The following is a 72,089-nucleotide window of genomic DNA, read 5'->3' as shown; positions in this document are numbered from 1 at the left end:
GTTCTACAAGGTCTTTTGACCCGATTCCAGTTGCTACTGATTTTAAATAATAAATAAAGTATTTTGGACTTTATAAACTGTTCGGGAAACTCAGATTTCCTGTAGAACTCAGAAACCTCTTTTATAATCTTTAAAAAGACCGAAATACCCCTACGGGGCACAATATGAACTTAAACTCGTTTCGGGCATTATGGAAGGTATCCCACTGATACCACAACCCCTTTAAAGCATATTGACTTAGGAAACCTGTGTAGGACACTTACGGTTAACCGTTACGCCTTTTGCGCGCACGGTTCGGCTTATGTAACTAGTTTACATAAACTAGCCGAAACGAGTTAAACCTTATCGTTTTAACCTCAAAATCCAGAATGTGGTTATTATACCCATATAAAACAGGCCTTCAAACTTGTTGGGCCCAAATCACATTCCTTTCCCGGTTTTCGCCCTTCACGCGATTAAACCGTAATTATCCTTTGAAACTGACCGGTCTAAGCTACGGCTAAATTAAAGACCCGTTAGGATTCTAATAGGTTATTTTAAACCTTTGTTCCAGAATAGGAGACCAGTAAAAGATAGTTGCATTATTCGATTAAGGATTTATACTTGCAAAGGTAAATACTTTTAACTTATTTTCCGTTATACGGGCTTGGGTTCCGGTATATAAAATACCGCTTGATCGGGCATCAAATCTTCCATCATTTGGTGGTTAATTGAATAATTTGATCGGCTCGTTTAAACAGTTTTTGTTTACTTAAACGCCTTTGGGGGGTTAATGACCATGTCCCGGATATCCTTGGCAGCATTTTACGAAATGGCCACGACCTAAGCGCGGAGTGTAGGCGTACACTCGTCAGTGCATAATAGTTGATGTGGTGTGTCTATTGATCTTTAACCCGGTATGTCCGGGCTACTGAACGCATAAGGAACATGTAATTCGTTCACAAGATTATAAATTTAAATAATTCTCCCAAGTTATAAAGAGTTTGTGCCTTGTGCATTCAAATCAATTTTTATTAAACCTTTTACAAAAAGTGTCGGTTGAATGTATTTACCAGTGTAAACTGACGTATTTTCCTAAAAAGATTAAATGCAGGTACTAAGCGTAATTGGCTGGATATTTCTCCTTAGCATCAATAAAGAGTCTCGCAAGCTTAAGATGCCTACGTCTGGTTGAACAATACTTTTATTATTTTTATTTGATCCCCTGTGGATACATTTCGACTATTCGTAATACATTGATATTACAAACGATGGTTGAAATATATTTATCTTTATGCTTCCGCTGTGCATTCATATATTGTGTGGTTTGACTATATTGTTGCCAACTACGTCGCGGTAATCCCCCACCGGGCCCACCGGTGAGACACGTGGAAATCGGGGTGTGAGAACGCCCCGGAGCTGCCACGTGTCAACACGTGTCGTAGCTAGAGCGGTGACCCGACAAGGCTAGGGCCTACCCAGCCTATGTCGCGGGCCGTGAAAGCCCGCCTTGATTCCGTTGCGGGGCGCGAGAGACCGTCAGAACAGCCCTATTAATTGCCTTGAGCGGCCTTCAGTCCAAATTGTTCAGTCTTTTCATTTCTCTCTCAATTTCTACGTAGTATACACTATACTCGGGCATAATACCCCCCCTAATTAACGAAGTTCTGCCTCGTTGTAAGTATCATAACCCCGATTACGTATTAGATACGTTGTCCGATTGATTCATGGTTCCGTAACGGCTGTCGTGGTTCTGCCCGACGTAGTCGTTGGAATACCGTCTCAGGGAGGGTATTACTAATGTAAATATTGGGTTATTATACTAACGTGTGTGCATTTGTGTAATTTATATATAATCACCAGGAAATCCTTAAAGAAAACCCTAAGACAGCAATGTGAGTAATCTCCTTTTTGCAAATTGTTTTTACAAAACCTCATACAATTAATATTATATTAAACAGTGATTGAGTATTTGTATTCTACAATTATCGTCGGTATGTTGGGGTTTTGTATACAAAATTTGTTACTACAGTATGAGTAGTAACATGACCACAAGTCGGGTTGACAGTACCGTGGGTGGTAATTAAAGTAGATGGAAACAAATGTAATTGCGCGACCGCCCTCAATAATGTACAACGGTTTTTACATATCTTGATTAAACTGGGATTCACTCACCAGTATTTCCCACTGACAAAATGTTTTTAAACGCGTTTCAGGTAAGAAAATGTGAAAGCCAAATAGAAGCCAGCTGGACAGCTCTGAAGGCTTGGAAAAGTGGCTATAAAATTTCCTAAAATAAAGAGATGTTTTTATTAAATAAAATAGGGTTTATCCCTATGAAAATGTGTGTATTTGAAACTTGGGATTATTCCCATGTGTTTAATATTATGAAAATGTGGTATTTTACTCTGATAAAATATTTCCTAACTACGGTCCTGATGTAATTTCCGCTGCTAAAATGATAAACATGAATACCACCGAAACTGGCCGCGGCCGCCCGTTCCCGGGTAGTTAGGGGACGGGGGTTGCGACAGAAGGTGGTATCAGAGCTAAGCCACTGATTCAGCCACAGAAGTGTTCTGCTGACACCAAGATATTATTCAATATGTTAGGAAATAAATTACGGAACTACGTGCATATTTGTAATTTATTGTTGTGTGTTATTTGACTGTTTGTTAGTTTACAGTATGAGCGAACAAGGACCTTCCGACGCCTACCGTCAGTTGTCCAGCTCACCTAGGATCGAAGGCACCTCTTCACAGCCTGCCCTCTCAGGGTATTCAGCTGACAATGAAGATGGGATATTCGTGTTTAAGGCTCAGTCTGAAGAGTCATTCCCTCCTAAAAAGAGAGGATGGTTCAGTATAGGAGCGCATGAAAGTAGGAAAAGAATGAAAAAGTTACAACAACAGCGTGCTGTAGCAGCCGCCAAAAGAGAAACAGATGCTCACACCCAGGATATGCTCAATAGGAGTCTAGCAAACTTCCATATCCTAGCAACCACAGTTGCAGACCCTAACCTGGAGCAACTCATAGCACCCCAACCATTACCACTGTTTCCTACACAGCCAATGGAAATTGAGAACAACCCAGAAAACCAAATCCCAATGCCTGATTTTAACCCAGAGGAGATACCTAGAGTCCCAGCACCCAATCCCTTAGACCCAGATTACGACCCGTGGTTAGACGAACATAGGGACTACCAACAACGCTACCCAATACCAGAAGACGAACCCATGCTGAATCTAGCAGCCTACCCAGGTTTGGACCCTCTAGATCCTTTCTATAATAGCGATCAATACATCAGGGAAATTTTAGAGAATCCATACCCGTACCAAGAACCCATACCCCAGTTCCCAAACCCAGTACCAGACCCTGCACCCCCAATGAGTGCAGAGAATGTGCAAGAACTCCGAACCTTCGGTGAGGAGATTTTGGAAGGTAGTGACAGAATGAGACAGATCGAAGAACGACTCGTCTAGAAGTATAACGAGCGTAATATGGAGTTCTGGATGAACCCATATCAGTGATGGTGGTAATAATAATAATAATAAAATAATATACAATATGTGTGTATGTTTGAATACATATATATATATATATAGACAATAGTTATGGATGCATAATAGTATTGTAATTTTAAATTTCAGTATCGGTTTGTATTAAATGCATATTATATATAAGAAATAGTAAGTCGCAATGTTCGACGTTTTTGATCAACATGCGTGTTGTGTGATTGGTTGTATTAAATATTATCTTGTGATATTAATACGTGGTAAATGTTTAAAATCCAGATGGACAACGAAGTGAACCAGGAAAACCAGAATGACAATAACCCGAATAACGATAACCCGAACAATGATAATAATGGAAACCAAGTGGATAACAGTGCCATTCAACACATAGTGGCACAAGGGATAATAGATGCAATGACATATATTATCAAAACAGTTAGGGAAGCAGATAATAAAAGTAACAATGGCAGTAAGCGACCAACTGAACCAGAACACAGCTTAAACAATGGACCCATACTTCAAGTGCTCTTTCCCAAAAGAAGAAGGACCATGTCTTATGGTTGTTCTTATAAGGAATTCTGGTCTTGTAAACAAATGGAATTCTCAGGCAATGAAGGGGCCGTTGCAGCTCTACGCTGGATAGAAAAGACTGAGACTGTCTTAAAAATAAGCAAGTGCGTGGAAGAGGATAAGATAATGTTTGCTTCCAATCTGTTTAAGAACTCAGCTTTAGAATGGTGGAACACTATCCTCCAGTCTAGGGGAAGTGACAGGGTTTACAATATGGAATGGGAGGAATTTAAGAATATGGTGGAGAGGAAATTCTGCCATCCCAATGAAAAGGAACAGATAGCAAATAAATTCTTAAACCTTAGAATGACTGGAGTAGATAGTAAGGGATACACTACATTATTCTTTGAATATGATAGAATAGTGTCAACCCTTGCATCACTAGAACCAGTATCAATCTCCCATTACATCTGGGGATTAATCAGTGAGATTAGACATGTAGTCAAGGCAGCTAGACCTCAAACCATAGAAGAAGCTGTAGAACTAGCAAACACCTTGACAGATGAGTTAGTGCGTACACAAGAGGAAGGCCAGAGGAGAAACCTAGCTCAAAGGCTTACCCACGAATTTCGTTATGGAAATTCCAACCGTGGGAAAAATGTAGGTTCTACGTCTGCACCCTACTGCAAGGCTTGCAAAAAGAAGCATTCAGGAAAATGCTCGACCTACTGCAATTTCTGCAAGATACCAGGACACAAGGAAGAAGATTGTAGGAAGAAACCTACTAATGGAATGTGCTTCAACTGTGGAGAAAAAGGTCACATCAAGCCAAACTGTCCGAAACTAGTTCCAGCCATGGGCAATAAGACTACTAAGAATGCTAGAGCATTTGTTCTGACTGCAGAAGAGGCCAAGATGATTCCGGACGTGATAGCCGGTACGTTTTTAGTTAATGATATTTTTTCTAAAGTATTATTTGACTCTGGTACGAACCAAAGTTTTATTAATACTTCATTTTGCAAACTTCTCAATCAACCATTAACTAAACTCCCACAAGAATGTCTAGTGGAGACAGCAAATGGAGAAACCATTAAGATTTCTAAAATCTTGTAGGGAGCAAGAATAGAATTTTTAAATCAAAAGTTTATTGCAAACCTTTATCCAATGAATTTGGTAGGATTTGATGTTGTATTAGGAATGGATTGGTTAATAGCCAACAAAGCCAGTATATTATGTGATTAAAAGTCGATCCAAGTAAATTCACTAAGGGGTGAAAAGATCACGATTAAATGAGATAAGCTATCTAGATCCACGAAATTCATTTCTATAATGAAAACAACAAGTTATATAAGAAAAGGATCGTTAGTGTATTTGATTTCTATAATCATTAACACTAAAGGAAAAGAACTAAAAGATATTCCAGTAGTATCTCAGTTTCCAGAATAATTACCAGGACTACCGTCAGACAGAGAAGTTGAATTCAGAATTCATCTTCTACCAGGAACAGCACCAATCGCCAAAGCAACTTACCATTTGGCACCCGCAGAAATGCAGGAACTAAAGAAACAGTTAGACGAATTGTTGGAGAAAGGATTATACAGCCGAGTTCATCGTTAAAAAGAAAGACGGATCGATGCGTATGTGCATTGACTACCGTGAATTGAACAAGGTCACGATTAAAAATCGGTATCCATTACCAAGAATCGATGATCTGTTTGATCAATTGCAAGGAGCTCGATTTTTCTCGAAAATCGATTTACGCTCAGGATATCATCAATTAAATGTTTAGGAAGAGGACATTCCTAAGACCGCTTTTAGAACAAGGTACGACCATTATGAATTTACTGTCATGCCATTTGGTTTAACCAATGCCCCAGCTGCATTTATGGACATGATGAACCGAATATGTAAGCCATATTTGGATAAATTCATAATTGTCTTTATAGATGATATTCTCATTTACTCTAGGAGTGAAGAGGAACATGCAAAGCAGTTGCACGCACTTTTAAGTTTATTGAGAAAAGAATAGCTTTATGCTAAATTTTCAAAGTGCGAGTTTTGGTTAGAACAGGTACAGTTTCTTGGACATTTAGTCAATCATGAAGGAATTCATGTAGATCCCACCAAGATCGAGGCGATTACCAAGTGGAAAACCCCTGAGTCACCAACCGAGGTTAGAAGTTTCTTTGGATTGGCTGGTTATTATAGAAGATTTATTCGAGATTTTTCTAGAATAGTCATTCCCTTGACTAAGCTAACCTGTAAAATCGTTAAGTTTGAATGGGGACCAAAATAAGAAGAAGCCTTTAGAATTCTTAAGCAAAGATTAACCACCGCACCCATACTAGCGTTACCAGAAGGAACTAAAGACTTTGTAGTCTATTGTGACGCTTCTAAGTTAGGTTATGGATGTGTATTGATGCAACGTCAAAAGGTTATAGCCTACGCGTCTAGACAACTTAAGAATCATGGGGAGAATTATTCAACCCATGACTTGGAATTAGGAGCCATAATTTTTGCCCGTAAAATTTGGAGACATTACCTTTACGGTAATAAGTTTACCATTTTCAACGACCATAAGAGTTTAAGGTATGTTTTTGGGTAAAAGGAATTAAATATGAAACAAAGACGCTGGATGGAGATACTTAGTGATTATGATTGCAATATCCAGTATCATGCAGCAAAAGGCAAATGTAGTGGCTGATGCTTTAAGTCGAAAATATCACGAAAAGCCAAAAAGAGTACGTTCTCTTAATTTAAATCTACAGATATATTTAAATGAACAGATTAGAAAGGCACAAGAATCAGTAACCAAGGATGATACTGAAAAACTGAAGGGAATGATTAAGGAATTAGAACAAGGAACCGATGGAATTTGTAGATTCCATAAGAAAAAAAACGTGGATACCTAAATTAGGAAACCTACGCCACCGTATATTGGAAGAAGCCCATAAGTCTAAGTATACAATGCATCCTGGAAGTGATAAGATGTATCAAGACTTAAGAAAGAATTTTTGGTGGATAGGAATGAAAAAGGATATAGCAGCATATGTTTCTAAGTGTTTAACCTGTTCCCAAGTCAAAGCTGAACACCAGAAACCTTCAGGTTTATTGGAGCAGCTAGAAATGCCAGTTTGAAAATGGGAATTGATAACAATAGATTTTGTTACCAAATTACCCAAAACAAGGAAAGGTAATGATACACTCTGGTGTTGGTGATTTGTCTCAGATACTGATATGATCCTCTTACACAAACTCACAAAAATATTGTCTGTAAATATTTCTTTACTGCATTTCATAATATTCAAAAATCCAAAAAGATTTTAGTGTGTTTTAGCATAAATTTTGAAAAATCCAAAAAGATTTTCGACAACTGGTGTTGAAGAGCTGATGTTCAAAATCCCAAGTGCTAAACATGATGAACTAATGGTTTGGGTGAAAGCCAAATAGAAAATGTGGCTATAAAATTTCCTAAAATAAAGAGATGTTTTTATTAAGTAAAGTAGGGTTTATCCTTATGAAAATGTGTGTATTTGAAACTTGGGATTATTCCCATGTGTTTAATATTATGAAAATGTGGTATTTTACTCTGATACAATATTTCCTAACTATGGTCCTGATGTAATTTCTGCTGCTAAAAGGATAAACATGAATACCACCGAAACTGGCCGCGACCGCTCGTTCCCGGGTAGTTAGGGGACGGGGGTTGCGACAATATTTGACATGAATCATTTCCAAAAAAGTTTACGTCGAAACGTAGAACAACTTGAATTTATACGAAAACGTACATAAAAATATACACGTAAAAATGGTTTCTTTAAACGGAAACGTATTATATTTGACCTGACTCGTCTATAAAAAGAGTTTACGTCAGGATGTAGAACAAATCATATCTATACATACCCGTACATAAAATATGCACGTAAAAAATAGTTTTTAAGTAAAGGAAGTATAGTGGTAAACCGAAAATAGGTTAAAAACGTTCGTAAAACCGTGTCAAGTAGCACCAGTGCCACAACCACATCGACTCTCAATATCGTAAAAATAATATAGATAAAATGGTAAAAATTACACTAAACGAAAAGCAGACTAAAATGGTTGAACCACGCACACCCGTTGCATTATGCTAATGCGAAGAAATTAACCAGAAAAGTAAAACATAGAAAATAATAACTTAGTCGATCCAGGACCCGCCCGTTGCGGAGAACTTTTCAAAAGGGAAAAAAAGGACGCGTTGCGATGGGTTTGCCAAATATGAAAAAATAGAGCAAAAAACGTTGAACCTCACATGTACGCTACGACATGTTAACTCGCAAAATTTAGAACAAAATGTAAAACGAAAAACTTGCGAAAGAGAAAAAGTATGGGGAATCAAAGTTGTAAATAATAAAGTGTTGTGTTAAAAGATGAAAAACTTTGAGTTAAAAGTAAAAATTTCAAATGGGTTAAAATGTAAAAGATACAACTTTTAGGTTGAAAGTGAAATATCAGAGTTTTTTTTTTTAAAAACTCCCCAAGCTTGGGATACAACTCCTAATGCACAAAAAAGTTGCTAATTTATATATGGAATAATGGTTAACATGCAAATAATGTGTTAATGAGACAATACAAACAATGATCTTAACAAATTCAATTAATACCACAACAATAAAATATAACACCAACAAGCTACGACAAATACAACACTGCGAGGCTCAAGCTTCGAAGAACGAATCTAAATGATGATGGCGATACTAGGCTACGACCCTTGTCCGTAGGGAACCTAGTCAACCAGTGGATCCACGTGAGAAACTGCGACACAAAGCGATTAAACAAAACAATGCCAGACAGCCACATCAAGTGAGTAAACAAATAAATGGCAAATATATAGCACATAAACACATTTACTCTGCATGCTGTTAATTAAGATAAATGAATCATGAGAAACATTGTGACACATGATACATCCCAAAAAGATTAATTATAAAAAACGAAAAGGGATAGATCTACTCACAGTTTGCATTATGCGACCCGTGAATAAAATATCGTGCGAGAATGAGAAATGTCAAGAGATACAAGTTACCCTAAATTGTAAAATAACACAAACACTAAACAACCAACAAGAACATAACCAAACATATATAAATTTTGATACAAATAATTAATTACTCTTTTTATTATTTGTAAGATACGTCTTGTGTCACCATAGTTTCCTAAATCTTAAATATCCGGATGAGATCATAGATACATCACCACTTGGAAGATTAGGAGTTTTCCCGACTGCATATACCTTTGCTACCTAGGCTTATGATGATTTTTGAATTCCAATCCGTTCACCTTGCTACCAAAGCTTGCAATGTAATTATCATTAATGACTCTCAGCCCCCTCCAAGCCCATTAAATCAAAATTACCGTGTCCACTATCGTTAAGCATCTCGTTGACTAAAATATTGTCTATTATTCTGTCTAAATATCTTGTTGGTGAAAATTGGGGTGTTACAGATCTTGTACTGTCGATTAATTTCCTCCCGTGACAAACGATCCACGATCGAACTTAATCATCAACCGTGAGTTTTTTGTTACTTGGATAGTATAGCTTGTTTAGGTATTGGAAACACTTTTACATGCACCTTAGGCGATTGTTACATGGTATGAGTTCGATCGTAGCATCGACTATGGTTTTTTTGTTCTTTAACTCTCGATATTTTTTATACCATATATGGCATGATCGTAGCATTGCTAGTTAATCATTTGGACATCATTTCATATGATCAGAGATTCAGAGAATATATAATAAAGACATGGATAATTGTATTTAGCATTCAAAATCACATGTTTATATCTGTTTTTGTCATTAAGATAGTGAATGCACTTCACAACGTGTAAGCATATATGCACTAACACACTAACAGAATAATATAACCATTTTCAGAGGAATGATCCACTAAAAAGTGGATTTTGCCTAAGTAGTCTAAGAAGGATTGTAATTATGACATGTGGCACACCTAATAAGTAGGAATGAAGAACATTTTGGTCCTTATAAATAGGAGTGAAAATGACATGTAACCCCCTTTTGTTTTTTAAAAATACAACAAAAAAATTATAGCTAAAAAAATATAGCACAAAAAGTGTAGTACAAAAAAATATAGCACAAAAAATCTAGTACAAAAAATATAACACGAAAAAATTCAGCAAAAAATGTAGTACAAAAAAATCCAGCACAAAAAATGAGAAAAAAAATTGAAGACAAAAAAATTTAGCACAAAAATATAGTACAAAAATCCAGCATAAAAAAATGTTATACAACATAGAAATATAACACATTTTAGTGGTTTTTTTAGTATTCATATTTTATATAGCAATATGGTACTCAAATTAAAGATAAAAAGACGCTCGATTTTACGGTGAAATTTTTATGAAAAAATAATGTCGTATAAAAAAGTTATGAACGTTTAAAAATTGGGGGTGAAATATGCATGTAACTTGCATGTGAAGAGAGAAAGTCCATAAATAGGATTTTCCCAAGATACCCTTGCACTACTTCTTTCTCTTACACTTTCATCTTAATCATTGATTTAAAAAATAAATAGTTAAGATTCCTTCTCATGCTACTTAAGCAAAATAAACTTTTTATTTTTATTTGATTCTCTATTAAATACATAACAAATTTTGCACGTTCTACAGCAAAGTCATTTTTATTTGACCCTTCACACACACATATGGACATGTTGAATGCGTAACTAATTTAAAGTATAGAATCATAAAAAATCATATAAAAAGTGTACATAATGTTGGCTATATAATAGTGTGGAGAGAGAGATTCCCTTATACCGTTATACCGTTACATAACAACCTTATTTATCACAACTATAATGACGTGTATATATATTTATAAGATTCTTACAATTCACTACTAAAAACTTATCACAGAGCATACGCACAATACCCCCAAAGGGGTTAATAGTAAAATTTAATAAATTTCGTTCTAAGATTGCGAGGAGTGGTGGCGTTGGTTGGGCGGGGGAAGCCAGCCAACGCTGGCTAAACCACTCCGTGCCAACGTTGGTGTTGGCGTTGCCTGGCCAGCGTCGCTATGGAGCCTGGCGTGGGGCGGGGGGTGAGGTGAGCTGGCTAGCCAAGATTGGACCTTCATTTAAAAAATCTCAACTATTTAAAGAAAAAAAAAATAAAGTCAGCCAACATGACTGCCCAACGCCGCTAACTCACGCCGCTTCCACACCTCACTTTTTTTGGGGTGGTCCGGTGGACCTCACTATCGTCATGTGTCATTTGTCAAGGAAAGCCCCCAACCCAAGCCCCCCACTCACCGCAGTCTAAGATTTTGATAAGTCGGCAAAGTTTAAAGTCCATTTTTTTTTTTTGGCCCAAAATAATGATTTAATTAAACAAGTTTAAGTATTTACATCGAGATAGTTGGTAAACGGGCAACAAGCTGCGCCGCTACCCCTTTTTGAATAGCAAAACTAAGCCTTTTAAAAACTACGTCCATAGATCTCGGGGTCATAACATTACTATGCATGACCCTTTGAACTCGACTAAGTAGGTCCACAGCCTCTGGCGCCAGAAAACCAAAAGTATCAAAAGCAAATGGGATAAACACGTGCTGGTTGTCAAGGCACGCTTTCTCATGCTTGATCACTTTACCCGAAGCAGCCTTTAAAGCAGCCTGACCCACTGTGAAAGCACTACTCCCTAAGCCCACAAGCGGGGAAACCCCTGTTAGATCCACACATGCGTGTTTTCCTCCTACCCATCCAAAGACCAGAATGTCGGCTGGTCGAAGGGTAGATCTCCCTTCCAACGGGTCTGTTAAGAAATTAACGGGTGCCTCTTTCTTAGCAGAAATACCAGCGCACCTGAATATGTCAAAAAGGACATCCCTAACCAAATCATGTCGGTATTTGAACCCCGGGAGCTCTCTACAATGAACTGCATGCTCACCAAAAGAATCCAAACACGCCTTATGACAAACAGGGCATACCTCATCAACCGGGAATAAAGGAATCATGAGGCGATATTTAAGGATAGTACGGTACTCCACCGGCGACATATGCTGGCCTAACCCATCTATAGGTATAGCAAGAAGAAAATCTTGTGCATGTGGTGCTCGGAGACACTCAAAAACGGCTTTTTGTCTAACGGTCAAGTCAAACTGCACTTCGATTTCGTTGACAATTTTACTAAAAAGAGCACTCGCCAATGCATGTTGGGCTTTAGGGGGGCGGTGTCCTTATTAGTGAAACCGCTGAAGTCAAAGCTTGGAATCGTATCACGAAGACAAGCCAAAGCACAAACATAATCAGAATCCATACTGCATATGCCACTGTCTCTTAAGATGTGGTCCTGTAGCACCCACGATTGGGCCCTTGAGGCCACAAAAGCGTAGGATGAAGCCTCCACAGCCGAATACAACCCCAAACCTCCAAACCTAATAGGTAAAGAAGCAAGTCGCCACTGGAGGTCTCCAAAGAAAGGACCTCCACAAACCACCAATTCCTCAATCGCCTCACGCAAACCTTTGTCAAAGAACAACGCCGCATCTTTCATGTGTACAGGTTGGCATGTCCTCAAGCCAAAGAAAAGTTTGGCAATACCCATACAGGATCGAAGCAAGAGTAGTTCACTCTGCGGGTCACCTAATTTCGGTAGAAGACGCATCAAATCTACTGCCTTAGCAGCTCTTTTCTTTGCCAACCCACTAATAAAGCTTGCGTCTCTACTAACAGCCCCTCCAAGAAGCTTCACCCCCACTAATGGCCTCCCGATGTCTTTAGGAAATAACCCTTCATGAAACTTGCTACCATCACAAGAAGGCCAAAATAACTCAGTTTTCTTAATATTAAGATCAAGACCCAATGTTGGGCCCGAGACCCTAATGATGTCCAACACTCTAGCCACCTCTTCTGAACCTCCAATGACAGTCCCATCATCAAGATACCAAGCATGAAGGAGAAGCTTGCATTTGTCTCTAATCTGATGCACAAGGGGATGCAAAACAAGAGCGAAAAGAAGTGGTCCCAATGGGTCCCCTTGCTGAACTCCCGTGGTAGACCAAATGTGCCCATCTCCAAGATACAATCTTGCTGGCTGCCCATATAGAAATTCCACCCACAAAGAAATAGAAGGGCACCTCATCCTGACCTCACGAAGTAAGGCTGATCTATCCACCTGGTTAAAAGCATTAGATAAATCTACCGTAAGCATTGCAAGAGACCCATCAGTGTGACGTTCACTTAGAACCCTATTGACGCTGTGTAAAATGGCCTCAGCGCCACCCGACACGCCGACCCCAAACTGAAAATCATTAAGGTACTTGGTCATTTCTTTACCAACACCCTTCATAGCAACCTTGGAAACCAAACGCCTCCATATAGTACCTACTGCAATAGGTCGAATCCCATTGTCGGGTTTTAAAAGCGGTGTAAGGGGAGCAGACGCGACAAACTCTGCCAAACACGATGGACATTTCCCCCCTAGCCATAAGTTGACTACCTTAGTGATAGCGCATAAGAGATCAGTGGCAATAGCAGAACCCTCTCCACATAAAGCATCCAAAATGTGTTGTGCTCTCAAGCCATCCCTCCCACATGAGGTTCCTTTAGGAAACGATTTAATGCAGCAAAGAACACCATCCACCTCTGCGACAAGGGGAGGCTCAGAATATATAGTACCTGGCATAGATGGAGGTTCTCTGTACGGGTGTTTAGCCTCTAAAGCCTGTACGGTATTATCATTGTACGGAGCAACACCGGATGAACATAACACCTTCACTGCAGCTGTAAAGTGGCCATCAGCAACCTTTCGAAGACACTGTCGAACATTGGTATTACTAACAGTACTCTCCTCAGGATTATCAACACCTCCTTGACATAGAGACCCCACCATAGGACTATCAAATATATTTTTAACTAACATAAAAATACCATCTTCTTTCCCCCATGTGGCTAAAGAATTCAGAATTGATCTTTGTTGCAATGCCTTCCTATTCCCAGACCTTCTTTCTTGCCTATTTTTTGGTTTAACCACTTGCAAAGTGCAGCGAGGAAGAAGAAACAAACTAACCCATGCTTCAATGGATCTAGGTTGGGCAACCACTTTGTAGAGAGCGGTTTTCAACGCCTGGGAGAAAGCCAACCGACAGCTATGAGGGATGCTCTTCATGGTGACAATGGGTGCTTTAAAGACACGATCTAGTAGAACGGTATCCAACATGAACGACTCATGAACATTGGTCACGTGCGCCTTAGGAGAGGGCCTCGAAATCCCTATAATGTAACTATCTATGTCCTTATCACGATTGGTAAAACGGACAAGCCCATCGGGGTGATGGCATGCACGACTCAATGCATGTATACTCAAACACTTCCCACACATCCATTGGCCAAAAAACTTCAGAGTACCTTCTACGTCCATGAACAACCCATGGTCCGTAGAAATAGCCTCACGCAACGCACTTCTACGTTCAACACTAGAAAGGTGTAACCTCTTGAGATGAGAGATCAACCGAGAAATCCCCTTATTTCCCACTTCACCATCCGGGCAACAATGAAACATACGAAAAGGACATGGCCAGGAGCCATTCAAAGGCGTAGAAGGGGTTGTCATTAAGGCTAAATAAATCACGATTCAAGTTGAGACACGAAATTTGGATGTAAAAACCAAAATTTAAGCATAGGCATTTCATCAAACACTTGGAGTGCATCCATAGAAAAATGAATTAGTGATTGGTAAAGAGGTTTGATTTTGACTAGATGAAAAAGGTTTGTAAAATAATGTTGCTGAACGAATGAAACGTAGTTCAGAAGTTGAAAAGACCTATGGTAGGGTTGAACAAGTTCTGAGAATGTTGATCGAGATAAAGAGGGTGATCGTAGAAGGGAAGTCAAATGTGGTTGTATGCCCAAAAATCCATGGTATCAAAATCCAAATGGGTATTCGAAATTTATAAAAAAAGATTGACCCATTTAATCATGATTAATGAATTCAACCTGAAGCAAGAAAACAGAGGAAACAGAGACATACGAGCAGCAACAAAAGGGGGTTGTGAAATTCATGACGATTTTGACAAAATTAGATAAAATTATTCACCAAAATTGACTAATCACCCGTACCAGAAGATGAAACATACGAATTTGAAAGATTAAAAAGGGTTTTGATGGGTCAATTTGGTACTGAAATCTGACCTAATTTGAAGGGGACTTTGTTGTGTGAATTGGGATGGATTCGGGTCGGGTTTTTTTGGGATTGATAGGTAACGGTTACTCTGGTGAATCGGAATTGGAATTGGAGAGAATGTGTGGTGTTGGGAGATGGAATTTGACCAAGAATGTGGAGGGGAGGAGGCGCCAATCACAAAGGAATATCGATGCATAAAGGAGAAGAATACGGGAAAGAGATGCAATGGTCACCTTGTGACAAAAAGGAAATAGTAAGGAAGAGGAAATGAAAATAAAAAACCCTAATTTAAAGTAATATACTAAAGAAAGGCTTGTTATCATCTTGGATTATATTAATCACTATTTGGAGGATAAAAACGCATGATAACAATGAAAACAATATGTAGTAATATCTCTATAATTACGTAAAATACAATTTAATACAAGACAAGTTTATATTTTTAAGGGATATAAATTGTACAAAACTTGATTGTAATTCTTTCTATTTAATTTGATTTATAAGGTCAGCCGGGGTGCCAGACAGCCACTGTGGCGTGGTCATCGTGATCACACCGCCGCAAGTGGTGTGACCGCAGTAGTGATAATGATGGACGTGTTGGTGGTCACTGTAGTGGTTGTTGTGGGAATGAGGTGCATTGTTGTGATGGGTGTGATGAGTGGTGCAAGTGATTTAGTGATGTTGTGATAGAATTAGATGGAATAAGGTGTCATTTTATGATTGGTTGGTTTGTAACTAATGGTGTGACGATTTATAAGGAGCCCCGACACCCTCAGAAAGGATTTATATATTATGTTTCCATAAGATTGTGTTCTCCTTTTGTTTTAAACTAATGGGTTATGATGGTATCAACACCCTTTTTTGTTAATTGTTTCATTCTAAACTAATACATACATTAAATAAGTCCGGAAAAAAGGCTTCTTCTATGTGACAACCACTAATAATGTGATATGTTGTTTGGTTTAGAAAACCTAAAAAAAACTAAATCTGAAACATAGACGCAACGTTAAAAATAATGTCAGTAAAAAAGAAGTCTAGATATAAGATAATGGTGGTAGCACGCTACCATCAACACCCTTTCTTGTTAATTGTTTCGTTCTAAACTCATATATACACAAACTAAGTTCGAAAAAAGGACTTTCATGTGACAGCCACTAATATACCGTTTGGTTTAGCCAAACAATATCAAGATTTGTATTTAAAATTAAAGAGGTATGAGTGTGTGTGGGTATTTTTCGTTTGATAACAATTTTAAAAGCAGAGTGGTAAAAATATATTTTTAACTATATGTGACTAGTATCAATATTATTAAAACTGATTATAATATTTATTTTATGGTTTTCGACTAATGTATAACAATTTTCTAGACATATCACGAATCAAACTAATACAACCGAATTCCTGACGCAATGCAAAGAGAATTCGACTAGCTAGAATGGAATAAAATGTAATAAAAGATAATATCATATTGAATTTCGTTATTTCTAACCCATCATTTAAATCTACGGTTCTTACTATTTCCATGATTAAGACTTAACTCATTAAAGTCAACAAAAAAATTTCCATAGACCAATTTGGTTACGTACCGTCGTGGTGGATCCCATTTTTTTACGTGAGTTGAGATTTTTTTTAGGAAGAGATTTTTTGAGGGTTACTTACCAGTGACGGACCCATAAATTATTTGTTGGGGGTGCGGATGAGGTGTCCAATCATATTTGCGAAGGGTGTGGTCGGCTTTTTTGCCTAAAATATACACTAAATTTTCTTTGCAAGAGATGTGGCCGCCCACCCACAACTCTGAGTAGGTCCACCACTAGTTACCTATTAAATTCTTTCGGTGTCATTTTAAACTTTTAAAAAAGATAAAAACCAAATTTACAAAGTATAAATTAGCAAGATATTGTTGCTATGTATTGTTGTAACTTATGCATTGGGTGTTTTTCAAAAAAATTTTGTATTTTTCATTTTGAACCCAAATGTCCTTATCTTTTGCATTTAACCCCTTTAACTCATCTTTTACAATTCAATCCCCACACTTTTTATTTTTAACTTCCGTCCCCCATACTTTTCATGTTTCGCAAGTTTTTCGTTTGGTTCTAAATTTTGCGAGTCAACACGCCACAACGTGCGTGTGTGGTTCAACCGTTTTTCGTCTGTTTTTTCCTGTTTGACAGACCAGTCACAAAGCGTCTATTTTTCTTCGTTTAACAAGTTCGTCATAACGTGCGGGTCCTACATCGACTTAGTTATTATTTTTAACGTTTAACGTTTATGGCTAATTTCTTTGCATTAACACGTCGCAACGGGCGGGCGTGTGTGTGTGTGGTTGAACGATTTTACGTTTGTTTTTCGTTCGGTGTTGTTTTTTTACTGTTTTTATTTTATTTTTACGAGCTCTTCTAATGTTGGTGGTCGTTGTCAGTGATGTGGCATTAGTGCTACTTGTCACGATTTTAAGAACATATTTAGCCTATAAAGTTATTACTAATAATTTGTTTCGAGTTTACCACTATACCCCCTTTACTTAAGAAAAAACTAACTTTTTTACGTGCATATTTTTGTGTACGTGTCAACATAAATTCGATTTGCTCTACATTTCGACGTAAACTTTTCCTGAAAACGATTCAGGTTAAATGTAATACATTTTCATTTAAAAAAAAAACTATTTTTTTCGTGCATATTTTTGTTTACATTTCGGTATAAATTCGAGTTGGTGTATGTTTCGACGTAAACTTTTTTGGAGAACGACTCAGGTCAAATATAATATGTTTTCGTAATTATTTTATGAATGCTTTGTAAATTTTGATTCGATCGGAGTGGAGTCAAATTGTGGTTTCTTTTTTTCCCTTTTTTTAAACGCTCTAATTAATCTCTTTTGATTATACGTGTCAACTTTTTCGTTATACCCGTTACATTTTGTATGTATAACTAGGGTCACATGTAAAACGTTATGATTGTACACTATAAATTTGATTACTTTATGTTTTGATCCAATCACATTGTTTATATAGGTTACATTGAGTTAAATCGATTATGTCGAAACACGTGTTTTCATATGGTTAACGCATCATATAACGTTTGGACTAATTTATTTGATGTTTGCGATGTACACGCGCGCGGGTGTTATTGCTAGTGAAAATTTCAAAAACATATTAAAACTATTTTCAATAAAATATGTAAGACAAATACAATACCTCTAATATTGCACTCTACGGTTTTCAGATTACATGATATACAAAAACATTACCAACCACCTTTTTTCAATATAAAAAATACAATTCTCACTCAAAATACACAACACGTAATATGCTTGTTGGTCTACCCGAGCTTAATAAGTGAATCTCAGACTTGTTTATTAAACGAACTTATTATTAAGGCTTTAACTTGTTTAAAATCAGCTCAATTCGAGCTTTTATCAAACTTGAGTATCCCACGAATTATTTAGGTCCAAAACAATAGTTTCAATCTCGAAGCTAAGCTATTGAAGATTTAAAATTTTGTGTCTTATTTTAGTTTTATTTTATTTCACAAGTATAAGGTATTAAAGGTTTGTATTAAACTAATACAATTTTCAAAGAGAGGCATGTCTGGTCACAGCATAATGTATTAGACCGGTGGGTATGGGGATCGGCACAGCCCCCCCCCCCCTTTAGGTCAGTCACACACCGCCCCCTAGGGGCTGTCCTCGGCACTTCCGTCATAATTGTAACGCCGGAGACGGGGCAAGCTGGTGGGTCCCCCATGTGCCTTCTCTCTCATCCTTTATATATATATATATATATATATATATATATATATATATATATATATTAATATATTATTAATGGTGGAGTAGTCTTGGCTAGTCCCCACACCCTTGGGTAGTCTCTAAGAGGAGCATCCTCCTCCCGTGATTACGTGGCGCCTACGTGGCGGGTAGTCTCCAAAAAGACTATCCTCACCATACCCACCGGTCTTAAAGATTTGTATTAAAAAGAAAACAGTTTAAAACAGTAAGTTCATTTATTATTATTATTATAGTTATTTTTAAGCATATTTTCTTTTTTTTTTCTTTTATAATTTTTAAAAAACGTGTTTGATGGAGTTATGAGGATGTTGTTACGACACGCTTATTTTTATCTATGTCTCGATATAAATTTTGTTCAAAACCGAATTGTGACTAGTAATGTACAAGTGATCGAAGCACAAACGTACATATAATCAAAGCTACCTCACAACTTTCTATTTATGTATAAAGTGACGTAACCTTCTGGGTAGCCCAGTTGGCCAGCCTCACCCAGCCTCTCCCTAGAGATCCCGGGTTCGAATCTTGGTGTCCGCATCTCCACGGCCAAGCTCTTCGCTCTCGGTTGGGTATTCAGCCCCAGGCAGCTATGAGGCTAAGCTGGCTTGTGGAGTGTGATCACTCCAGCGGTTAGGAGGACCGTGGAATATCCCCCCCCCCATGTATAAAGTGACGTCGTTTACCCTTTCCTTATTTTAATAATATAATATAACGCGTCATGCAATATATAGCGTTGCGTGTTTATTTTTATCTACATTTCATACAATTTCATATATAGTGTTGTGACGTGTTTATTTTTATCTACGTTTTGGTTAATGTTTTATTTAAAATTGAACAGATCAAATATATTTGTTTTCTTTCTTTACTGTGACAAACCAATCGATATCGTCCCAACAACATTGGTATGGGTACCGTTATTCATTTTAATAGTTCTCTCGGAGTTCCGGTTCAAATTTCATTGAATATGGGGTTGATTGGCAATAGAGAATTTTGGCATCATAACGTATATCAAGTGTCGGTACCGTGACAAACCGAATTGATATTGTCCGAATAACATCGGTACCGGTATTTCACTTTACAATATTCAATCGATATAAATCACGTATTAACTTGCATACCAAGACTATGGGGTGTGGGGCGTGGGTTGGGGCGGTGAAGGGTATTAAACGCTGGCTACACCACCTCGGCTCAACGTTGGGCATGGCGTTGCCTGCTTGGTGTGGAGATTGTGCCTGGCGTGGGGCGGGCCGGGGGGTGACATGGATGGCTTTGGTTGGCTGGTTCAAAGTAGCCGTTGGGGGTAGCCGTTGCCAAACGGCTAGTTCAAAAAAATTATTTACATATTAAACCAATATATAAATACCTACCTAGGGGAAGGTTCATTTGAGAAGAAATTTAATGTGAGAAGAAAAAGAAGAAATGACATATTAGTAAAATGTTATTTCATTTATAACTCATATCATTAATTTTTCTCTTTTTAATTAATTAGTTAACTAATCATTAATTATCCTACATATAATCTACAAAACCTACACATATCAAAATTTTCCTACATATACCCTACACATTATAGAATTTTATCCTACACAGTCGAATTTTATCCTACACATCTCGAAATATATCCTACACAACTCGTAATTTATCCTACACAACTAGTAATTTATTTTACACTTTAAATTAAGTTTTTTTTTTTAATTTAGAAAAAGTATATATATTTTGAAAATGAGTTACAAATTTAATTTAGCCAGTTATTAAAGGGAAAGAATCCAAATTAATGATTTATGTAAGTTTACCAATATACCCTTATATTAAAATTAAATACAAATATTAAATAAAGTAAAATAAAACATTCTTATTAGTTGAAACTTCTTCTTTTTTCTTTTTAAAAAAAATGAGTTAAATGTTTGGTTGGTCCCTGTGGTTTGCAAAAATTTCACACTTGTTCCCAATGGTTTACTAATTACACTCGTGGTCCCAAAACTTGTCAAAAGTGCACTCGCTTGGTCCCCAGCCCTAACTTAAGTTAAATTTCTCTGTTAAAACCCCTCACGTGCTAAGCACATGAGGGTAATTTGGTCTTTTCACCTCGAGCCCATTATAAAAACCACCTTATCTTCTCTTTTCCCTCAATAATAACGACCGTCTTCTTCATGGAACCCTAGATTTCATCCTGTCTCCCATGTTTCTCCTGGAACCATAGAAGATGGCAACCTGTCGATGTGGAAAGTTAGCCATTGTTCGAACATCATGGACCGACAACAACCCAGGACGTCGATTCTATTCATGTCCATCACCGGTAAGCAATAGCTTTCATTAATCGATGTTGTATTTGGTTTGAATTTTTGAATTGTTTGATGTGACAGGATCACGTGTCCTGGATTTGTTGGTTGGGTTGATCCGCCAATATGCCCACGAGCTGTTCGCATCATTCCAGGGCTACTTCGAGCAAGAAACAGGGCGGATCAAGAAAGGGATGAACTTCGGACTGAACTAAGATGGAAGAACAAGCTGATTTTAGTACTGTTGTTTCTGTTAGGGTTACAGTTTGCAATGTTGTTAGATTGAGTGTAATGTTATTGTAAATTATGTAATTTGACCAAATACTACTTGAATGAAATTGGTCGATTTTGGGTGTTCAAAGGTACTGTTAATAAAGCGCAAAAGCGATATGGATGACCATTGTTAATAAAGTTCAAAATCGATACGGATGACCATTGTTAATAAAGTGCAAAAGCGATACGGATGACCATTTAATACCCAACAAACCTAATAAAGACACAACAAACCTAATTAGTAAAGACACAACAACCATCTTTCTCTAGTTTGCAGACAGGTGTGTTCCGACTTGTGAGTTTTCACTGTCTAAGTTTCCACTTCATATTTCTCTTTAGCAACATACAACATAAATGGACAAACTACTTTGTCTAATCTTTCTTTTCTTTTTCTACAGAATATGGCATTGGCAGTGAGTACCTTTTTTGACTTTTGAGACCCACTGAAAGATTCCCTGGACCTGGGCCCAATAGTAGGTTCATTGGGCTTGGGCCCAACAGATTTTCCCTTATTGCCCTTCTTGGGTACTTGTTTCTCAAACCCATCACCTTTCTTGTAAACTGGGACGTTCCCTTCACATACTACTCTAATCCTAGCCTTGTCATTTCTCAAAAATGACAACTCCCTTTTGGTAAGAACGGCATGCCTCCTAACTTGTTCTTTAACCTCCTTTGCAGATCCAAATTGTTGACCCAAGTAAAACCTTGCTTCATGCATCCTACTCTTTCCCTGTTCAAACAGTTAAGTAAATATTTTGACAAATGTTTTCGTAAATAATAAACAGTTAAGTAAACAAATGCTAACCTTTTGTTTATTACTGATTTCCCTTAGCTTTTGGCTCCTTCTTGTTTCAAAATCTTCCATTGATTCATCAGTTAAGCTATCAAATGATTCATAGCTAAGGTTGTCATCAATTTCATTTTCATAATCCACTTCATTTCTAACATCATCATCAATGCCAGAATTACGGCTTCCCACATATTCTTCATCCTCATCTACAAAAACATTGAAGTCCCTCATATCAACTTCCATTTCTTACACCTAATAATCATTGTCAACTATGTAGTCACTGTCTTCTGAATCATCACCCTCATTCTCACTTTGATGAGAACAGTCAACCTCACCACCACCCTCATCCTCACTACCACCCTCATCCTAAGCCTCCCTATTACCCTCACCCTCATCCTCAGCCTCCCTATTATCCTCACCCTCATTATCCTTATGACCCTCATTGTTTGGGAATTCTCTAGAAAAATCGATGTACCCTCTTTTGCATTATCAGTCTCAATCCCTATATTATCATTGTTACCTACTGGATTATCATTGTTAACTACTGGATTATCATTTTTACCTACTGCGTTATCATTGTTACCTACTGCATTATCAGTCTCAATCTCTATATTACTTGTACTCTTATTAGCACTAGAGGACCCTTCAACATACTCAAGCATCAATCTCCTTCTAGGTACCAACTTTTTTTTTGTTTTGTCTAACACCAACAATCTCCTGGTTTTCCTCTGCTAATTCCTCAATAACAACCTTAGATCCCTCAGGTATTTTAAATAAGTATCAACCATAAATGTTCCTTGTTCAATGTAAAAGTTGATTAACTTATTTTCACCCACATATTTTGACAAGTTACGAACATCAGCATCACACCCTAAAGCTACCAAACCAGTATCTAAATCTCTACATGGTATTTGAAAATGATAATAAAGTGGCACCTTTTCTTTCAACAACTTTAGTTCTCGCATCATCCAATCGACTTCATGAACAGAAAACTCATCAACGTCGATGTAATCCACATACACTGACCTTCCTTGTAGATACCTTCTGCTTGGAACCTTCCTAAAAAATCCACCATAGAAGATTTTTGCAGAAAACAAACTAGGGTTTCCTTCTGTTAAAAAATCATAACAAAAAAACAGGCAAAACACTATCAGACACTTAAAAATCGCAAAATGTTTGAACTTTAGCACAATCATACAAAAAAACTTACTGTAATCACGATCTGGAGTGAAATCATCATACTCGTCCCTAATGTACCAACCCATTATGTTCGATCGATCCTATACGGCTGATTATTTCTTCAATCGCCTGGATTTTGCAGAGAAAGTGAAGTGACGAGAGGGTTTCTTGGTGTTAGTGTGAGAGAGATGAGAAGAACTGAGAGGGAAAACCATAAATATCAACTGACATCCAGGGACTATACTGTGCAATTACAAAAGTAGACATCAAGTCAAGGTGAAAAGACCAAATTACCCTCACGTGATAAGCACGTGAGGGGTTTTAACAAAGAAATTTAACTTAAGTTAGGGCTGGGGACCAAGCGAGTGCACTTTTGACAAGTTTTGGGACCACGAGTGTAATTAGTAAACCATTGGGACCAAGTGTGAAATTTTTGCAAACCACAGGGACCAACCAAGCATTTAACTCAAAAATTCTTCTCATTTGAACCCTCCACTACCTACCTATTTTTACATTTTTTACCACTTATCTACTTCTTCTACCATATCACTTTACTTTTTATAAAATCAACCCACAACATACTACAATGCATCCTTATAACCGCGGCTACGACCTAAACAACCCCTATGGATACCAAGAAAACCCAAACCCTAGCCCGCCACCAATCCGTCCACCGCCTCATCAACAAATACCCATTACAATGGCCATCCACAAAACTGCAACACGGTTTAGTATACTCACAGTGTCCTGATCTAGCTGAAATCGCATCGTTTATAGGAAACCGTGTATACAAAAACTTTCCATACGACGACTCGTCTATTCCAATGTCGCAACAACAAATACCAGTTACCTTATCCCAACCCGAATCCGTGCATGAAACTCAACCCGCAAGACGTTGGTGGTTCGTCATTAAAAATGGCCAAAAAAAAGAAGCCACAAGAAAAAAAACCGATGAAGAGAAAACATTAGCGGCCGCTCAACGAACACAAATAAAATGGACGCTTCAAGAAGAAGTTACTTTGACACAATGTTGGTTCGACGAATCGCAAAATCCGATTCATGTTATTTTTTTAATATGACATATTTAATGTTTACAATATTATGTTTTAAGCTTTATTATGATTTTTTATAATGTTTATAATATTATTTGTGTTTTTGGAATAGGGAATTCACGTCACAAAAAAATATTTTTGGGATTCGATCAAGAAAACATTTCATGCACAATTGCAAAGGGGGGAGGTGTATCGTGAAAACGATAGCCTCTCGTCGAAGTGAGGGGATATAAACACACACGTCACCGCGTTCAACGCTTGTTTCCGTAAGGCGAAGAACACGCCAAGAAGCGGTGAAACCGATGTTAACTTTGTCAAGAATGCCTTCCTAGCATACAAAGAGAACAAGAAGAACGACTTCAAGTACATGCATTGTTGGGATGTATGTAGGTACGCTTCGAAATGGGCTAGAGTCCCTCCTGCTAGCGAGTCAACCTCATCAAAAAGTGCAAAAACACCGTCGTCCTAAGCTTAGTTCAATGCTCGTGATAAAGAGTTTGATCTTAATTTGGATGATTTTGATGATTCTCCTTCCCGCCCACCCGGTAGAGACACGTAAAAAAAACGGCTTCAAAGATCGAGATCGGGTTTGGCCTCGGGTAAAGTGTTGTACTCCGACCAGTTGGAAGATCATAAAACCAAAATTGATACATTTAATTTCCTCCAACAGAAAAGGATCGAGATCAGGAAAAATATCCAAGCGTTGTTCGATAAAAAGATATGTCTAAAAGAAAACCACGAACATATGAAATTTCTCATCGTGCCCGTCGATCACCTTACAGGCCCACAATTGGCAATGACGTTGGAAATGAAAGAAGAAACAATGAAAAAATATAACATGTAGTAACTTTTATGTAGGTTTTAATTTTATGTTTTTTTTATTTTATGTCGTTTATTTTTTAGTTTTTCTTTGTAGTTTTTTAAAGAGTAAACTACCATTTTGCTCCCTGAGGTTTTGCCACTTTAGTCTAAATTTCAAACCTTTTGCTATTTTGGTCCCTGTGGTTTTAGTTTTATTGCCATTTTGGTCCAAATCTCAAGGTCAAATTTCTAAAAAAAAACCTGATTTTTGTCCTTTTCCTCAGGGGCATTTTGGTCATTTTAAGAATTAATATATATAAATAAAATAAAAAAAAGCCCTCAAAAAAACTCTGCACACTCTTTCCTGACTCCTCTCTCTCTAAAAACCCCAACCTCTCTCTCTCTTCTCTCTCTCTCTCTCTCTAAAAATCCCCCCCTCTCTCTCTTCTCTCTATCTAACACCACCATGAACTTCACCACCGCCACATAAACCAGTCGAATCACTCACCAACGCGGTTTCAAATACCCGATCACCCTCTAACGACATTACCTCAGCTTCATTTTCTTGAAATCCATCATCTTGAACAACATGATTACAGTCATGGTTGTTAACAGGATCTTGAACCGAACTAACCGAAACTCGTGTTCTCCGCGCTAATTTGTTGTATCCCAGTAATTATCACAAGAGTCTCCTCCATACTCAGGGTTTTACGCAGTGAATTACCTAAATCCAATGGCACTATCACCGCCGGAAGCATCGATCTCGAATTACAACTACGTAAACCTAATTTACGAAGCATCAATTTGTTCAGATCTACGATGACACGTACCTTAGATTGATCCACCAACGGCGAATTTGACAGTCCGGATACCGTGATTTGATTCGAATAATGTGTGATTTTGTGATTATGTTTGTGGGATTTTGAGCTTTGGTGGTTTCCACTGTCGCTGCCACCCATAAAAACACAGATATAACTCGGATCTGTCGTGCCGGTGACTTCTCTCCGGTCTCCACTGCACACATACTCTCTCTCTAACTGTTCACCTGAGAAACTAAACCCTCGGTTTCTCTCTCTCGATCGACTTCCGGTGATTTCAAATCTCAAACCTTTTAGTGATGCACATGTCGTTATCAGAAGAACAGTTGCTTTTTAGGCTGAAGGGTAGTGGTGGGGGTTACGACTGTGGGTATTGGTGGTGGAGGTGGTCGTGGAAGGTGGTGGTTGTGGGTGAAGAGAAAGAAGATGAATGGTTGAATGTGTGATACAAAGAGAGAGAGAGTCAGAGATGAGAGTATATATATATATATATATATATTATTTATATAATGCAAAATGACCAAAATGCCCCTAAGGAAAAGGACAAAAATCAGTTTTTTTTTAATCTGACCTGATTTGAGATTTGGACCAAAATGACAATAAAACTGAAATTACAGGGACCAAAATGGCAAAAGGTTTGAAATTTGGACTAAAGTGGCAAAACTGCCCAAACCTCAGGGACCAAAATGGCGGTTTACTCTTTTTTTTAAAAGATTCTATGTAATCTTTTATTCTAATTAGCGTCTTATTTTTATTAAATAAAATTTTAAATAGTTTAAACAAAAAAAATTCCACATGGCTGGCCACGTCAAGCTAAGCGACGCCCCACTACACCCTTTGTTTTTTAGTATTAGCTTATGGATCCCACCCTCGCCACCTGTCAAGCAATGCCCCCAATCCAAGCCCCTCCACACCCTATCGTCTAAGACCATGTGTAGTGGTACACATGAATAATGCTCCACCCTAGGGCGTTTTGCGTCATGTGGCAGTCCAGTCAGCAATGAGGCGTTTTTCATAAATGGGTGTAGTGGGGATGTGGGGCATTAGGTTAAAAGGGGTTTAATAATAGAATTAAATAAAAAAAACTATCAAAAAATGTTATTGAACAAAAACCCATCAAAAAAGGGTGATTGGTCAACACACAAGGGACTCGAGCGTTCTAAATACAACGCCATTGAAAAAAATTGAACAAAAACTCCCCGGGGGCCGTCGTGGGGTGTGCTTGGGCGTCGTTGAGCCAAAAACCGCCCATTTTATAAACGATTACGCATGGTCTAACAAACTTAACCAATACTGACAAAAAGGGTTGGCTAAATGCACCCCTTTTTTTACTAGTCATACCCCCTCTTTCTAAAAATATAATTTAAAAGTTGTTAAATTTCACCCCTCTAAACAATTCAAATATTGTTTTTGAAAACTATTGTGTTTCTATAATTTGAAAACACTTTCTCTTACTAGTATTTTATTATGTTTCTTAGGGGTGAGCAAATATAGGTCCGGACCGAAAAGAACCGATAACCGAACCGATATTGTACCTACCCCGACCCGAACCTAGGCATGTCGATCTCTTGGTCGGTTCTGATTTTCAGGTTGTAATCGGGTCGGGTCGGTTCCGGGTAGGTTTTAGTAGAAAACCCGAACAAGGAATGAGAACCGATTTAACAAAATAGCCAAACCAGATTATTCATTGGGCTTAGGCCCAACATCGAATGAATCAATGAAACATATGCATTACGTAAATTTATATACCTAATCTTATAACAACTTATAGAAACTTATGCATAACAGACGATCTTTGATTCATTCATCAAGCTAGCTAGGGTTGTTCCTTGACAAGGTAAGCAATACATATCATTAAGTTTCTTATTTTCTAGAAGTTATCATGTTTTGTAAAAATTTAATTCCATGAAATTGTATTATATTTAGATGGTTCGAAATCGAAATTCCGTGAATACGAATGTTTGGGAGGACTTTGATAAGCTTGTTGATGAGGATGGTAATGCTAAGGCAAGATGCAAGCACTGCGCGGTGGTTGTCGCTGCAGACAAGGTTAAAAACGGAATAGCGGCAATGCTAAAACATATTAAAAGATGTCGAGAACGACCTGGTACATGTTCAAGCCAACATAATGACAATTAGCGAGTGCGGTTACGGCTGAAGATGGAAAAGAATCCAAAGACGAAGGCTTTATTTTTTGTTTGACTATGTTTTATTGTGTACTTGAATCAATGCATTTGATGCGGTTTCGAATAAGTTTTGAATTCTATGAAATCGCATTTCAGTTGTTTATTTCCTAAATCTTAGTTTTAAAACATTGTAACTAACTTAGTGTCAAAACCATCTTTTTAAATCATAGCAAGGTTCTGGTATATAAAAGATATGTTGAGCTTGACATTGATGGCCATTCATAAGCTCAAACTTGATTCAGCATAAACAAATCCCATCCCTAATGCAGCATAAACAAAATTCAAAATTGATAAGTTTTCAAAAATATAATAAAACTAAAAACAAATCCCGTCCCTAATGCAGCATAAACATCGATTATTATTTTATTGATAAGTTTTCAAAATTGATAAGTTTTCAAAAATTGATAAGTTTTCGAAAATATAATAAAACTAAAAACATTAAAACTAAAAACAAATCTCATCCCTAAACAAGATTTGATCGATATTATTTTATTTTCAAAAAGAATATGCAAAATTGGTTTCCTAATTCCTATACTCATGCAAGATTTGATCGATATTATTTTTTAAAATAAAAGATAGAGTAAGAGTATGCAAAATTGGTATCCTATTCTAAACAAATCCCATCCCTAATGCAGCATAAACAAATAACGTGAATACAGATTACCTCCTATTGTCGTCCACCATCACGTTCAGAAACCTGCCAGCATCGTCGAGCATCCTACATTCCTTCGAGTGAAAGGACAGAAGTTTTCGTGTCAGGTACCCTTTTGAAACCACTTAATTTACTCTTATTGTCGTCCAGCAAATAGTGGTTGTCTGTCACTAGCCTTTCGTTGAAGATGTAATGTGTTTAAACCACTTTATTTACTCTTCTTGAGTTCTTGTCGTCCACTTTGTTGAAATTTATATAAAAAAAAAAAAACAGTTTCAGGCATCATATATACACGAACTGTTATAAAAAAACAGTGTCAGGCTAAGTTACCGTAAAACTGCCAACGCTTCTGCTACAAAAACAGTTACCGTTAATTTATTTTTTAGTGAGGTTATGGATATAGACAAGCATTTAAGGAAGATGAAAGACGGAGCTGACTTGGAAGGTAAACTTATGGGTGCTAAGATGCACCAGAAGTTCGACAAGTACTGGAGAAATCTACCTACTGGCAGATCTTTGAATTACATTTTGTATTTTGCTGCAATTTTAGATCCTAGGTTAAAGGTTCGTGTTATTCAATTTGGATTTGAGAGAATATTCAGGGCTGAAAAAAAAATTGAGGAGACAGAAGATGACTTGAAGAAACGAGTTAAAATTGTAGTTACAAGTATAAAGGACGAATTGAAGCTTTTGTATGAGCATTATGCATCAAGCAGTGGAAAACAAGGTTCAGATAAAGTTTCACCAAGTCAGGAGAACTTTGAATCATCAGCACAAGGAGAGAGTGATTTTTTTGCAGAATTTAAAGCGGATGGCCGTTCTACTTCTTATGTAACCAAGTCAGAACTTGAGAGGTACCTAGACGACGGAGAGGAGGCCCATTACAAGGGATTTGATATTCTGGGTTGGTGGAAGGCTGCATATTCAAAATACCCTGTATTAGCAAAAATGGCGAAAGGTATGTTTACTAATTAGTGGTTTATTTATATCACTTATAATAATAAGTTAGTGTTAATTTGATTTTCTTCCTATTACTATAGACATATTGGCTATCCCGGTTTCCAGTGTTGCTTCTGAGGAGGCGTTTAGTACAGGCGGAAGAGTAGTCGATACTTATCGAACTTCTTTATCAACTCCGATTGTCGAGGCACTAATATGTACAGAGGATTGGATTCGTGCATCAATTAAAAAGAAAATCTACATCGAAGATTCGGTAGAGTTTGATGATATTGAAAAAGGTAAATTTGATATACAACGACACACATCCTTAGTTTGTTATTTACGTTGAATTTATCATTATTTATTTATTTTTTTTTCATGCAGAAATTTATGATAAAGTGGAACCGGATCACATGAACATCGATGTCGATTAACGGATGGTTGGAGATGGATACGGATAAAGGAGAAAAGACTTAAAGTAGTATCGTTTTTCAGTTCGTTTGCTTTGGATATGTTGGATTTGTTTGGATTTCTTACATTTGTTTTGGATTATGTTTGAAGTTCTTATTACTTTATGAATTTTTGGATGTTTTGGATTATGTTTGAACTTTTAGATGCACAGTGAATGCGACTTCATGTTTAGACTTCATATTTTAGCCGATATAATAAAGGTTTACTTAACATAATAGTCGGGTCGGTTCTGTACCCGATAACCGATATAACCGACTCACAAGAGAACCGGAACCGATCTCATATTATAGGGTATCATATCGGGTAGTGATTTAATGGCTGATCGGGTATCGGGTCGGGTCGGGTATTTGTCGGGTCGGGTCGGGTAGTTGAATTTGCTCACCCCTAATGTTTCTATACAATGTCATTAAAATTAATAAAAAAGATATTTTTTATACGATAAAAAAGTTTCAGAACTTTTTTTTTTTTTGAAAAAAAAAACAGTTGCTTTTATCTTTTTTTATTTATTTCGTATTTTAGTTCTCTCATCTTTCTATTTCTATTTTTATTAGTATTATTATTATATTAAAATGTTTTTTGATATAATTAACAACTTTTATTTATTAAAAGTAATAAGACATAAAAAAAAATAAAACGTTAGTTAAGTTGGCTGGCTTTAAAGCTTCATTTAATTTTTTGTGTATCATTGTTTATACAAAACGAATTCGCATACCCACTTCAAGCCGCTATGAACAAAAAAATCCATTTCAAAAGTAAAATGACTCGCGTTAGTTTAAAACGTAAGAAAACGATTATTTTTCAAATAATCAAAAAAAGTTTTTTTTTCAATAAAATAACATTTAAAAACAAATACTAGGAATAATAATAATTAAAGATATAAAAATGAAAGAAAAACAAAAAGGTTTGAATTATATTAATGTAAAAGTTGAAGGAAGGGTGCATTCGGTAGAAAAGGAGGTACATTTAGCAAAATCCCTGACAAAAACCCACCGCTTACCACTACAAACCCTCTCTAGTTTAATTAATACATCATATTCAAATATGTAAATACACGCACTCCTCGTGACAGCCTTTAACAATTATACAAGTCCAAAAATAGCCACCGACTTTGAAGGCTATCAAACAAATTACCCAACGAGGACTATGACTTATGAATAACGATTATTTATAAAATAATATTTATTAGTAATCACCCTAGAGATTAAGTCTTAATTGGTGGATTGACCAAAATTTAGCTATGTGAAAGCCAAAATATAAGGCTAAAGGGTATGGGGTCATGGTTGGAACATGATTTGCCATGTAGGAACATAAATAGAATACTACACCACCCCCTTGCTTGATCCACCATGGTTCCCATGGATTAAACCATGGCAACCATGGTCCTAGTTTCCATTTTTCATGATTTCCTTTCCTTTTTCTTTAGACAAAAATTAACTAAAATAAATAAGAGGATAGTGTTTGGGTCATGACCACACCCCTAGGGTAGTGGTTTTAAATAATGGATTAGAGATGGGTGACATAGTGATGATTTGGAGGGTCATGGTGGTCATATAGGTCATGACCACACCCTATAGCCTAATAAGGAAAAGAAAAAAGCTATATATATGCATTTAGTTGTAGTGATGCATTGATTATTTGAAGCCGACTTGATTCAGATGAGTCATCTTTAGTGGGGCCCACAACTTCATCTTCTTCCCCATTTTTTGTCTTTAAATTTTGGTATTAATTTCTGAAAATTTACAAGCCAACAAACAGATCAATCTGGTGGCCCACTTGTACACTCTTGTGGTTAATCAGTTGATCAAGATTCTACCCACACAAATCCACATATAGATTCACGTAGATACAGAACACCCCTTCACCAATATATATACTATATAGAGAGAGAGAGCTGTTGGGTGTAGAGATATACAGTGAACAAAATGGAGGGGAAAGCTGTGGTGGATCAACAAAGCGAATGCAGCATTTACGCAAAAACAGGGAAAAGAACAGAGTGTGTTGGTGTAAACAATGATCGTGGAAGGAATCAAGAAGAGCTCAAGAAAACTGCTCAAATGAGAGATTTACTTGAAAAACATGATCCAACATCCAAGGTTTTTTTTTCTTACTATCTCTCTCACACACTGACACACACACACATAGTCTCTCTCTAGAGACCAGGACAAATTCAAGACTGGTTGAAAAGTTCTTTAATCTGTTTTGTAGATGTATTATATTATGTTATTTTATATTTTGCCATCACATGGTGAGTTTGTTAAAAAGTCCCATACCAAACAATTGGTTCATTGCCCTAATTTCCAGGAAGAAAAATCCACTTTATTGTTAAATATTGACCCAAAAGTACATGTGCACCAGTTTCTCCCCAGCCTTATTTGACTGTTCAAAGTGCTTGCTGCAACATTATACTTTTGTATAGAGATGAGTTATCGGTACGTGATGGTACCAGTAGGTACCGTAAAAAAATTGGTATGGGAAATTTGATACCGGTATATTAAAAAATTATACATACATTCCACTAAAAAACAACTCTTATATCAATATATTTTCACTAAAAACAAATACTTTTTCTCTCTCCTTTCAATTAAATAATATTATCATTACCTTTTTCTCTCACTTCCACTCACAACCACTTTCAAAATATATTAAAAAATTATAACGGGTGAACAGTGTCCCCCCAAATATACAGATGAACAGTAACATTTTCTCTCTCCTCTACTCACAACCACTTTTTATACCCTTTATAATATAAAAACCCCTCCTCACATAATTTGATGGTTAGGATGTGAATGCTCTAAGTCCCAAATGCTTATCCCTACTTTTGTATAACTGTTTCCGTCGACAGCGCTGTCTACATCAGATTTGCAGTTGACTCTTGGTCTCCGATCACAACTCTATTTCTCGGTCTCTAGAATTTAAATTTTAAATCTTGTGATTTTATGCCTCTGAATGGTTAAGATTTATACAGAGTCTGAATGGTTAAGACCTCTAATCTAAATTGGTCAAACATTTGCCTCTGAACAGTTACAGGCTCTTAATGGTTCAGACCTCTCACTGGTTCATCACTTAATGGTTCAGACCCTTACTGGTTCAGCACTTAACCATTCAGATGTTGCCAAACACCCACTAAAAGATTATTTACTTTTGTTTTATTTTACGAAAAGGCCCTGATGTTTGAATCAGCTTAGGCCCCTAAAATGATTTAGCCGGAATTGATTACCATGATATGATTACCTTAATCTTTAATTAATTAATCAACTGTTAAACTTTTGATATGTGTAGGATTATGATGATCAGACAATCAGAAGGTTTCTTCAGGCACGCGATCTGGACATTGACAAAGCTTGTGCAATGTTTCTCAAATACTTAAAATGGAGAAAAACATTTGTTCCAAATGGATCCATCTCAGTATCCGACGTCGAAAATGAAATCGCACAGAACAAAATGTTCATGCAAGGATCCGATAAAATCGGACGCCCAATCACTGTAGTGTTCGGCGGTAGACATCTTTGCAACAAAAAAGGCGGCGTGGAAGAGTTTAAACGTATGATCCTCGACATCCCACATCCCAGTTTTTTTTTTTTTTTTTTTTTTTTTTTTTTTTTGATAAAAAAGCTGTTTTTATTAATGGAATTGAATTGCAGGTTTTGTGGTGTTTGGGCTGGACAAAGTATGTGCTAGGTACAATTTTTTAATTCATTTTTAGATCCAATTTAGAGATTAAAATCAAGATAAATTGTAACAAATAAAATCTCAAATGTGAACAATAACAGGATTCCTCAAGGCCAGGACAAGTTTGTGGCTATTGGAGATCTTCAAGGATGGGGATATTCATGTTGCGACATACGCGGATACCTTGCAGCACTATCTATATTGCAGGTTTGCACACATCTTTTTATCTCTAATTCATTGACGGGAGCTAAAAGCGCTCGGTCAGAGGTTCAACATTTGACCAATTTTCGCGTTTTACTCAAAACGTGTACGTTTCCTTCTTAGTTGATGACAATTTTAAACGGTCTGACTCACGTTTCCTAAAAAGAATTCAATTCTTTTACATTACAAATTTTAGTGAATTTCGGAAAGGGGGGGGGGGGGGGGGAGTGCTGGACCCTCTTGACCCCGCCTTCGTTCCGCCATTAATTCTAGTAGTTGTATCATAATTGACTTAAAAACGAGTTCTACCTAAATAGGTAATTAATATTGTAGCTGTCATGGTTGGTTATGTTTTTTTTTTGAAAATTAAACTTCATTAAAACACACCTCCGACCCAAACGGGCAAAAGGCCAATACAAAAAGAACCCCCGACCCAAACGGGCAAAGGGCAGACATATTACAACATATACATCGGATATTTACACCACTCCTTCCAATTGATATATTTACAAGAAGATCTATTTTTCACCCAAGCGTCCTTCCCATTGTCATGGTTGGTTATGTGGTCGAAATATTTTTATTATTATAGCTAAATAGGTTAACTACCTACCAAACATACTTGATGCATGATCCAACTACATTGACATAACGAAGCCCTCATTAATTAAACAAAATAATTAAATACGTGACGTAGAGCGGAAGCAGATAATAATCTTTGAGAAGAAAATTAGAATATTATTTAATGAAAAAAGAAAACCAATACATCAACCTATGTTTTATAAGAATGTCTAAAATTGACAAATATTACAGATCTAGGAAATTTAAATTTAACGTAAGGTCTTAATAAACGCTTAAAATAATGGAGTTCACGATATACTTGTTTCTACTACGAAAATAAAATCAATCAAAAAGGCTAAAATTCAGGAAATCAAACCTCCAAATGAATTCATAACATTTGGCTCGTTGAGACATTTCTGTTTATATCTTATGGGTCTCGTTACTCTAGATGTGTACAAATTATGTTTGTTTTAAGTTGAACGTTTTTTAGCTCACTTTTGTTTAGTTGATCAAAATATGAATCTGCCAACTATTGGTTCAACGTCGTCTTAATATGTATCAATCGTCTTCTGATCTATCACATTCATGTTTCTGATAGGATTATTATCCGGAAAGGCTCGGGAAATTGTTTATATTGCATGTTCCTTACGTGTTTATGACCGCGTGGAAGATGGTTTACCCCTTTATTGATGAAAAAACGAAGCAAAAAGTAAGTTTTCGCATGTTTTTTTACAACGCATGTTATAAATATAACTTACTATACAAAAAACTACAGAGATAAGAGTATGATCATATATATATATATATATATATATATATATATATATATATATATATGTATGTATCTTGCAGATTGTATTTGTTGAGAACAAGCAGCTGAAATCAACACTACTGAAAGACATTGATGAAGACCAACTTCCGGATATTTATGGGGGCAATTTGAAATTGGCTCCTATCCAAGATGTCTAATGTGTGTGTAATCGAATTGGTGATGACTCGCTCTAGACTTGTAACTTATTTATATACATATATATAATTCAAGGTTGAGAACGAGAATTAATTTAGAGTTTTAGACAACTAAAAGACGTGTGCAAAACCCGGATTTAGGCCCAAATGGTTTGGTGTGTAAACCAACTCATTTTTTTCATTATGGGCTCAAACCAGTTTGGCCCGAATCGGTTAGGTTTATGAATCGATTTTAGGTTTGAAAGTCCAAACCTATCTCAATTGGTTTGGGTCGGGTTCTAAACCGGTTTGGGCCCAAACATATTCTAAACCGGTTTATGAATCAGTTTTAGGTTTGAAATCCCAAAGTGTTCCCAAACAGCCGGGTTGGGTTGGAGCTTGTTGAAACTATGGTATGATGATCGAATACAACAAATAACAAGATGTGAACTCAATGAACACAAGATATGGCGACAAAACAAGGTGACAAATCTCTTATTAACCCAAACCAAAAAGTTTACCCCCCCCCCCCCCAATATCCCAACGATCTTTCAAATGTAAGATCTAAACAATACAGAAGTATCTTGATGATCATCAACAGATGATCATCTAACAAACAACAACAATCTCTCGAATACAGATGAGAGAAGACAGAGATGTAAAGAATCTCAAAGAAACCCTAATCGCTATACAGAGAACAAGTGTGATGCGTAAACAAGAGAGAGGAGAATAAATGAAAGATCTGGATACTCCGCTTTTATATGAGCCTTTAACGAAGTTACACTTCAGTCCAAAAGTTTGTGCAAAGATGATTGCGGTCCCTCTCTTTTTACACTTACCCCCTCTAATTATCAACATGTTACAACAACCATAACAACAAGACAGGCCCACTGGCCCAATAGCATAATACAATACAAGCCCAGCAGAAAATATCAACCCATATGAATGAAGTGACCCAAAACTATTATTTCAACATAGCTCAAACCGGTTTGGCCCAATCCGTTTTTTTGGTGTATAAGGCCGGGGTGTGAGCTGGTTTTGCGGGCTCAAACGGTCTTTTGTACACCTCTAGGATGAGGGAAGTTGTGGGCCACCTGTCAAATCATCTGGCCCGATTTGGCGGGCCCATAACTCCAAACATTTTTCAAAAAACTACCTCTGTTTTAAGTTGGCACATTCGAGTCCTTTAGGACTGTTTCACCGATGCCAATCAGTAATGAAATGCAATATTTTCTCAATTTCAACTTGGTAAATACTAGGAACTATTTGTTTTCTAGACAATTTAATCAACATAACCCAATTTCACCTTGAAATTAGAGAGAAAATGTTGCAAACCACCGATAAGGATGAAGAACTTGCGATGCGATTGTGCTTCCATTTGATGGCAAGGCATATAAATCTGTTACCTTATATGAACTTGAGAATGAATTAAAAATAAGGATAGGGGCGACGATTTGGCACCAGATATCCGGAGGTGTGGAAAGAGCAGCTGTGAGAAGCGGAAAAACCATCAAAAAAACTAATTCAAGAGTTAGCAAACATGGACCGCTTGAACATGATCAATTGGGCTTGAAAGGTTCAATTAAAAATAAGCATAACTTTTTATTTATGTGTGGTTACGATCCCGCAAAATATGATGAAAACTATGTAACAGATTGCCTAGCTCTCAAAGCAGGCTAGAGCGTAATCTAAGCGAGCAGATTATCACGTACAATATGATTTTTGTCAAATTTTTTATATAATAAAGAGGTATATGATACTTAAGGTGGATGGATACAAGACAAGTGTGTCAACAACTTTGATTTAAGAAAATGTAAATTTAAATAAAAGAAAAAATTGGCAATATGAGTGAAAAAATAAAAATGAAAGGCTGAAAAAATAGAAAAAGAAAGCTGAAACTTGGACACCTTCTGTACGCAAGCTCACCATATAATAAATCGTTGGCCCTGTTTTGACTTTACGTGACCACGCATTTAAGCCGAGGCTTTGGCCCATACAATCGTTTTCTGGCCCACATCATTTAATTTAAATTTAAAACTTATTTATAAAGCAACTTGTAGATGTATGGTATTATTGGACCGACTTAAACGATCGGTCATTTCCGTTGTTGCATTTTATTATGTTGTTTATTATTATGTACTAACCTGCAAATCCCATCATGACGTAATTTACACTATACTAGATTGTGGGTTTGTAGAAACAACCTCTAACTGGCTTTGCCCATTGAGGTTAGAGTTGCATATGTTTCATATATAAGGAGGTATTCACCTCATTATTAGGGCAAGAGATATGACGCAAACACAATTTGGTATCTGGAAATAAGGGATTATTCCCCTACCGACCATCTCTACATCTAGGGGTGTTCAAAACTATCTGAATCCGAAAATCCGATCCGAAATATCCGATATCCGAAATATCCAAAAATTTGGATATTCGAATTTTCGGATTCAGATTCGGATAGTGATTTTAAAAATTTTTGGATATTTCGGATATCGAAAAATTTAATTTTAATTTTTTTTGGATATCCGAAAAATATCCGAAGTATCCGAAAATATCCGAAAACTTATATTCGGATATCCAAAACTATCCGAAATATCCGGTTCCGAATATCAAAGAATAACAAAGAAATAAAAATTAAATAAAAAACTGGATATTCGATTCACTATCCGATCGGATATCCGAAATTTCGGATACAGATCGGATAGTGAAATATGGTATCCGAAAATTTCGGATATCCGGTTTTGAACACCCCTATCTATATCCTCATTTTTCTCTCTTCTCCATTGCAGATCTAAATTCAAGAGGAAGAACAAGTTGTGATTCTCGATCTCCTATATAAAGCGGTTCAAATCCCTCCTCATGTGAAACCGTATTTCTTTATAACTTAAAAAATATAATATATACCTATTATATATAATAGCACCACTTGTGGCCTAGTGGTAGAGAGGATTGGATTCTCCAATGAAGATCTAAGTTCAATCATCACTTATGTCCTTGCAAAGGTGCCAGACTCTTTCCTGAGCTCACCCGTGTTTTCGTCCCACCGTGTGCTACGCCAGAGAGTTTTGCTCTTGTGGTGGCACAATGCTGTCAAGTGGCAACCGCAGTATGGTTTCCCGGATGAATGCTCAAGCCAAACTCTAAAGTTAGCGGGGGCCCGGTGTCACACCCCAACCGATGGCGGAATCATCGGGGCGCGGCACTGAGCGAAACAGATTGTCCAGAAGTTTCCACAGCAACTATTATTACAAATTCAGTTAAATGATACGTCCCATACCATATCCCAAATAATTAAACAAGTTATCATAGAAAGCAACTAGGCAAATAATTCCGTTCCGACAACTCAGATTCAATTATTATTACAGATAATTGTTTATTATTTCTAGACTCCCTAGCCTCGATTTCATCACCACGCGCCTAAGCATCCTAGCAACTTAAGCACCTGTCACATACGTTAAAATAAAGTCAATACATAAAATGTAAGGGTGAGCACACGAGTTTGATAATAGCATATAGAGTTCGAATAGTTTACGCATAACCAGGCACGTACACAGAGGAAAACGATGCATGTTAATTATCGACATGGGACCATCGATACCAACGATTGCGGGTTGACCGTCCGAGACGGTTCGCAATACATGATTACCACCGTAATCCATGCAAGTAATTGTCCTTAACAACCCCTGTGTGAACGGGTGCTGAGTCCAAACTATAGTACTATGTTGCTAAGGCAGGTAGATAGCACTCCACGTGTAAACATAATAAACATCATTCATTTAATCAAGTAGCACATGCAAATGGTTAGCGTTCAATTAGTTTGTGTTTGATTGTGATTTGATAGGTAACGTATGTAACACCCAAATGTGCTAAAAGCAAAAAGGGATCGAGTATACTCACAGTGATTGATTATATATGGATTTGTCACACCCCGATTTCCACGTGTCTCACCGGTGGGCCCGGTGGGGGATTATTGTGACGTAGTTGGCAACAATATAGTCAAACCACACAATATATGAATGCACAGCGGAAGCATAAAGATAATTATATTTCAACCATTGTTTGTAATATCAAATGTATCACGAATAGTCGAAAAGTATCCACAGGGGATCAAATAAAAATATAAGTTTTGTTCAACAGACGAAGGCATCTTAAGCTTGCGAGACTCTTTAAGATGCTAAGGAGCTATAGCCAGCCAATTACGTTTAGTACCTGCATTTAATCTTTTTTGGGAAAATACGTCAGTTTACACTGGTAAATACATTCAACCGACACTTTTAAAAAAAATGTTTATTAAAATTGATTTGAATGCACAAGGCACAAACTCTTTTATAACTCGGGAGAATTATTTAAATATATAATCTTGTGAACGAATTACATGTTCCTTATGCGTTCAGTAGCTCGGATCAAGTCCGGGTTAAGGATCAATAGACACACCACAACGATCTATTTATGCACTGACGAGTGTACGCCTACACTCCGCGCTTAGGTCGTGGCCATTTCGTAAAAATGATGCCAGGGATATCCGGGACATGGTCATTAACCCCCCAAAGGCTTTTAAGTAACAAGACTGTTTAAACGAGCCGATCAAATTTATTCAATTACCCACTCAATCGGTGGAGAATTTGATGCCCGATCAAGCGGTATACTATATACCGTAACCCAAGCCCGTATAACGGAAAATAAGTTAAAAGTATTTACCTTTGCAAGTATAAATCCTTAATCGAAATAAATTGCAGATAGCTTTTACTGGTCTCCTATTCTGGAACGAAGGTTTAAAGATAACCTATTAGAATCCTAACGGGTCTTTAATTTAGCCGTAGCTTAGACCGATCAGTTTTCGAAGGATAGTTGCGGTTTAATCGCGTGAAAGGCGAAAACCGTGAATGAAACGTGATTTGGACCCAACAAGTTTGAATACTTGTTTTATATGGGTTTAATAACCACATTCTGGATTTTGGGGTCAAAACAATATGGTTTGACCCGTTTCGGCTGTTTTATGTAAACTAGTTACATAAGCCGAACTGTGCGCGCAAAAGTCGTAACGGGTAACCGTAAGAGTCCTACACTGTTTTCCTAAGTCAATATGCCTTAAAGAGGTTGTGGTATCAGTAGGATACCTTCCATAATGCCCGTAACGAGTTTAAGTTCATATTATGCCCCGTAAGGGTATTTCGGTCTTTTTAAAGATTATAAAAGAGATTTCTGAGTTCTACAGGAAATCTGAGTTTCCCGAACATTTTATAAAGTCTAAAATACTTTATTTATTATTTAAAATCAGTAGCAACTGGAATCGGGTCAAAAGACCTTGTAGAACTCAAGTTATAGCCGAAAAGGGTATATTCGGTAATTACCGAACCGATGCCATAACCACAGGTTATGAGCAGGTTAAAAATAATTAAAAATCTTTAAAAATCCCAAAATATTATTTTACATTAGTGAGTAAAAGGTTTGGTGTCGAAATCTGGGTTTAGATAGGCGTTATGCTAATTGCGCTATTAAATTACTAAAGTTTCCGTAATTTGCGCTATTTAGCATAACTCCTATTCTGGACCTCGGATTGACGTGAAATTTTAGGGACATGCTTAGAAATCAGTAACTAAGGTCATGGTTCTTTCACATGTACGAAATTCTCGTTTTAAATTAAAAAGGGCGTTACAGTCAACTTTTAAGCATTTAACGGAAATGTGTAAAAGACTCGGACAAACAACGAACCGGTCACAGAGGGTTATACCATCATGTAACCTGGTCCTAAGAGAGTCCTAAGGCATATCTAAATCAAATTTTAACGGGTCAGAACTGAAGTCAAAGCAAAAGTCAAAGCTTTTGCGACTTTCGGCTCCGAACCGGGTCAAAACAGTAAATAGTCAGATCAAACAAGCTTAGACTAGTTAATATACTTATTATTATGTTTTATGAGTGTTTAAACAGGTTACACATCGTCCACATTACTGTTTATGCATTAAATCGCAAAAATGGCATTTCTGTTGACTTTTTCTAAGCACGTTTGACTCGACATTTGAACTAGTTAAAGAGGGAATCAGAGGGTGCCCTTTTAGGGGTTTAAAGCCCACATGATTACCATCATATAACTATCTTTGATTCGACAAACCACTGGACCATTTGTGATTTATCGCATAGTCAATCGTTAATACGACGGATTGACTTTTAAGCTAAACTATGCATAAACTAAGCCACAAAAGGGTAGACACACTTACAGAAGCTTGGTGCACGATTAGGGATGATAGAAGAATGGTTTAGAGCTCCAGAGATGAACTAGAATGCAGATTTGAGGTGTGATTCAATTGTGTGCAATGTAGTGCCTTTTATAGTGAAAAATTAGGCTCAAGATCATTACAACTCACCCTACAATGGATCATGGATGTTCAGCAGGTGGCCCTGGGTGCTAGGGGGCATGTAGAGGGCGCCCATGCTTCAATAAATGCTCACAAGGTCGTTCACTAGCTTAAACAGTGAATCTGTCCAAAGTTTCTGCATCTGGGACTCGTACGCGACCCGCATTAGGATTCAGCAACTCGTACGCGGGCCGCATGAATCCTAATGTCAGAAAACGAATCAGCAGCTGGCTCGCGGCCCGCATTAAATTACCCGTAACCTTAACGCGGCCCGCATTAGACCTGATTTTCAAGATTTTCAAATCTTTTGTAATGATTAACCTGACCTTTCGGTTTCGAAGGGGTAACTTTGCGATTTGGCCCTCGATTATTTACCGTTAAGGGCCTCGTGCCTTTTACCCGCATTCTTAAGTCCCCGGTTAGTTTAATTTCTATCCGAAAAAGCCTTAACTTTTATTGTTGACGCTTTTAACCCCTCGCGTACGAATTTGATCATAACTTTCTCGTTTTAAAACGGAACTTTGCGAAATTTACATAGTATATTCTAGTGAGCGTATTTTACTGTTACAAAGCCTCGGGTTCGTCAAAGGGTCACTCAGAGGTATAAATTAAACATGTTGACACAATTAACCCCTGTAGTGTCACACCCCCATTTCCACGTGTCACCGGTGGGCCCGGTGTGGGGTACAGTGACGTAGTTGGCATCGTCATAGACAATCCACACAATATAATAATGCACAGCGGAAGCAGAATAGAAACATTTCAACTTTTAAATAAAGTGTAATAATAAATATCACAATAGTTGAAATGGATCCACAGGCGGATCAAATGAAAATAGAAATAAATAGTTCAACAGATAATTGTCGTCCGAGCTTGCGAGACTATAGTGGACGCTCTTAGGAAACAACCAGCCTATTTCCGTATAGTACCTGCACTTAATCTTTTGGGAAAAATACGTCAGTTTACACTGGTAAATACAAATCGACTGACTCATTTTGAAAATGATTGAAAATTGATTTAAATGCACAAGGCATAAATATTTTTATTAACTTGGGATATTTATATAATATAAACTTGTGAACGAATTACATGCACTTATATCTCTGGTGGCCCGGGATCTACTGTCCGGGCTAGAGATTTAATTGACACACCACATTAAAGAGTTATACACGACGAGTGTACGCCTACACCCCGTGCTCTGGTCGTGGCCATCTCGTAAAATAATGCCAAGGATATCCGGGACACGGTCAATAACCCCCCAAAGCCTTTAAGTAAGACAAGACTGTTTAAACGAAGTCGCACAAGCTATTCAAGACTGTACACCCATAAGGCGCAGGACTTGTGCGCCCGATCAAGCGGTATTTTAAATACCGTACCCCAAGCCCGTATAGGGAAAATAAGTCAAAATGTATTTACCTGAGTAAGTATGTAACACAAATGATAAGAGCGGTAGCTTTTACTGGGCTTCCTAATCTGGAACAAAGGTTTATAATTAACCTATTAGATTCCTAACGGCCTTTTATTTAAGCTTAAGCTTTGACCGGTTAGTTTTAGGAATGATACGGTTTACGCACGATTAAGCGAAAGACCGGATAGAATGTGATTTAGACCCGACAAGTTTGAATACTTGCATAATATGGGTATACTAAATACATTCTGGATTTTGAAATAAAAATGATATCGTTTGACCCGTTTCGGTCAATTTACGCAAACTAGTTACGTAAACCGAACCGAACGCGAAAACGGCGTTACGGGTAGACCAATGATTCAAATGCAAGTTCCCTGAGATAATATGCTTAAAATATGACATTATATCAGTAAGTTATGTTCTATATTGCCCGGAATAATTTTAAACCCAATTTATGCCTTAGAAGGGCATTTTGGTCATTTAAAAGACAATAAAAGGGTAAAATTAGAAATCTGAGTTTCGGGTCTGGTTCATACAGTAAATATACTTAATATAACATATTATATCAGTAGGGTATGACCCATATATCAAATTTATCATTTAAAACCAAACTATGCACCGTAGGGGTATTTTAGTAATTTCACAAGGGCTAAAAGTGCCAAAACTGGAAATCTGAGTTCATATACTTATACTTACTGTTTTTATATGAAAATAAGCTAAACACATCAGTAGGTATAGGTCTTATATGTTTAAAACAAGTATAATGCTTACTATGCGCTTAAAACGCTAAATATGCGATTTAAGGGCGTTTTCAGGTTTTCAAATTAAATCTGAGATTTTTATATTTCCAGAATACTTAAAATAATTTATTCATCATATAAAATCAGTAGAAAAAGGTTTCGGGTCAAAAGGATGTGTAAAACTCATTTTATGGCTAAAACGGTCAAAACCGACATAAGCCGAAATGACTAGGTGATCTAGGATCCGTTCAGCCAAAAATTACTTAAAAATCATCAAAATTCCCAGAATATTATATTACATCTGTTGGTAAAAAGTCTCGTATCAAAACGTGGCCAGAAACGGGTTCTACGCGAAAAGGACCGTTTATGTAAATTTATAATATAGTTTTACGCTAATGGCCATAACTCACAATCTGGACCACCAACTGATCCGAAATTTTCGGTGCAAGTTTATATAATAAAAATAAAGATCTCTACTCTTTTACTTTTCCAAAAATCCCGTTTTAAATCAAAAAGGGCAAAATAGTCAACTTTATGCATAAACCGGAAACATGCATTTGAATAGGCTAAGCATAGACTCAATCAAAGAAAATTCCAGAAAGTTTAACTAAAATAAAAATAGTCAAAAATACTTTCCAATACAGATCTCGAACATGCATGTACGAATCCGAATCGATAGTCTACGAAATAATCGTTTTACAAGACTTTCGGTTCCGATTCGTGGCTATACTATAGATTGTCGAGTTGATGATGATTAAAACACATTCTTATATGTATTACAAGTTATTCTTAATGATCAATCAGGTTGCATGTCATCTATATCATTAATCATGTCATTTTTCACAAAAATCGCTTCTGTTGACTTTTTAGAAATAGGTTTGACTCGACATTCATCATGCATGTAGTGGGAATCAGGTAGTACCCTTTAGAGGGTTTGTTTCCCACATAAATACCAATCTATAACAAGTTTCAATTCGAGAAATGACTGATAGGAATCCGTTTAATCAGAAAGTCAAAGGTTATGAACACCCAGTTTGACTTTTATCAATAAACACAACAAGAACGGATTAAAGAACGAATTGAAAGCTTACAAAGGTCCTAAAGATGTTTAGTGGACACTAGAAGTCGGTCTTGATGATCAGCTTAGCTCCAGAAGTCTGCCTTGAAGTTCTTGAATGTTGAGAGCACTTGGTTACTATGAAAAATGATCAAGAAATGGCCTTTCAATCTGATTTAAAGAGTGAAATTCGTGGGTTACTGTTGCCTAGCCATGCATGGCTTCTAATTGGTGCAAAATGAGGCAAGAACCAGCTGTATCCAACCCAAAATCGGACCCAAACCAACCCAAAACGAATTTCTGGTCGCTGGGCAACCCACGCGGCCCGCTTGGGCCTTCCCAGGCGGGTCGCCTGACCCTGGTTCAGCCAAAACAAGTTTCAAACTTGACAGCTTTGACCCCTGAACTTGTACGCGATGTTTCGGCTACTTTTCTCGACCCGTAAACCCCCAAACTTGGTTTCTAAGAACCTTAGGACTTTTACCAACATGGTAATGCCCTCGGATAACTTTGCGCTCAACCGAAAAGCCCTGAAATTCGACGTTGACGCTTTTAGTCCCTTAAGTACGGTTTTGGCCATAACTTTCTCATACGTTGACGAAACTTCATGAAATTTTTACCACATATTCTAGTGAGTATATTTTAGCTATACAAAGCTTCGGGTCTGCCAAAAGTTCACTCAGAGGTATAAATTAAACATGTTGACACTTTTGGCCCCTATAGTTTACAATACTTCACTTTTGTGCAATTTCCGCGTCGTATGATCCATGAACCATCCGTTTAAGGTTATAAACATTATGTAGGGTTATCATAGAGCCTATTTATCCATTGTTGACACTTTGGACCCTTACGTTCCATAGTTTTCACTGTTTGTCACTTTTACTCCCTCTAAAGTATGTTTTCACATAACGGAACCTTATGACACGTGTCAAGACATTATTGGACGAAATTTTTCGAGGTGTTACATCCTCACCCCCTTAAAAGAAATCTCGACCCCGAGATTTATTCAAACAAATGGGGATATTTTTCTTTCATCGTGGATTCCACTTCCCACGTGTATTCGGGACCTCTACGGGCATCCCACTTGACCTTAACAATAGGCACGTGCTTCTTTCGAAGCTTCTTTACCTGTCGATCCTCAATCGACAAAGGTTTTTCCACAAATTTTAGACTCTCGTCTATGTGTATATCTGTATGCGGTATAACCAGTGATTCGTCAGCGAAACACTTCTTCAAGTTACAGATGTGGAACACATTATGAATGGCGCTAAGTTCCTCAGGCAAGTTTAACTTATAAGCGACTGCCCCGACACGTTCGATTATCTCGAAAGGTCCTATGTATCTCGGGCTTAGCTTGCCTTTCTTTCCAAATCGCATTACACCCTTCCAGGGCGATACTTTGAGCAACACTTTATCACCTACATTGAAGTGAAAATCCTTGCGCTTAGGATCCGCATAACTTTTCTGCCTATCCCTGGCAGCTTTCAAACGATCACGGATCTGAACGATCTTGTCTGTCGTCTCAAAGACGATATCTGGTCCAGACAACTGGACATCTCCAACTTCTGCCCAACAAATGGGCGATCTACACTTTCTACCGTATAGGGCCTCAAAAGGCGCAGCCTTTATGCTGGAATGGTAGCTGTTGTTGTAGGAGAATTCAATCAGTGGTAGGTTCTTATCCCAACTACCACCCAAGTCGATCGCACATGCACGAAGCATGTCTTCCAAGGTTTGAATAGTACGCTCACTCTGACCATCAGTCTGAGGATGATAGGCCGTACTAAAATTCAAACGAGTGCCCAACGATTGTTGGAAACTCTTCCAAAAATGCGACGTATACCTCGTATCTCTATCAGAGATAATAGATACAGGTATACCATGCAATGCTACAATTTCATCGACGTATAATTGAGCTAACATATCTGAGCTATACGTCTCTTTGATGGGTAGAAAATGAGCTGACTTAGTCAGTCTATCTACTATGACCCATATGGTATCATTTCCCTTTTTCGTCTTCGGCAACTTGGTGATGAAATCCATTGTCACCATTTCCCATTTCCATTTGGGAATTTCAGGCTGTTGAAGCAAACCTGACGGTTTCTAATGCTCAGCCTTGACTTGCGCACAAGTCAAACATTTAGCTACATGCTCAGCTACTGACTTCTTCAAACCAATCCACCAGTAGTTTGATTTCAAATCCTGGTACATCTTATCTGCTCCAGGATGAACTGAGTATTTAGAGCTGTGGGCTTCCTGGAGGATAACATCCCGAAGTCCTCCATATACTGGAACCCATATTCGTCCGTTTAGGCGTAGCATTCCCTCTTTGTCGTGGGATAACTGCTCCTCAGTTACTCCCAACTTTTCTGCAGGATAGTTAGCTTCCAGCACAGCTTCCTTCTGTGCAGCTAACACCCTTTCATTCAAATTATTTCTTATCTCAATGCGCTTGGCATTGATTCTGATTGGCTTCACCCTTTCCTTTCTACTTAAGGTGTCGGCAACCACATTTGCCTTGCCTGGATGGTATCGTATCTCGCAATCATAGTCATTGAGAGTTTCCATCCATCGCCTTTGACGCATGTTCAATTCCTTCTGATTGAACAGATGCTGAAGACTCTTGTGATCCGAATAAATTATGCACTTGGTGCCATACAAGTAATGTCTCCATAGCTTCAATGCAAATACAACCGCACCCAATTCCAAATCGTGGGTGGTGTAGTTCTTCTCGTGCACCTTTAGCTGGCGAGAAGCGTAGGCAATGACTTTGCCTTTCTGCATGAGTACGCAACCCATGCCCGTATGTGATGCGTCACAATACACCACAAATTCCTCTATTCCATCAGGCAATGTCAACACTGGCGCATTGCTCAACTTCTTCTTCAAGATATCGAAGGATTCTTGCTGCTTAGGGCCCCAATCGAACTTAATCTTCTTACGGGTCAATGAAGTTAGGGGCGCAGCAATTCTCGAAAAGTTCTCGATAAATCGCCTATAGTATCCTGCCAATCCGAGGAAACTGCGAATCTCGGTAGGAGTCTTCGGCTCCTGCCAGTTCATGACTGCTTCTACTTTAGCGGGATCTACTTGGATACCACGCTCGCTTACAACATGTCCAAGGAATTGGACTTCTCGAAGCCAAAATTCACACTTCGAAAATTTGGCATAAAGCTTCTCTTGATGCAGAAGTTTGAGAATACAACGAAGGTGTTTCTCATGATCAGCTTGGCTCTTCGAGTAGATAAGAATGTCATCAATGAAGACGATGACGAACTTGTCTAAATAAGGTTTGCAGACGCGATTCATAAGATCCATGAATGCGGCTGGTGCGTTAGTGAGTCCAAACGGCATCACTAGGAACTCGTAATGTCCATAACGGGTCCTAAACGCGGTCTTGTGTACGTCTTCATCCTTGACCTTCAACTGATGATATCCTGACCTTAGGTCAATCTTGGAGAAATAGCTTGCTCCTTGCAACTGATCGAACAGATCGTCGATCCTGGGTAACGGATACCGATTCTTGATAGTGACCTTGTTAAGCTCACGATAATCGATGCACAGACGCATCGAACCATCCTTCTTTTTAACGAACAAGATTGGCGCTCCCCAAGGAGACGAGCTAGGTCTAATAAAACCTTTAGCTAAAAGCTCATCCAACTGTGTCCTCAACTCCTTCATCTCCGTTGGTGCCAATCGGTATGGTGCTCTTGCTACAGGTGCTGCACCTGGTATGATATCTATCCGAAACTCTACTTGCCTATCCGGTGGCAAACCGGGTAGCTCTTCAGGAAAAACTTCAGGATATTCCGAGATAACAGGGATATCCTCAATCTTCGGCTTCGGCTCATCAATGGTAACTTGTGCCATATAAATGACACATCCCTTCTGCATGCACCTGGATGCCTTGAGCATGGACACTTGCTCCGGCAATCCATGCTGGGTATCTCCTTGAATAGTAAGTGACTCACCAGACGGAGTCTTCACTATCACCTGCTTTCTATTGCACAGAATCTGGGCTTGGTTACTTGACAACCAATCCATGCCTATTACTATGTCGAATCCAGCTAACTTAAAGGGAAGCAAGGATAGCGGGAAAGAATGATTCCTAATGGATATAACACATCCATCTAGAACAGTCGAGGCAGTTTCTATGGTTCCATCGGCTAATTCCACCTCATATTTCACACTCAGGGTTTTAATAGGAAGGTTTAACAGTTTGCAAAACTTATCATCTACAAACGACTTATCGGCTCCTGAATCAAACAAGACTCTAGCAAAAACATCATTTACAAGAAACGTACCGGTAATGACGTTATCGTCAAGGACTGCTTCCTTTGCGTCCATTCTGAAGACTCTCGCATTAGTCTTCTTTCCCTCCTCAGCTTTCTTTGCAAACTTTGGGCAGTTGGGCCGAATGTGCCCTTTCTCGTTGCAACCAAAACAGGTTGCATCCTTCATTTTCTTGCAATCCACAGCTTTATGATCTGTGGACTTGCAGATTCCACATCGTTTCTCTGAAGACTGGGATTTCGTTTCCAAACGACATCTCCCAAAGTGGTGCCTCCTGCAGATCTTGCTTCTGGGTTTCTCACCCGACTGATGATCACTTTTCCTAGACCCCGACCCTTTCCTGTGGTCGTTGTTCCCTCTATGTCGCTTTTCAGATCTTCGTGAGGTGTCATCCTCACGTTTTCGTTTGTTCTCCTCAGAGCTCTTCATAGCTCTCAATCTAACCACGTCTTGAGTGAGGGAGAGGGATAGATCTGCTACGGATCTAAATGTTGTAGGTCTTGAAGCTTTGACGCTTGCTTTTATTTCCGGTGCCAGTCCCCCGATAAATCGAGCAATCCTACGCGGCTCCGGGGTCACCAAGTAAGGCACTAAACGAGACAACGTGTTGAACGTAGTAAGATACGCTTGACAATCGAGGTTCTTCATAACTAAGGATACAAAATCCGATTCGATTCGCTCGACCTCGTGCTGCGGACAGAAGTTTTCTTTAATCAGGGCCACAAACTGTTCCCATGACAAACCGTACAGTGTGGCCTTACCGGCAGCTTGTAGGAGTGACTTCCACCATGCTAACGCATCTCCTTTAAATGACTGGGACACGTACTTCACGACGTCCCTATCAGCACACCCGCTGATATCAACCACAGTATCCATCTCGTCAATCCACGTCATGCAATCGACGGCTCCCTTTTCCCCAGTGAAATCTCGGGGCTTGCAGGATACAAAATACTTGTACGTACAGGACCTGCTGTACGTGTCATGTTTCAGCTTAATCTCCTGCTTTGGGACGCTGCTGTGGTTGGAGGAATGATTATCATCCTCAACTTTCTTTGGCTCACTCTTTTTAGAGGGTGGCTTACTATGAGCCTCAGAATGAGTCTTGGGCTTTGCGTGTGTCTCTGTTCGGGTCCTACTCCGAGTACCACTAGATTCCTTGAACTGCCGATCCATAGCCTTGGCGACAGCATTATCTATCAGTGCTTGCAATTCTGCACCGGTAACGTGAATCTTTGCATTATCTGAGTGTTCCCCAGAATGACTGTTGGTTTCTTCCGATTTGGCCATCGTAGCTTTAAGCTACAATAAAGGACAAGGTCTTATTTAGAACCTAACAGTATTATCGTTCTAGACGATTTATTAACCATGGTATCAAAAACCTTAGCAGTTAATTTAATAAATTCATTCAGGCTCTTATTAGCAATCAAGGAATGAAAATATATATATTGGCACCATAGGCCTAGTCACAAGGACAATCACTAAATTATAAATTTAGATTTTTATAGGATTATAAATTGTATAATTAAACAAATAACCCTTTACTAGGCAGGGAGTCATAAACTACAACTGCCACTATATAACATAGTTATAACCCGTAGGTATCAAGTCATAAACAGACTTGTGTACAGATATAATCTGTAGATATTTCTTGTCTTGGCAGGGAGTTATAAACCACAACTGCCACTATATGACATAGTCATAACCCGAAGGTATCAAGTCATTAATAGACTTGTATACAGGTATAATCTGTAGATAATTTATTAAAAAGGGTGGCTTGTGTGATTCTACCGATCACGCTTAGCCAGGAATGTTAACATGTTTTCAGATGTCAACAGGGAGTGGAATCTTTTCAACCAGGTTTTACCATCAGGGCCAGGCCTGTTAATAAGACATTCAAGCTAGGTTATACCTTACTAAGATTCTTATGAATGGCAAATCAAATAAAAATTGATATTTTCCATTATTTAAATATTATATTCATGCATATAAATAAAAATGAGAAAATCCAATTAACCATTTCAAATCCCAAATAAAGTACTAGTACATCTTTGCCCTAAACGGGACATTAATTCAAACATCACGAATAACATGCTCGCGCAGGGGCTAAACAACTAACAATCAACGACAAATGAAATAAAACAAACCCACGCAGGGGTTAACAGGACGACATACCCTCGCAGGGGTAGAATAAGGGAAATATACCCACGCAGGGGTAGAGTACAGGAATAGATGTCCACGCAGGGACATGAGTAATGAGATAACAATCAAAGGATTCAATGATCCTTCTTACTCTTACCCTTGAGTAAGTCAAACACCTTCTTGAACATACCACTGTTGCGTCGGCGATCAGCTCGCATCTCGTGTTGCAACTCACGTCGCATGCTGTTAATCCCATGCAGGATTTCTTGAACCTGCGGCGGCGACATCATAGGCGCTGGTGGCGGTGGCTGGTACTGTTGCGGCTGCGGTGGCTGGTACTGCTGCGGCTGCGGTGGCTGCTGGTAACCCGGAGGGTAACCAAAAGTAGATTGCCCAGCAGCCCAAGTGTCTCCAAGTGGACCGCTAGGTGGAAGCGAGCTGTAGTTCACAGCTTGCCAATAAGGGTCTCCTGTGTAATCGTAACCCTGAGGGAAAACTTGCTCGAACGGGTTAAACTGAGCTGCGCTGGCATAAGCTGGAATCGGCTCTCCATAATTCTGCGGCGGCAGAGGCGGGATCGGTACTGAAGTGACCTCCGATACGGGATGCGGAGACTCTCCCGTCTCGGATTCCTCGTGAAGAGGCGTGTAGCGGCTGCTACCAACGTGTGGAGGGGTGCCTATGCGAATCCCTTCGCGCGTAGACATGCGCGCGTTCCTCCTAGGCCTCTGAGGCGGAGGAGGTAAGACTGGTGGCGGTGGTGGCGACGGAGTGATCACGTCGCGCCAGAGGGCCTCAGATAGGTCCTGCTGCAGAGGCGGCTACTGCTGAAGCTGCTGCTGCTGAGAGTGGTGCTGCGAGTGCACCAGCGATCCATGGTGAGACTGGAGCATCGGAGAGTTGTGGCGGCTGGGGGTGTAATACCAATCATGTTGCCGAAACCTCTCCTGAAAGCTATCAACACCATTGTAGGGTGATCCCCTAAATGGTGACCCATCCGATATCTCGATGGGATGGTTGGGCGTACCTGACGGTGGCAGAGAAGGGTCCGTGTCTTCATCAACTTCCATCTCGTGATCACCAGGGAAGTGGTCCTCCGGTCCTAGTGGGTTATGACCCACTGGCTCATCCACAAAAGCATCAGGGTTATACAGACCCTGGTAAACTGGTGCTGGGTATTGGTGAGGCGACTGATGGAGCGGTATGTAAGATCCATGGGAACCAGGGGGCCCATTCTCCGAGTGGGGCCCAAATGATTGGGGTAGTGATGGTGAAGTGCTCATAGACACCGAGTGTCTAGCCAGCTCGGCGAATGATCCCCAAAGATCATTGGCTGCAGTGTGGTGCGTAGCTGACGGAGCTCGTCTGTGTGAGGGTCCTGCCTCATGGTCGTGAGATGTAGCGAATCCTCCTCGACCTCTCATCCGTGGCGGCATAATGATCCTGTCAAAATTCAAACAAGTTGCACAACAGAATACATAAGACAATGATAATAATTAGAAATAAAATAAAATAAACGAAATGTTGAACATTTCCTAAGTTCTTTGTCTAGACTCGAAAATCGAGGATTGTGCAATTGTGTAACTGAGATTAAACACGAAGGACTAGTGTTTAATTCACTCAGCGTTGGCTCTGATACCAACCTGTCACACCCCCATTTCCACGTGTCACCGGTGGGCCCGGTGTGGGGTACAGTGACGTAGTTGGCATCGTCATAGACAATCCACACAATATAATAATGCACAGCGGAAGCAGAATAGAAACATTTCAACTTTTAAATAAAGTGTAATAATAAATATCACAATAGTTGAAATGGATCCACAGGCGGATCAAATGAAAATAGAAATAAATAGTTCAACAGATAATTGTCGTCCGAGCTTGCGAGACTATAGTGGACGCTCTTAGGAAACAACCAGCCTATTTCCGTATAGTACCTGCACTTAATCTTTTGGGAAAAATACGTCAGTTTACACTGGTAAATACAAATCGACTGACTCATTTTGAAAATGATTGAAAATTGATTTAAATGCACAAGGCATAAATATTTTTATTAACTTGGGATATTTATATAATATAAACTTGTGAACGAATTACATGCACTTATATCTCTGGTGGCCCGGGATCTACTGTCCGGGCTAGAGATTTAATTGACACACCACATTAAAGAGTTATACACGACGAGTGTACGCCTACACCCCGTGCTCTGGTCGTGGCCATCTCGTAAAATAATGCCAAGGATATCCGGGACACGGTCAATAACCCCCCAAAGCCTTTAAGTAAGACAAGACTGTTTAAACGAAGTCGCACAAGCTATTCAAGACTGTACACCCATAAGGCGCAGGACTTGTGCGCCCGATCAAGCGGTATTTTAAATACCGTACCCCAAGCCCGTATAGGGAAAATAAGTCAAAATGTATTTACCTGAGTAAGTATGTAACACAAATGATAAGAGCGGTAGCTTTTACTGGGCTTCCTAATCTGGAACAAAGGTTTATAATTAACCTATTAGATTCCTAACGGCCTTTTATTTAAGCTTAAGCTTTGACCGGTTAGTTTTAGGAATGATACGGTTTACGCACGATTAAGCGAAAGACCGGATAGAATGTGATTTAGACCCGACAAGTTTGAATACTTGCATAATATGGGTATACTAAATACATTCTGGATTTTGAAATAAAAATGATATCGTTTGACCCGTTTCGGTCAATTTACGCAAACTAGTTACGTAAACCGAACCGAACGCGAAAACGGCGTTACGGGTAGACCAATGATTCAAATGCAAGTTCCCTGAGATAATATGCTTAAAATATGACATTATATCAGTAAGTTATGTTCTATATTGCCCGGAATAATTTTAAACCCAATTTATGCCTTAGAAGGGCATTTTGGTCATTTAAAAGACAATAAAAGGGTAAAATTAGAAATCTGAGTTTCGGGTCTGGTTCATACAGTAAATATACTTAATATAACATATTATATCAGTAGGGTATGACCCATATATCAAATTTATCATTTAAAACCAAACTATGCACCGTAGGGGTATTTTAGTAATTTCACAAGGGCTAAAAGTGCCAAAACTGGAAATCTGAGTTCATATACTTATACTTACTGTTTTTATATGAAAATAAGCTAAACACATCAGTAGGTATAGGTCTTATATGTTTAAAACAAGTATAATGCTTACTATGCGCTTAAAACGCTAAATATGCGATTTAAGGGCGTTTTCAGGTTTTCAAATTAAATCTGAGATTTTTATATTTCCAGAATACTTAAAATAATTTATTCATCATATAAAATCAGTAGAAAAAGGTTTCGGGTCAAAAGGATGTGTAAAACTCATTTTATGGCTAAAACGGTCAAAACCGACATAAGCCGAAATGACTAGGTGATCTAGGATCCGTTCAGCCAAAAATTACTTAAAAATCATCAAAATTCCCAGAATATTATATTACATCTGTTGGTAAAAAGTCTCGTATCAAAACGTGGCCAGAAACGGGTTCTACGCGAAAAGGACCGTTTATGTAAATTTATAATATAGTTTTACGCTAATGGCCATAACTCACAATCTGGACCACCAACTGATCCGAAATTTTCGGTGCAAGTTTATATAATAAAAATAAAGATCTCTACTCTTTTACTTTTCCAAAAATCCCGTTTTAAATCAAAAAGGGCAAAATAGTCAACTTTATGCATAAACCGGAAACATGCATTTGAATAGGCTAAGCATAGACTCAATCAAAGAAAATTCCAGAAAGTTTAACTAAAATAAAAATAGTCAAAAATACTTTCCAATACAGATCTCGAACATGCATGTACGAATCCGAATCGATAGTCTACGAAATAATCGTTTTACAAGACTTTCGGTTCCGATTCGTGGCTATACTATAGATTGTCGAGTTGATGATGATTAAAACACATTCTTATATGTATTACAAGTTATTCTTAATGATCAATCAGGTTGCATGTCATCTATATCATTAATCATGTCATTTTTCACAAAAATCGCTTCTGTTGACTTTTTAGAAATAGGTTTGACTCGACATTCATCATGCATGTAGTGGGAATCAGGTAGTACCCTTTAGAGGGTTTGTTTCCCACATAAATACCAATCTATAACAAGTTTCAATTCGAGAAATGACTGATAGGAATCCGTTTAATCAGAAAGTCAAAGGTTATGAACACCCAGTTTGACTTTTATCAATAAACACAACAAGAACGGATTAAAGAACGAATTGAAAGCTTACAAAGGTCCTAAAGATGTTTAGTGGACACTAGAAGTCGGTCTTGATGATCAGCTTAGCTCCAGAAGTCTGCCTTGAAGTTCTTGAATGTTGAGAGCACTTGGTTACTATGAAAAATGATCAAGAAATGGCCTTTCAATCTGATTTAAAGAGTGAAATTCGTGGGTTACTGTTGCCTAGCCATGCATGGCTTCTAATTGGTGCAAAATGAGGCAAGAACCAGCTGTATCCAACCCAAAATCGGACCCAAACCAACCCAAAACGAATTTCTGGTCGCTGGGCAACCCACGCGGCCCGCTTGGGCCTTCCCAGGCGGGTCGCCTGACCCTGGTTCAGCCAAAACAAGTTTCAAACTTGACAGCTTTGACCCCTGAACTTGTACGCGATGTTTCGGCTACTTTTCTCGACCCGTAAACCCCCAAACTTGGTTTCTAAGAACCTTAGGACTTTTACCAACATGGTAATGCCCTCGGATAACTTTGCGCTCAACCGAAAAGCCCTGAAATTCGACGTTGACGCTTTTAGTCCCTTAAGTACGGTTTTGGCCATAACTTTCTCATACGTTGACGAAACTTCATGAAATTTTTACCACATATTCTAGTGAGTATATTTTAGCTATACAAAGCTTCGGGTCTGCCAAAAGTTCACTCAGAGGTATAAATTAAACATGTTGACACTTTTGGCCCCTATAGTTTACAATACTTCACTTTTGTGCAATTTCCGCGTCGTATGATCCATGAACCATCCGTTTAAGGTTATAAACATTATGTAGGGTTATCATAGAGCCTATTTATCCATTGTTGACACTTTGGACCCTTACGTTCCATAGTTTTCACTGTTTGTCACTTTTACTCCCTCTAAAGTATGTTTTCACATAACGGAACCTTATGACACGTGTCAAGACATTATTGGACGAAATTTTTCGAGGTGTTACATGTAGCTTGTAATCTCTCACTTTCTCCCGCGTTTCGCTCCGTACGATCAATGATTTATTCGTTTGAAGGTACCAGCATCATTTAGGGTTACTATACAGTATATTTACCCTTCGTTGACATTTATAACCCTCGAATTTACATACTTTCAAGGTTTGTCAACTTTAGTCTTTTATTTAATAGTTAATGCCATGTGTAAACTCATAACACGTGTCAACACAGTATTGGACACAAAATTTCGAGGTGTTACAGGATTGAAGGGAGCGCTGAGAGTAAGATTAGCCTGAATAGTTTGTCAGCATAACGATAAGTAACGCAGAAAAGTAAACAAGTGTGAATGGATCGAATAGGCTGGTCGATCGAACGGCAGGTTCGATCGAACGGGCTGTTCGGTCGGCTGGTGTGTCCGGTTGGACAGTCCTGTTCGATCGGTCGGTAGGCTCGATCGGCTGGGCCATTCGAGTGGATTGTTTCTTCCTCTGGTATGTTTGTGTTTGAGGATTTGAACTTTTGAAGTTTTCGTTGCAGCATTTGAGAACACTGAAGTGTTCCTACCTTTCAAGTCGATCGATCGAGCTGTTCGTTCGATCGGCTAGCTCACTCGATCGGCTAGGGACTTCAGAATTAGTCCTCAACTGAATGTCACTCGATCGAACAGTCTGTTCGATCGGCTGGCATTCCCTACTACGAACGAGTTATGAAAACGATTAAGTGTTCAAGAGTAGTATCTCATGATCCGAAGAGTAATGTTCACCAATCGCAGTTCGATCGAACACCCCTTCCTCGATACTATGCTTTAAGAAATTTTTAAAGTTTGGGACCATGTGCTAGCCGACCGGCTGGCCCGGTCGATCGGCTGGTATGTCCGATCGGCTGGGCTGTTCGAACAGCCTGGTCGTTCGGCCAGCATCTCTGACCTGGTCGGCCTTTCGTCTAACACTTGGCTGTTTGGTTACTTGTCATTATATCGAGGTAGTTTGGTAATGAGTTGAAGTATGATACCTTCGTTCTTACTTGTCTCTCTGGCTCGGACAGGAATCACCCAAATCCGCCCGTTGAGCGGTTCGGAACGTCGGCTTAGAATTTAACCCATTGTCGGTGAACCTCGTAGATAGAACCCGAATCTTGAACCATCCAACCATTGGAATGATCGGTGGGTCGGCTCAGGCTCCGTTTCTACCGGTTTGAAGGCACTGAGTGTAAAAGAGTTGAAAGAAAATTGGGATTCTTTCTTTCAATCCTTCACAACATGTGAATGTTTAGATCTTTGATAGATCTTAACTTGTTTATGTGGAAATCGGTTAGATCTAAGCTATTCATGGTTGAATGAGGCCAAAGTTTGATGTTCTTCAAGAACACCATGATGGCATCACTCAAGAACACTTAGATCTTGGTGATTTCACAGTTAGAATCCAAGTTTTGAAAGATAGAAATGTGTAGAATTAAGTAATGATCAAAAACGTACAAGAGTTAGAGTGAAAACTTACCGGGAATGAGAGAAATCTGAGAAAAGGTGAAGAATAGGAGCTGGCCGGTCAGAACTTTCCAAAAGTGGAAATGAAGACAAGGATAGCCCTATTTATAGGTTTCCAAAAGGGGAAAGTGGCAGCCGATCGGCCAGGGGCTCCGATCGAGTGGGCTGCTCGATCGGCTTGTGTCACACCACGATTTTACCACGTGTCACCGGTGGGCCCGGTGGGGAGTATCGTGACGTAGTTGATATCATCATAGTCAAACAACACAATTTAAAATGCACAGCGGAAGCAAAAGATGATTATATTACAATCCGATATAAAGTAGTATCAAAGTATAACAAACGGAAAGTAAAGGATCCACAGGCGGATCAAAGATAAATGAAACATTGTTCAACAGACTTCAGGCATCTAAGCTTGCGAGACTTCTATTTGATGCTAGGAGTAACCAGCCTATTACGCGTAGTACCTGCACTTAGTCTTTTTGGGAAAATACGTCAGTTTTCACTGGTAGATACAATTTAACTGACTCATTTTGAAAACATTTTAAAAATTGATTTGAATGCACAAGGCACAAAACATTTTATAACTTGGGAATAATTAATCAAAGTTAAACTTGTAAAAGAATTACATGTTCGTTATGCGTTCAGTCGCCCGAGTCGTTTCGGGTTTAAGGTTAATTGACACACCACTCAGTATAAGTCCGCGGCGGGAAGCCAACGTTTATACCTTAATAATATGGACATAATACCGGGTGTACGCCTACACCCGGGTGTCAAGGTCGTGGCCAAAAATGATGCCAAGGATATCCGGGACATGGTCATTAAACTCCCAAAGGTGTAAAAACAAACAAAACCAATTTTAAAAACAGGTCACATTGATAGTACCCAACTACTAATGAGTTGGGGTCAATTGCCCGACCAAGCGGTATTTTATATACCGTACCCCCAAGCCCGTATAAGGGAAAATAAGTTAAAAGTATTTACCTGAGCAAATTTATACAATTTATCCCAGCCGTATACCACCAAGAAAGTACAGATAGCTTTTACTGGGCTCCTAAATCTGGAACGAAGGTTTTTAATAACCTATTAGAATCCTAACGGGTCCTTTAATTTGGCCTAAGCCTAGACCGGTTAGTTCTTAAATGAAGATTACGGTTTAAACGCACGATAAGGAGAAGACCGTCTTAGAATGTGGTTTTGACCCAACAAGCTTGCATACTTGTTTAATATGGGTAACTTAATCACATTCTGGATTTTGAGACCGAAATGATATGGTTTGACCCGTTTCGGCTATAATGGGTAAACTAGTTACCTATGCCGATCCGAACGCATAAAGTGCGTAACGAGTAACCATAAGAGTCATATACAAGTTTCCTAAGTTAATATGCCTTAAACATGTTGTGATATCAGAATGATACCTTCCATTATGCCCCAAATGGTTTTAAACCCAATTTATGCCTCATAAGGGCATTTTGGTCATTTTAAAGGGTGTAAAAGGGTTTAAATAATCACCTGAGTTACAGGTCTGATTAAATCAGTAAATATACTTAATTTACTAAGTTATAACAGTAGGGTATAAGTCCTTATGTGAAATTTATCAATCTTAATCCTCATAGACTCCGTAGGGGCGTTTTGGTAATTTCACATATGCTTTAAAGGTCAATACTGGAATTCTGATCTTAAGATATTCTCCTACTGTTTAAAATATAAAATTTTACTGAATACATCAGTAGGTTTCAACCTCATATGCTTAAATAGGTTCTAGCACATACTTATGCGTTAAAAACGCTTAAAAAGGCGATTTGGAGCCATTTCCGGGTTTTATATAGAAAGCTGATATTTTGAAAATTCCAGAAGGCTCAAAATAATTTATTTAACATATTAGATCAGTAGAAAAAGGTTTGGGGTCAATCGGATTTATAAAACTCATTTTATAACCCAAAAGGGCAAAACCGGCATTAGCCGAATTAAGCTTAGAACACTAAGTTATGCTCAGCCTAAAATTAAATAAAAATTTCTAAAAAACCCAAGATATTATTTTAATACAGTAGGTACAAAGTTTTGTATAAAAATTTGGGTTTAGATAGGCTATATGCAATTTACGCTATTTAATTACTAAAGAAGCTTCTAATTACGCTATTGAGCATAACTCCTAATCTAGACCTCAAACCGATGTCAAATTATATGGACAAGTTTATAATTCAGTAGTGAAGGTTTCTATCCTCTCACATTTTCATAAATATTGTTTTAAGGTCAAAAGGGCATAACGGTCAACAATTCGGCATATAACGGATACTTGCAAATGAATAGGATAACAAAGGATTCAGGTTGTATAACCTCAGAGGGTTATACTAACCTATAACATGATCCTAAAGGAATCCTAAGGCATATCTAAATAAGTCTAATTCGGGTCAGAACTGAAAGTCAAAGCAAAAGTCAACTTTCGCGACTTTCGGCTCCGAACCGGCCTATACTTAGAATTGTCGGATTGAACATGCTTAGACATGTTCAACTAATATTTACCAAGTTGTTAAAGTGACAAAACCGATTTTAAAGATTTTATATCATTAGTTATGAATTTTATTTAAAACAAACCCGATTGACTTTAATTTGACCCGACAATTAAACTAAGTAAACGTGGTAATTAGGAGATGCCCTTTAGAGGGTTAAACACCTACCTAATTACGATCACGTAGCCATGTTCAACGCGAACCATGGATCAACCGATTAAAAGTCAAAGTGTTTATCGATAACGCTTGACTTTTCGGTTTAAACGTTAAACAAATAACTAAGCATGAAAGGAATCACTTACAAAAGTCCAAAGGACTTGAAAGAGGTTCTCAAGAAGCTCAAGACCCTCAAAGAATGCAGAGAATTCAGAATGGAGGGAAGGTGCAAGTGAAACCCAAAACAATGGGGGGTATTTATAGGTTTTTGAGAACAGTTAGGATCGTTTATCGAAAACCGAGCTTCAATCTCAACCATCCATGTGGGCACATGGTTTACAAATACAAGGGGCACTTGAAAACCATCAAAATTGGCCCATAGATTGATCAAAAACCATTTGCAAGAGCTGGAATGAGCTGGAAATAGCTGGAAATAGATTTTGCTGGTCTGGGGATGCCTTACGGACCGTAAGCAAAGGTCCATACGGACCGTAAGGGCCTTGCAGGCCAGCAACTTTCAAAAATGGCAAAACAGGCCCCTGCACCCCCAAACTTGGTTTTCGATGCATTTTTTGACACGTTTAAGCCCCGTTAACCTCATTTCAAAGCTCTAAAATGAAGTTAAAGTATAGGGAACTTAAAATATGTTCAAAAACATCTCGGATGCCGGTTCGTTTGGTCGTACGGTCCCGTTGTTCGACTAATTACGACGGAACACGGACGGACGCTAAAAACGATCCAAATTACGCGACGAATGGAATTTTATCAAGCCAAACACTAAAATAAAATATTTTAGTGCTTACATAAATTTTTGGATGTCCGGGGATATTCAGAATGTGAGATATGCGCGAAAATGCAAACTTGTGCACTTTTTGACACTTTTAGTCCCTGCATGACATAAAAGTTTATTTTTGCGCACCGAACACCTCTAAGCCCATATCTAAGCTATATAAAGGATAAATGGGGTATGTTTAACTCATGGTCATATTCCGGAAGGTCCGATACAATACGAATCGATAGAATTTTGCAGTTTGACGCAAACAGTCCCTTAATTGCGCAAAGTAGCGTGGAATGCCATTTAATGACATCCAAGCCTTCCATGGCCCATAATAGGCATTCCCAAGCATATACTTAAATATTACTATGCTCTCGTTCACTTAAATGGTCACCGAATGGCGTAGATTCAAAAGTTGACGCTTTAGGCCCCTCTATTGCGCAAACTTGCGCATCTCATCGTCTAATTGCATTGAAGCCTCATCTAATCCATATTAGACATCCTTGATAGTATTATTAAACATCACGATGCTTCGGGTTCGCTAAAAGGCCATTCAGAGGTATAATTAAACATATTGACGCTTATAGTCCCTCTAACTTGCAAAGTTGCGCGTAACTTTACTTATAGGCATAAAAACCTTAGTTGACCATTACTTGGAATTTCCGAGAGTATAATTAAATATCATGAAGCTCCCGGTTGGTTAAAAGGTCACTCAGAGGTAAGAATTAACATGTTGACGCTTTTAACCCTTCATTGCGCAAACTTTCAATTAATTACGCAAACGGCTACACTTTATCATCAAATGGCACATTTGTGAATATCACCATCGTGAGAGGTTATTTAGAAACTTATTTTAGGTATGCTAATACTTCCAGTCCTTTCAAAATCAAAGTTTTCGATTTTTCGAAAAAATTAGTCCCTAAATTTCACTGTTTGACTTTATTAGGGTTTATTACACGTGTCAATACATCATTGGACGTGATTTTACGAGGTGTTACATCCTCACCCCCTTAAAAGAAATCTCGACCTCGAGATTTGCTAAAATGCTGGAAGTTTCTTTTGTCGCATAACGGACTTAACTTTCATAGCATGCCGGGAGTCCTTCCAAGCTCCCAAGTTGACCTCTATATTAGGTATATGTATCCCTTTCGAGCATTCTTAACCTGCCGGTCCTTAGTCGATACAGGTTTCTCATCATATCATAGATCTGCCTATCATATGAGTTAATGCTTCTTGACTTATTGGTGAAACACATCCTTAAATCCCTAATGTGTAACGTATTGCGAGATCCGCCAAGCTCCTTAAATATGTTTTAGCTTATAAGCTATTCGATCTTGCTACATTCGATTCCTTCGAATGATTTCATATATTCAGAGCTTAACTAGCCTAACAATTAATAGATTGGCACACCTTTCCAGGGTGATATCTTTTGTTGAACTTTATTTCTTAACAAGAACTTAGGAGGTTTGCTATTTCCATGAATCCTTGATTCTCTGCCGAATATTGGCAACTTATAAATGATTATGGATTCGCACGATCTTATTCGTTGTTTCCAAGGCAACTTTCAGATCCTGATAATTGGACTTACCAATTTTCTGTCTAACAATAGATGTTTAACATCTTATCTATACAAGGTCTCCCAAGGAGCAGCCTTGATACTTATATAACAACTATTATAGAAAAGCTAATCTTAAGGTGAGATGGTTATTCCAATCACTGCTTAAAGCTAACCTTAAGGGATAGCTAATCCTTTAAGTCATTCGAATAAATCGACGATCCTGGGCGGCTGATGGAAATTCTTAATTGTTGCCTAATTAGGGTTGCGGTAATCAATGCATAAGCAAAATGAACCGTCTTTCTTAATTAACTACATCGAATCCTCAGAATATTGAGTTAGGCTATAAGAATCCTCTATTTCAAAACTTACTTAATCAGGGTTTCGATTCATCCAATGATGGTACTAGCCGTCTTGGAGATTTCATATTAATACAGCCCTAAATGGGATATAAATTGCACAATGATGGCCCGGGATCTACTGTCCGGGCTACCAGAGATATAAGTGCATGTAATTCGTTCACAAGTTCATATTATATGATTATCCCAAGTTAATAAAAATATTTATGCCTTGTGCATTTAAATCAATTTTCAATCATTTTCAAAATGAGTCAGTCGATTTGTATTTACCAGTGTAAACTGACGTATTTTTCCCAAAAGATTAAGTGCAGGTACTATACGGAAATAGGCTGGTTGTTTCCTAAGAGCGTCCACTATAGTCTCGCAAGCTCGGACGACAATTATCTGTTGAACTATTTATTTCTATTTTTATTTGATCCGCCTGTGGATCCATTTCAACTACTGTGATATTTATTATTGCACTTTATTTAAAGTTGAAATGTTTCTATTCTGCTTCCGCTGTGCATTATTATATTGTGTTGATTGTCTATGACGATGCCAACTACGTCACTGTACCCCACACCGGGCCCACCGGTGACACGTGGAAATGGGGGTGTGACAGGTTGGTATCAGAGCCAACGCTGAGTGAATTAAACACTATCCTAATGTGTTTAATCTCAGTTACACAATTGCACAATCCTCGATGTTCGAGTCTAGACAAAGAACTTAGGAATGTTCAACTTTTCGTTTAATTTATTTTTAGTTATCATTGCATTGTCTTATATATTTTGTTGTGCAACTTGTTTGATTTTTGACAGGATCACTATGCCGCCAAGGATGAGAGGTCGAGGAGGATTTGCTACTACCCACGACCATGAGGCAGGGCCCTCACATAGGCGAGCACCATCCGCCACGCACAACACAGCCGCCAACGACCTTTGGAGGTCTTTCGCCGAGCCTGCTAGACACTCGGTGTCCGCCAGCACTTCACCGTCTTTACCCCACTCGTTTGGGCCCCACTCGGAGAATGGGCCCCATGGTTCGCATGGATCCTACATACCTTTGCATCAGTCACCGCACCAGTATCCAGCGCCAGTCTACCAGGGTTTATATAACCCTAATGCTTATGTGGAGGAGCCAGTGGGCCACAACCCACTCGGGCCGGAGGACCATTTTCCGGGAGAGCACGAGATGGACGTAGACGAGGATACGGACCCGTCGCTACCACCATCAGGTACGCCTAACCATCCGATTGAGATATCGGATGGGTCACCATACACAGGATCACCATTTAATGGTGTGGATAGTTACGAGGAGAGGTTTCGGCAGCATGATTGGTACCACACTCCTAGCCACAACTCTCCGATGCTTCAATCACTCCATGGTACTCCGATGCTCCAATCGCTCCATGGTTCGCCGGTGCACTCGCAGCACCACTCGCAGCAGCTTCAGCAGCAGCCGCCATTACCGCAGGACCTATCTGAGGCCCTATGGCGCGACGTGATCACTCCGTCGCCACCGCCGCCACCAATCTTACCTCCTCCGCCCCAGAGGCCTAGGAGGAATGCGCGTATGTCAACGCGCGGAGGGATTCGCATAGGCACCCCTCCCCATGTGAGCAGCAGCCGCTACACGCCTCTTCCCGAGGAATCTGAGACGGGAGAGTCTCCACATCCCGTATCAGGGGTCACTTCAGCGCCAATTCCGCCTCTGCCGCCGCAGACTTTCGGGGAGCCGATTCCAGCCTTCGCCAGCGCAGCGCCATTCGACCCATTTGCCCAGATCTACCCCCAGGGCTACGACTACACGGGAGACCCGTATTGGATTGCATCCAATTATAGCTCACTCCCACCTAGTGGTCCGCTCGGAGACCCTTGGGCTGCTGGGCCGTCTACTTTTGGTTACCCTCCAGGTTACCAGCAGCCACCGCAGCCGCAGCAATACCAGCCGCCGCAGCCGCAGCAGTACCAACCACCTCCGCCGGCGCCTATGATGTCGCCGCCGCAGGTTCAGGAGATCCTGCAGGGGATTGATAGCATGCGACGCGAGTTTCAGCACAATATGCGAGAGGATCGCCGACGCACCAGCGGCATGTTTAAGAAGGTATTCGATTTGCTCAAGGGTAAGAGCAAGAAGGATCGTTGAATCCTTCGATTATCATTTCATGTACTCATGTCCCTGCGTGGACATTTATTCCAGTACTCTACCCCTGCGTGGGTATATCTATCCCTCTCTACCCCTGTGTGGGTATGTTATCCTGTTAACCCCTGCGTGGGTTTGTTTTATTTTATTTTGTTATTGTTGTACTTGTTTAGCCCCTGCGCGGGCATGTTATTCATGCTAGTTATGTTATTTCAAAGTCCCGTTTAGGGCATAGATGTACTCGTACTTTATTAAAATTTGAAATGGTTGATTTAAATTTCTTATTTAATTATGTGCATGAATTTAACATTTAAATAATGGGAAGTATCAATTTTTATTTGATTTGCCATTTTATAAGAATCTTAGTAAGGTATAACCTAGCTTGAATGCCTTATTAACAGGCCTGGCCCTGATGGTAAAACCTGGTTGAAAAGATTCAACTCCCTGTTAACATCTGAGAACATGTTAACATTCTGGGCTAAGCGTGATCTGTAGAATCACACGACCCACCTTTTAATAAATTATCTACAGATTTTATCTGTATACAAGTCTATTAATGACTTGATACCTACGGGTTATGACTATGTCATATAGTGGCAGTTGTGGTCTATGACTCCCTGCCTAGTAAAGAATTATCTACAGATTTTATCTGTATACAAGTCTATTAATGACTTGATACCTACGGGTTATGACTATGTCATATAATGGCAGTTGTGGTTTATAACTCCCTGCCTAGAAAAGAAATATCTACAGATTTTATCTGTACACAAGTCTGTTAATGGCTTGATACCTACGGGTTATAACTATGTTATATAATGACAGTTGTGGTTTATGACTCTCTGTCTAGTAAAGGATTATTTGTTTAATTATACAATTTATAATCCTATAAAAATCTAAATTTATAATTTAGTGATTGTCCTTGTGACTAGGCCTATGGTGCCAATATATATATTTTTTTTTTCATTCCTTGATTGCTATTAAGAGCCTGAATGAAATTTATTAAATTAACTGCTAAGGTTTTTGATACCATGGTTAATAAATCGTCTAGGACGATAATACTGTTAGGTTCTAAATAAGACCTTGTCCTTTATTGTAGCTTAAAGCTACAATGGCCAAATCGGAAGAAACCAACAGTCATTCTGGGGAACGCTCAGATAATGCAAAGATTCACGTTACCGGTGCAGAATTGCAAGCACTGATAGATAATGCTGTCGCCAAGGCTATGGATAGGCAGTTCAAAGAATCTAGTGGTACTCAGAGTAGAACCCGCTCAGTGACGCATGTCAAGGCTAAGACTCATTCTGGGGCTCATAGTAAGCCGCCGTCTAAAAAGAGTGAGCCGAAGAAAGCTGAGGATGATAATCATTCCTCCAACCACAGCAGCGTCCCAAAGCAGGAGATTGAACTGAAACGTGACACGTACAGCAGGTCCTGTACGTACAAATACTTTGTATCTTGCAAGCCCAGAGATTTCACTGGGGAAAAAGGAGCCGTCGACTGCATGACGTGGATTGACGAGATGGACACTGTAGTTGATATCAGCGGGTGTGCTGATAGGGACGTCGTGAAGTACGTGTCCCAGTCATTCAAAGGAGATGCGTTAGCATGGTGGAAGTCACTCCTACAAGCTGCCGGTAAGGCCACACTGTACGGTTTGTCATGGGAACAGTTTGTGGCCCTGATTAAAGAGAACTTCTGTCCACAGCACGAGGTCGAGCGAATCGAATCGGATTTTGTATCCTTGGTTATGAAGAACCTCGATTGTCAAGCGTATCTTACTACGTTCAACACGCTGTCTCGTTTAGTGCCTTACTTGGTGACCCCGGAGCCGCGTAGGATTGCTCGATTTATCGGGGGTCTGGCACCGGAAATAAAGGCGAGTGTTAAAGCTTCAAGACCTACAACATTTCGATCCGTAGCGGATCTATCCCTCTCCCTCACTCAAGACGTGGTTAGATTGAGAGCCATGAAGAGCTCTGAGGAGAACAAACGAAAACGTGAGGATGACACCTCACGAAGATCCGAAAAGCGACATAGAGGGAACAACGACCACAGGAAAGGGTCGGGGTCTAGGAAAAATGATCATCAGTCGGGTGAGAAACCCAGATGCAAGATCTGCAGGAGGCACCACTTTGGGAGGTGTCGGTTGGAAACGAAATCCCAGTCTTTAGAGAAACGTTGTGGAATCTGCAAGTCCACAGATCATAAAGCTGTGGATTGCAAGAAAATGAAAGATGCAACTTGTTTCGGTTGCAACGAGAAAGGGCATATTCGGCCCAACTGCCCAAAGTTTGCAAAGAAGGCCGAGGAAGGGAAGAAGACTAATGCGAGAGTCTTCAAAATGGACGCAAAGGAAGCAGTCCTTGACGATAACGTCATTACCGGTACGTTTCTTGTAAACGATATTTTTGCTAGAGTTTTGTTTGATTCGGGGGCTGATAAGTCGTTTGTAGATAATAAGTTTTGTAAACTGTTGAACCTTCCTGTTAAAACCTTAAGTGTGAAATATGAGGTGGAATTAGCCGATGGAACCATAGAAACCGCCTCAACTGTTCTAGATGGATGTGTTATATCCATTAGGAATCATTCCTTCCCGCTATCCTTGCTTCCCTTTAAGTTAGCTGGATTCGACATAGTGATAGGCATGGATTGGTTGTCGAGTAACCAAGCCCAGATTCTGTGCAATAGAAAGCAAGTAATAGTTAAGACTCCGTCTGGTGAGTCGCTTACTATTCAAGGAGATACTCAGCATGGATTGCCTGAGCAAGTGTCCATGCTCAAAGCATCCAGATGCATGCAGAAGGGATGTGTCATTTATATGGCACAAGTTACCATTGATGAGCCGAAGCCGAAGATTGAAGATATTCCTGTTATTTCGGAATATCCTGAAGTTTTCCCTGAAGAGCTACCTGGTTTGCCACCGGATAGGCAAGTAGAGTTTCGGATAGATATCATACCAGGCACAGCACCTGTGGCAAGAGCACCATACAGATTGGCACCAACGGAGATGAAGGAGTTGAGGACGCAGTTGGATGAGCTTTTAGCCAAGGGTTTTATCAGACCTAGCTCATCCCCTTGGGGAGCGCCAATCTTGTTCGTTAAGAAGAAGGACGGATCGATGCGTCTGTGCATCGATTACCGTGAGCTTAATAAGGTCACTATTAAGAATAGGTATCCGTTACCCAGGATCGACGATCTGTTCGACCAATTGCAAGGAGCGAGTTACTTCTCCAAGATTGACCTGAGGTCAGGTTATCATCAGTTGAAGGTCAAGGATGAAGACGTACACAAGACCGCGTTTAGGACTCGTTATGGACATTACGAGTTCCTAGTGATGCCGTTTGGGCTCACTAACGCACCAGCCGCGTTCATGGATCTCATGAATCGCGTCTGCAAACCTTATTTAGATAAGTTCGTCATCGTCTTCATTGATGACATTCTTATCTACTCGAAGAGCCAAGCTGAACATGAGAAACACCTTCGTTGTATTCTCAAACTCCTGTATCAAGAGAAGCTTTATGCCAAATTCTCGAAGTGTGAATTTTGGCTTCGAGAAGTCCAGTTCCTTGGACATGTAGTAAGCGAGCGTGGTATCCAAGTAGATCCCGCTAAAGTCGAAGCAGTCATGAATTGGCAGGAGCCGAAGACTCCTACCGAGATTCGCAGTTTCCTCGGATTGGCAGGATATTATAGGAGATTCATCGAGAACTTCTCAAGGATTGCTGCGCCCCTAACTTCGTTGACCCGTAAGAAGATTAAGTTTGACTGGGGCCCTAAGCAGCAGGAATCCTTTGACATTCTGAAGCAGAAGCTGAGCAATGCGCCAGTGTTGACATTGCCCGATGGTATAGATGAATTTGTGGTGTATTGTGATGCATCACATACTGGCATGGGTTGTGTACTCATGCAGAAAGGCAAAGTCATTGCCTACGCTTCTCGACAGCTCAAGGTGCACGAGAAGAACTACACCACCCACGATTTGGAATTGGGTGCGGTTGTATTTGCTTTGAAGCTATGGAGGCACTACTTGTATGGAACCAAGTGCATAATCTATTCGGATCACAAGAGTCTTCAGCATTTGTTCAATCAGAAGGAATTGAATATGCGTCAAAGGCGATGGATGGAAACTCTCAATGACTATGATTGCGAGATACGATACCATCCAGGCAAGGCAAATGTGGTTGCCGACGCCTTAAGTAGAAAGGAAAGGGTTAAACCGATCAGAATCAATGCCAAGCGCATTGAAATAAGAAATAATTTGAATGAAAGGGTGTTAGCTGCACAGAAGGAAGCTGTGCTGGAAGCTAACTATCCTGCAGAAAAGTTGGGAGTAACTGAGGAGCAGTTATCCCACGACAAAGATGGAATGTTACGTCTAAACGGACGAATATGGGTTCCAGTATATGGGGGACTTCGGGATGTTATCCTCCAGGAAGCCCACAGCTCTAAATACTCCGTTCATCCTGGAGCTGATAAGATGTACCAGGATTTAAAATCAAACTACTGGTGGATTGGTTTGAAAAAGTCCGTGGCCGAGTATGTGGCCAAATGTTTGACTTGTGCACAAGTCAAGGCGGAGCATCAGAAGCCGTCAGGGTTGCTTCAACAACCTGAAATTCCCAAATGGAAGTGGGAAATGGTGACAATGGATTTTATCACCAAGTTGCCGAAAACGAAAAAGGGAAATGATACCATATGGGTCATAGTTGACAGACTGACTAAGTCAGCTCATTTTCTACCCATCAAAGAGACGTATAGCTCAGATATGTTAGCTCAATTATACGTCGATAAGATAGTAGCGCTACATGGTATACCTATATCTATTATCTCTGATAGAGATACTAGATATACGTCGCATTTTTGGAAGAGTTTCCAACAGTCGTTGGGCACTCGTTTGAATTTTAGTACGGCTTATCATCCTCAGACTGATGGTCAGAGTGAGCGTACTATTCAGACTTTGGAAGACATGCTTCGTGCATGTGCGATCGACTTAGGTGGTAGTTGGGATAAGAACTTACCACTGATTGAATTCTCCTACAACAATAGCTACCATTCCAGCATAAAGGCTGCGCCTTTTGAGGCCTTATACGGTAGGAAGTGTAGATCGCCCATTTGTTGGGCAGAAGTTGGAGATGTCCAGTTGTCTGGACCAGATATCGTCTTTGAGACGACAGACAAGATCGTTCAGATCCGTGATCGTTTGAAAGCTGCCAGGGATAGGCAGAAAAGTTATGCGGATCCTAAGCGCAAAGATTTTCACTTCGATGTGGGTGAAAAAGTGTTGCTTAAAGTATCACCTTGGAAAGGTGTAATGCGATTTGGAAAGAAAGGCAAGCTAAGCCCGAGATATATAGGACCTTTCGAGATAATCGAACGTGTCGGGGCAGTCGCCTACAAGTTAAACTTGCCTGAAGAGCTTAGTGCTATTCATAATGTGTTCCATATCTGTAACTTGAAGAAGTGTTTCGCTGACGATTCACTGGTTATACCGCATACAGACATACACATAGACGAAAGTCTAAAGTTTGTGGAAAAACCTTTGTCGATAGAGGATCGACAGGTAAAGAAGCTTCGAAGGAAGCACGTGCCTATTGTTAAGGTCAAGTGGGATGCCCGTAGAGGTCCCGAATACACGTGGGAAGTGGAATCCACGATGAAAGAAAAATATCCCCATTTGTTTGAATAAATCTCGGGGTCGAGATTTCTTTTAAGGGGGTGAGGATGTAACACCTCGAAAAATTTCGTCCAATAATGTCTTGACACGTGTCATAAGGTTCCGTTATGTGAAAACATACTTTAGAGGGACTAAAAGTGACAAACAGTGAAAACTATGGAACGTAAGGGTCCAAAGTGTCAACAATGGATAAATAGGCTCTATGATAACCCCACATAATGTTTGTAACCTTAAACGGATGGTTCATGGATCATACGACGCGGAAATTGCACAAAAGTGAAGTATTGTGAACTATAGGGGCCAAAAGTGTCAACATGTTTAATTTATACCTCTGAGTGAACTTTTGGCAGACCCGAAGCTTTGTATAGCTAAAATATACTCACTAGAATATGTGGTAAAAATTTCATGAAGTTTCGTCAACGTATGAGAAAGTTATGGCCAAAACCGTACTTAAGGGACTAAAAGCGTCAACGTCGAATTTCAGGGCTTTTCGGTTGAGCGCAAAGTTATCCGAGGGCATTACCAT

The 72,089-nt window shown here is 39.0% G+C and overlaps 1 protein-coding gene across 2 annotated transcripts; it reads left to right on the top strand.

Annotated features, from left to right (window-relative positions):
• The first annotated feature begins 32,038 nt into the window (after positions 1-32,038).
• On the top strand, positions 32,039-35,895 carry LOC110879970 (CRAL-TRIO domain-containing protein YKL091C). 2 transcript variants are annotated; one of them, XM_035977959.1, is made up of 6 exons: positions 32,039-32,496; positions 33,683-33,944; positions 34,045-34,081; positions 34,174-34,279; positions 35,430-35,544; positions 35,684-35,895. In XM_035977959.1, exons 1-6 carry the CDS (start codon positions 32,326-32,328, stop codon positions 35,695-35,697), a joined length of 705 nt encoding a protein of 234 aa, XP_035833852.1. In that variant the 5' UTR covers positions 32,039-32,325; the 3' UTR covers positions 35,698-35,895. The 2 variants fall into 2 exon arrangements, with proteins under 2 accessions (XP_035833852.1, XP_021984215.1); XM_022128523.2 differs by having other exon boundaries at positions 32,040-32,496; positions 35,430-35,540.
• The last annotated feature ends 36,194 nt before the right edge of the window (positions 35,896-72,089 follow it).

Source organism: Helianthus annuus, chromosome 9, assembly GCF_002127325.2.
Source record: "Helianthus annuus cultivar XRQ/B chromosome 9, HanXRQr2.0-SUNRISE, whole genome shotgun sequence".
NCBI classification, from domain to species: Eukaryota; Viridiplantae; Streptophyta; class Magnoliopsida; order Asterales; family Asteraceae; genus Helianthus; species Helianthus annuus.
Note: the sequence above shows the minus strand (reverse complement) of the source record. Positions and strands in the feature narration are given on the sequence as shown.

Coding starts and splice junctions, on each gene's coding strand:
- LOC110879970 (XM_022128523.2), top strand. CDS start 32,326: ATGGAGGGGAAAGCTGTGGTGGATCAACAAAGCGAATGCAGCATTTAC. Junction 32,497..33,682: donor AACATGATCCAACATCCAAG/GTTTTTTTTTCT, acceptor TGATATGTGTAG/GATTATGATGATCAGACAAT. Junction 35,541..35,683: donor ATGAAAAAACGAAGCAAAAA/GTAAGTTTTCGC, acceptor TGTATCTTGCAG/ATTGTATTTGTTGAGAACAA.